The sequence below is a fragment of the Hoplias malabaricus genome, chromosome 8 (genome assembly GCF_029633855.1).
Source record: "Hoplias malabaricus isolate fHopMal1 chromosome 8, fHopMal1.hap1, whole genome shotgun sequence".
NCBI lineage: Eukaryota > Metazoa > Chordata > Actinopteri > Characiformes > Erythrinidae > Hoplias > Hoplias malabaricus.
Window position 1 is genome coordinate 32,337,957 of NC_089807.1, and position 72,089 is coordinate 32,410,045.

Genomic DNA, 72,089 nt, shown 5'->3' on the forward strand with positions numbered 1-72,089 from the left:
TTTTTATGATTACAGAAATTAAACACACTTCCGAAAGTTCTGAGTTCATTATAAAATGTAAAAATTAATTTTATTATAATTCATCTTATAATAAGGAGTCAATAAAAGCAACATATCAGATCAGAGTTTATGTAGTTGGAAATCAAGATCTTTACACTGTTCAGTTTAATGTAATCATTCTTGAACAGCAACAGGTCAAGAAACCGACCAACGTGTGTTTTTGGGCTGTGGGAGGAACCCACACGGACACGGGGAGAACAACACACCAAACTCCTCAGACAGTCACCCGGAGCAGGAATCAAACCCACAACCTCCAGGACCCTGGAGCTGTATGACTGCGACACTACCTGCTGCACCACCGTGCCGCCCCATATATATTTTTCAGTTCAAACTATAATATGGGGCACAGATTAAATATATGTGTCAAATTTCTGTTTCGCTTACTATAAGCAATAAACCTAAAAGACCTACTTTTTACATTAACAACACAATGTCATCACTCTTAATTACAAAACAGTGTTACAGTAAAAAAATACTAAATACATAATCCGACAGGAAATGCATGTGATTTGATCAGAAGACTTGTGCAGTCATTGCACTCAGGGAGTTTGCTATTCCCAGGCACTCTGTCTTTCTGGAAATACCTTGTTAGTCCCTTTGGATAAAAGAGTCAGCTATAATAAATACAAAAGTAATGAAATGCATGTTGTGTATATTGAAGAAAAAAAAAGTCTTATTGTTGCACCCAAGTATGAGAGTACAACATATTTCATATTGTTTTATTATATTAAAAAAAAGATACTGTTTTTAACTTGGAATATTAAGCAAGACGTTATACGGTTGAAAAAAAAAAGTCAACTGAAGTTATATGGAACATCTAGTGCACCTGTCAGACTCAGGTGACATCAAAAGGGCTGGGGAGCAGCAGGCTACCAACTCTCAGCATCCGGGGAGCCATGGATAACTTTAATGGAATTCAACAGATTATGTCAGCTTCTTTGACTATAAGAAAGCGTTTGACAGAATCAACACAGACTGCTATGAAGTGCCAGAAAAGATCAAAATCTTCATCCCTAACTTATCCTAAGGAAAACCTGCAGGGTGGCCCATGGCTGGCAGCTCACTAATGCCTTTGGAATAAAGATGGGAGTGAGGCATGGATGTTTGCTATCACCTTTCCTGTTCCTACTTGGTCATGAAAACATCATCATGGGTCATGAAAACATTCTCAGTCCAGAAGCAAAGTGGAATCCAGTGGTTGCTCTGGACACAGCTGGATAACCATGACTTTGTAAATGATTCTGCCCTTCTCTTTCACATCCAACAACTAATGCAGAAAAAGGCCATCACCATTGCCTGGGCCTTAACATCCATAGATGGAAGAGCAAGATCCTCTGGGTCAAAACAGCAAATGCCAAACCATCCAGCTGGAAAGTTGCCAATTCGAACACCAAGACTGGCAGGGACATCCATGACTGAAATGTCTCTTGAGCAAGGCACTGAAGCCCCAAAAGCTCCCCAGGTGCCAGGTGGATATCATTATCAAAAGAGCGGTCTTTTTGAGCCAAATGAGCCACACTTTGGGCTTATGGCACACTAAACTTTTTTTTAAAGCAGCATCAGTGTGAGCAGGGGAAAAAGGGAGGTGACCTTGAGGAATGTACCTAATTCCCAGCTGCTCCCTAGTGTGTGTGAGCACCATAGACCACTTAGACCAGGGGTGGGCAATCTTATCCGCAAAGGGCCGGTGTGGCTGCTGGATTTAAGTCTATTCAGGCTCAAGCACACCTGATTTCACTCCTTTAATTAGTTGGCTTGAGTAAAACAAATGATCATGTGACCTCCTGGTTGGTTGGAACAAAAACCAGCAGCCACACCGGCCCTTTGCGGATAAGATTGCCCACCCCTGACTTAGACGGTGCTCACTGTCTCTGTCTGTGTGTATACACCCATAGCTTAAATGCTAGAAGTAAATTTTGCAAAAGCTAATGATGGATTATAACACTATTTTCTTTATTATGCAAACTATTATACTAAAATATATACTTGACATCAAAGCTGTAAGATTTTTAATGTAGGTAAATGCCATATTGTAGCAATCTATCAAAAGTAGAAAACATACCTGAGAAAGGTGACGTGGCAGTTTTTTTTTTCTTTTCTTTTTTTTCTCGGGAGGGAGAGCCACGCCTCGTTTAAAGAGTCCATGATTACGTCACAGAATTCGGCGTGTATCAGTGTTTGTCAGACATTTTCACTGAGAGGTATGTTTGTGTCTCTTTCAACTAAAATAAATAGGGCTTTTAACTGATGGAATATCATGATCAGTTAAATGTTTCAGTCTGCGACTCTCACATAGGTTCCAGAATTCAAATCGCTGATATGCTGTGGTACAGAACAGTGTTCTGTGTGCCTTCGTTGAAAGGAGCTCGGTTTTGTCTGCTCAATTCCAGTTGTGTTTATGGAGCGTATGTGTGGAAAGGCGTCGTCGGTTAACGTTAGCTTCTGCTGCTGTTTCTCTGGCTTTAAACAGATTATCCGTTCTTTCTGCAGATAACTGCCGTTAATATTGCTCTATTAATGCTTTCCAGTCACTCCACTTTCAGTGGTAATTAGTAAATGTATCAGATGGCATTCATTTTTTTTTCTGACCGAGGATAAAGTCACAGAGGGATATGATGTCATTTATAAGTAATTTAGATTAATATTACCCGGAGAAATTTGTCGTTTGAGCTGACCAATGTTAGCTAACGTTAGAATTTCTTCGCTGTTATTTAACGCCCACTTCTCAATGAAACTGTGTGTTCACATTAGAATTGTTAACGGACATATCGCTACATGTCGACGGAGCTTGTCAAACAATAATGTAGCTAGCTAGCGTTAGTTCAATAAAGCCGAGGTCTATTTGAATCTTCCACTCCACCTTAACTGGTGCAGTACTTGCTCACTGTAGCCTTTAACTGCTGCACCATTTAAGGTGGTGCGGAAAATTCGAATAAGTTAACAACCACTGTTTTTGCGGTTAGCCGACGTAGCTAGCAGCTAATTTTATCACCGTCTACTAACTGTTTTGTCAAAACTGGCTTACCTAGCTATGTGGTCTTTTTATAAACGTGTTATAACATTGTTTAATATCTTATTCAGTTACTGGCTCAGGATATACTGCGTGCAAACCATCTTTATATATATATATATATATTATAAAACGTAATCAGGACATCTACACTAAGGGGTTTACGGTAGAAGGTGTGCCGCCGTGCGGGGACGCCTGAGTGAAATCTCATGAAAATTAAATGACACATATTTCAGTTGTTATAATAACAAAACTAATTTAACTGGTCGAAACAATGGTTAGAACAAACTATTATCAAGGACATATACTATAGTCTTGAAGGATATATTTGTAGGGTACCCAGGATTTAATCTGTTTATACTGTAGGAAATTGGGGTAATTGCAATTAAAAATAATGATAATGATGATAGAGTTCTCTCAATGTATAATCTTATTCCGTTTGAGTACTTGAAATATATCTACCGAGATGAATCATAACATTATCATCACAATAAATACCACATCCTAGTTCCTACACACTCTGCCCATTCCATGGACCATACCGAAGCATGTTGTAGTTCTACAGTTACAGACTGTAGTCCTTCTTTAACTTTACGTCGTTAGTCTCATTTCACCTGGTTCATGTATGATCATGACGACCACAAAGCTGGTATGTTTTGAGTGGTGGATCAGTCTCAGAACTGTAGAATCACTCATGTGGTTTGTCATTGTGTACTCTGCTGGGATGAGTGTATCAGAGGCAACAGTGCTGCTCGAATTATAAACACCTCGGTATCACTGCTTGACTAATGAAGCTTTTTCACCACATGGGCCCTACTCGACTTGATTCGGCTCTTTTGCTTTTTCATTAGGCAAATCTGTTACCTGGTATGTGGAACCGGGTACTTGTTTAATCTCTACTTGCTCCATGTTTCAAGTGGGTCCCGCATTAACATTTTAAACATCTGGGGCTTAGCTGAAATGTCCAGAATCATGCTCACCTCTGAAGATTAATTTGCTCATTTACAGCAGCAATATGAATTTTTTTTTCAAGCCATCTTAGACAAAATAATTCCTAAACAACTTTTTACAACACATATTAGTTGCTGACTAATTTTCATTTTCAATCTAATCATACCTGGACAACACACACTAGCACAGCCTCAGTGTCACTGAAAATCATCCACAAGCCCTGTGGTGGTCCTGATCTTTGGAAAACAAAGTAAAAAGGAGCTAAAACGCTAATTGTAGAATTACAAAAGGCACTTTCATGGCTTGCTTTGCAGTTCTGTTTTAGTTACAATTAATATATTCAGTATACCGACTGGGTTGTGCAAAGATGCAGTGCAACAATTAGAATTAAGTTAATGCATGATTAAAAAAGAATGATTATTTACATTTTAGCTATGTTTGTTTTTAAATAACTATCACAGTAAATTTGCCAAATATGTTACATTAAAAATGTAAATAACTTTACATCTGTGAAATGTTATTCACTGTTCCTTAGTTTTACATTTTGATATAACATCTGAAGAGGCTCAGAGTGTTTTATTGGGTCAGAATAAAACTTTTATGTCACTTTGGCAGTGTTAGACACATCTTTCAGACCCCAGTCCTACATCTAAGCGGTTCAGTACTTAGTAAATCTTTATTAACTTTCAAATTAAGCAGAGCTCTATCCCAAGGGTTCTAACCTTAGCCAGTGGACAAACTGCGTAAACGTTTGTTTATTACTAACTGCAGCTAATGTTTGTTTATTACATCTACCATTTTCGCTGTGTATCCACCTGAAACACCTCTCTGCTGTTCACCAGCGGTCAGTGGTGCTGATTCTGTTAAAGTTGAAGCACTTTCTATTGCTGACGGCTGTGATTCAGTCCTCTTCAAAAACTTTATGTCCATGTTTACTATCCACAACTGCTTGCTCAAGCTCGCTGAGGTGAACGACTGATGAGTTGCCCGGTCTAGTGTTTTTCAGAACCCCAGCTAAGAACTTCCACAATAGTTTTTAAATCCTTTGTTAATATTAATTAGAAGGCGATATTAGAGCACTCCTGGAGCCGAGGAGGGACTAAACTTGACATGTAAACATTGCCGAGAGCTGATTGACCAGAGAGACTTGTCTACACAGCAAAATGCAGACATCCAGCGCAAACTATGCAGCAGTGACACAGAGGGCTTTAAAAACTCTAGCAGCCCTGCTGTGACTGATCCACTCCTACTAGCACACAATAACATATCACCACAACATCAGTGTCACTGTATTGCTGAGAATGATCCACCACCCATATCATACCCTCTTTGTGGTGGTCCTGTGGGTGCCCTGACCATTGAAGAGCAGAATGAAATGGGGTTAACAAAGTATGCATAGAAACAGGTGGACTACAGTCAACTACATAATGCTCCTGTATGGTCAGAGGAGCTGATAAAATGGACAGTGAGTGTAGGTAAAAGGTGGGTGTTCCAAATCCAGTGAAATTTCAGGGTAAAAACTAAAAGTCCTCATTTGAGTTGTGAATACATATTTATTGCATTTGTTTGGCATTATTTTCAAGTTTATGTCCAAAAATGCACTCAATGATTGTCATCCAGATGGACATTGCTTTAACATTAAATATATTACTTGATGCTGGGCAGGAGGTATGCTTGTGTCAGTGCAACTACTCTCAGCTCAGATCAGTATATATGCATGGGTAACGTATGATAATACATGCACAGTTAAAGGCATATCTAATACATCACCGTGTTATGTAGGCTCCACAGTTCATTTCCAATATATTGTGTTTTGTACGTAGTGTTTGTTCAAGTTTGCAACAAGGCATATATATATTTGTGTAATTACACGGATATCCAGAAAAATCAAGCCTGTGACTGTATTCTGCAGTTAAGTAATGTCTTATAATGAACTGAATTGTGTGGCATGGTGTTACAGCAGGTAGTGTCACTGCCACACAGCTCCAAGGGTCTTGGGGTCCTGGGTTCAATTGTCACCTCTGGTCACTGTCTAAAGGGTGTGGTGTGTTCTTATTTATTTAGTTAGTTAGTTAGTTAGTGTGTGAATATTGACCAGATGCCTTGTTTCACACAATCCAAAAGCATGTTAGGTTGATGGGCTATGCGAAATTGTCCATGGTTGTGGGTACATGAGTGAATGAGCGATTTTCAGTGCCATTTGGTGACCACGATGGCGAGGCATCAGTGCATGTGAGCACCAGGTTTGACCAGGATGGTACCTGAGTAAGTTATAGATCCAGAAGTCACAATTAGAACAGTGTAACTAAAAAGGATTTAGAAAGGCAGAACAGACGTGAGGGTTCCCAGTGATATTATTGTCTTTTTCACTGCCAAAAAAAACAGAGTGAATGCATGAGAACAGCAGGAGAACAGCACAGGCATTTTAGATTACCACAATAAGTACATTTGCCTGAAGCCCTATTTTTGCATGTTATCTTTTGTGAATCTTATGACCAAATGCTTGACTAGGTAAATCAGGTTTTACCCTATATGGCTAAGCTGAAACTGTGGCCCAGAGAATGCAGCAGCATTTCTGGACCTTGCCTATGTATTGTTTCTATTTTCATGATGCAGTTTTAATGTATATGTCCTTTCTGTATGTGTCCTTTTTGTTTTCTTTTGTGCGGTATTTACACACTTCAGCGGGAGCTAGTGTTTAGTAGAATAAATAGCACATAGTTGTGGCTACGTTCCACCTTAAATGGTTCAGAAAAAGCACTAGCCTTAGTATGCACCAATGTTGCGTCATTTAAGGTGGAATGGAAAATTAGAATACAGTAGCAATAAAGGCTGTAACAGCGTGTTGTGTGGCAGACTATTTTCTCCTACAGGTAACACTTCCAGCACTATGTAATGTAGTTTTTCATAGTTTTACAATTTAATTGTTCCTCCACTGTAGAGCTCCACTGCATGCACCTGTGTTTACTTTCTGTGCTCTGTTCTCATTGGCTGTTGAAGGGACTCGTTCAGCCTCGTGTTGATGGAGAGTTTACACTACACGACTACATCTAAATCTGATTGAAAAAATCTAACTTTTGAGAGGCTGTGTTTGAGATGTCTGAAATACAATTTAGAGGCCAAAATATTTAAAATCAGGCTAAAAGTCGTGTAGTGTAACCCTAGCTTAAACCCCTGGAGTCGGGGGCCTTTCCGATGTTTTTTCCTCTCGATCAGCTGAGCTCTGTGTCTCTGCACATTTACAAAACATTTAACATCAGTTTCACAAATTCCTTCGCTAGTATATGCCACTGAAGTAGCATAGCGTCAAAGCTAACCAGTGCCAAAGGAGTCAAATGTATTTCACATAATCTTCACGAAGTGAAGCAGTTCCTACACAGGCAACAAAGTGCGGAAACAAAGGCATGTGTGTTTGCTTATATGACTAAAATGACGGTTTTCACATGCCGTAATCCTCCAATAAGAGTGGCTGGATTATCATGCTATTATCCTATGAATATAAAAGTGTGGGCCAACAAAGGTCGTGGTCTGAGTTTCAGAGAGAGACGTGCCTCTTGTTACTTACCTTTCTAACAACTAAGTAAAAATAAAAGTTTCAAACTCTGTATATTTGAAAAGTATACCCTTTCTGGGGGTGTGTTTACTGTGTGTCTAGGACATAAATTCACTGAGTTCCATAAGTGTTTTGGTACTGATTTATCCTGTCGGCGGGAGCGCCGACTCCTGAGGGCTAAGGCGTGCACAGGGTGCTGTTGACCTGTGTTAGCATGCTTCTTTGTGGTCGCTTGAATGAAGTCAGAGTTCTTTGGCATGTCCATATGTCAGTGGGGAGGTTAATGGGAGAATTTTGCTTGTTCTTTAAGCTTTTGTGTTCTGATACAAACAAGACGAGCTGCTCTGCTGTAGTCCTGATGCTCATTTGTTTGTTCTGCATCCATGACAGTGGCACGTGATTGGACAGCCTGATTTTAACACATCCATACAACTTAGAAATGGAATATGTTCTAACTGGAAAATTTGATGTAGTGTTTCAGTCAGACTCGATGTCAAACACCAGTAAAATACTTGTTTTCAAAAACGAATGTGTTTTTCTTTTTTTTTCTTTTTCTTTTTCATCCGTAAAAATAATTTTAAATTGTTAAGTGTGAGGCCACGTGTGATATTTTGCCATTTTTGGGTCCAATTGTGCCTTTGGCCTCATGTCATACATTCATAAGACATGTATTTACACGTTGAATATGTCAATTCTGTTATGTTGTTTCAGGGGTTAATTAAAAGGAATACATTATAGGAGCCATCGGTAATACTGACACCAAGCGTTTAAAATCTGAACTATAATATAGTTTCAAAACAGTGGAGAGAGAGGTCTACCTCCTCCCCCTTCTCCCCAGACTTGAATCTCGACCAGGTCGCTATTTTGAGGAAAATTTAAAGAACAAGCAGGAGACGAGTTTAAGAAAATTTGGACCATAATAGCTACGAAGAATCTGCCGCCATCAACACCTTTACACAGCATTCATCATTTCACTAAAACATCTACCTATGCAAGAGAAAGGCAGAAAAGTTCCTTGCACTTACAAAAAATTACAAAAGACAGGTCATGGTTTCAGAGCACAGCACTAACATAAACTAATGGTAAAGATAAATTTATCTTATAAACAGCTCCTCTCCCAGCACTGGAGAGAGCACAGAAACACACCTCCCTATGTTGTGAAGTATCGCACTGGGTGGTGTAATGATCAAAAGATCATTAATATTGGTTAGCCACATTAGCATATTCTTTGTAGTATCTATAGAATACGGTAAGCGCATCAGTCTATAATGCATTTCTTTGCTTTTGGCTCTAAATCTGAGTGAGCTTTTCATACACAGCTCATATACAATCTTCATTAATTGGATTATTTCACTTGTGTGTTGTTTTGGTGTATAAGAGACTAGAGATACAAACCACTTTTGTCTCAGTTTCTCTGCGCTCTGAAAATGGAACAGATTCTTGGAGAATAATGTTTTATCATGACTGTCTGACAAAATTGTTCCTCTGGTTTGGCTTAAAGTTTAATAAAGTAGTTCTCCTTGTCTTGTGCAAGATCAGTGATAAGTTTCCATGCCGCAGCGAAGCCAAATGTCTTTGTACACCATCCGTGGGGCACAGTCCCATTAAAATAATGGTTTGTGCAATCACATAGTGCATTGTTTGTCAAGAATATAAGTATGGGGTTTAGGTCTGACGAGTTGGCTGGCCAGTGAAGCACTGTGATGGCATGGGCATCAAACCAGGCTTTGGTGCTTCTGGTGGCATGCGCAGGGGCCAGGTCCTGCTGGAAGATGAAATCTGCATCTCCATACAGATCCTCAGCAGAAGGAATCTTTCTGGTAGACTATTGCGGTGATCTTGGATTTAAGAAAGTAGAGTTTACCAACACCTGCACCAGACATTGCACCCCAAATCATGACTGACTATGGATATTTTACACTGGACCTCAAGCAGTTTGGGTTCTGTTCCTCACCTGTCTTCCTCCAAACCCTTGGACCTTGATTCCCGAATGAAAGGCACACTTTACTTTGATCGGAAAAGAGAACCTTGGACCACTGGCCAACGGTCCAGCCCTTCTTCTCCTTGGCCCAGTTGAGACGCTTCCTACGTTGGCTCAGATTCAGAAGTGGCTTGACCCGAGGAACCTGACAGTTGTAGCCCATCTCCCGGGTGTGTCTGAATGTGGTGGTTTTTGTGACTCCTGCCTCATTACACCCTTTCTGGATCTCTGCCAGATACTTGAATCTTCTCTTTTTGATAATCCGCTGAAGCCCACAGTCATCTCTTTTGCTGGTGCATCTTCTCCTGCCACATTTTGTCCTTCCACTAGACTTTCAATTGATATACTTGGACACACCACTCCGTGAACAGCCAGCCTCCTTAGCTATGAACTTTTGTGGCTTACCAATCCTATGGACGGTATCAGTGATGGTCTTCTGGCCAGTTGTTATGTCTGCAGTCTTCCCCATATTGAACAGAACTGAGATAATTCACAGTCTCAAGTCTTTTGCAGCCTCCAACAGGTTTTCTTCCAGGATTGCCCTGTATTTAGCTCCATCCATCTTCCTATCAACTCTGACCAGCTTCCCTGTCCCTGCTGAAGAAAAGCATCCTCACAGCATAATGCTGCCACCACCATGTTTCACAATGAAGGGTGGTGTGTCCAGGGTGATGAGCAGTCCTACTTTTCTGCCAAACATAGCACTTTGCATCCTTCTTACAACAATGGTTTTCTTCTTGCCACTCTTCCATAAAGGCCAGATTTGTGGAGTGTACTCATTTCGTGGTGATTGACATCTCTCTGGCCAATCAATGCTCTGTAAAGCGTACACATCACAATTTAGTACCTACTCTGCACAGTTGAAACCCATTGCGAGCAGGGACTGAGATTTGGTACCAGATTTTAGTTTCTTCAGTCTTGAGATTCAGTACTATATCAGAAGGCAGTTGATGTCCAGATTAACCTGGTAGATATTGTTGCTACAGTAACAGGTTTAGAGTGTGTTGCCTGTGTCTGAGTCATTGTTTCATCAATGTGCTTCACTGCTTGGTTATGAGGATCTGCTGGTGACACAGAGGTAGGCTGCTCCTATCTCTTTCTATTGCTGTCGGTGCTAATCTATGGAGACAGACAGACGAGTGATTTGATCCACAAATAAAGATTCAACACTTTGTATGTGAATTTTAAATTTGAGACTGATTTAAAAAATATGTTAAGTGTAATTCTAACCAAAGGTATTCCATTTTACCTATAGTTATAATATTTATAAAAACCAAAAACATTTATTCATGAATTTAACTGTATTTGTTAAAATTGCAGACCACGAGAGACAGATTGGCATATATTTGTGCATAGTGAAACATATTTGTGACCCTGTTTAATTGGTGGATTAATATTTGCGCATTTGTCAAGTATTTTGAGACTAATCTCACTCCATACCAACCAACCACTGGGATTGATGCTGTGACTGAGATTTTAATAGTTTTTAGTTAACTGTTTAAGAAGATAAAATGCATGAATGCATTTTTCATGAATGCATGAATATTAAATATTTTTATCAAATGTTCTTATGCTGTATAGTCTGACATTCAGAGCAAGGTATGAGTAGGTAGTGCATTCTCAAAAACATGTTTATTTTTTTTGTCCTACTTTAGCTGTTTGGGACTGCTGCTGTTAGGATGCCCTAATATCCTTTTATTTGTGTTGACAGAATCCTTTGTCTGCCTTGATAACCCTTTGATATGATACCCCTTTTCCACCAGTGTGGAACCTGTTTCATTCTGGTTCACACACAATTTTGAAGCATACAGTGCATGTCCACTATCATAAATCGGTTCCAGAACATGAAAGTTTTGTTCCCAACTGGAACCAAAAAGAGTAGGGTTTTTGCAGGAACCATGAAGGCATTCAAGGGCGAGTCTTGCTGAAGAAACTCCAAAAAGCACAGATAAAGTTATGCATCAGTAGACCCGTAATCTGCTTTCTGATTTGAAAGGAAAAAATGGCAAGAAAATAAAAACAGGAATATGCTTATTTATTTATTTATTTATTTATTTATTTATTTATTTATGAAATAGCCAGGCAGTACCTCGGAGGGCGGGATCAGGACTGGGCACTTCACAAGGAGAATATACTGCTTTAGCAATGCTGTGAGAAACAGCAGTGTTATAGCTTTGACTGTGTCCTTAATCTATGATCACACCCCCTGGACATTTTATGACTAAGTACAGTATATATCCTACAGATTACTCCTTTAAGAATCCTGAATCTAATCAATTCAAGAATCAAAGGTAATTTGGTCAAAAGGGGATATGAGTTGCAGCACCTAATGGAAGCTTTTGTCACCTTTCTTAGAACTACACTATAAAGTAGTTATTATAACAGTATCAAATTGTTTGTTTAATTTTTAGAACAAATCATTTTAAACTTATGCAGCAAATCATATTTAAAGCTGTATTTTAAAAGGACCCTAAATGTGACCTCACCAAATAAATTTCACAAATTGTGAACATATCTAATGTAACAATTTCTGTCATTCAAGCAGTCCAGATCAATTTGCCTGGCTGTGTCAGACAATTGTTTGCAAGTCTGTTCCTCCTTCGACTGAGAGCTTTAGCTAAAGATGTTTATCTGTGAGCATGTTCCTTCCTGAATGAGCTTTGCATTTTGCTTGAAGTTTATCCCAAAGAGGCAGCATCACAATGAATAGCAGGTTCATTCAACCACTAACTAAACAATTGTGGCGGATTTGCTAATATGCAAATTCAACATTATAAAATGAGCATTGACCTTTTATAAAGAAGTAAACAAAACTGTCATTTTGTGCAATATTGTGAGTGTATACACAGTCGGAGTGGTGGGAAGCCATCCATAAGCCCAAAGAACAGTTGGGTGTTAGCTGTGAACGTTAATGTAATAAGTCTGTAATAGCACTGTTCCTCACTTCTGATTTTCTGGTCACTGAAGGGAATTGAACCAGCAACCCTTTGGTCCCAATCCCCCTTATCTTACCTAATCTATAGTGAAATGTGCCTGTTAATAGGGCTAATATCCTGCTGGCCTGAAATACACCCCACCACATGATGTGCAACAAAGTTTAGTTTTTTTTTCTGGGATTATTCATTCATTCATTCTCTTCAACCACTTATCCAGTTCAGGGTTGCGGTGGACCCGGAACCTACATGGAATCACTTGGCACAAGGCTGGGACACACCCTGGGGGGTATGCCAGTCCTTCACAAGGCAACACACACTCACACATTTACTCACTTACACCTACTCACACCATACGTGGATTGGATAGTTTGGGACACAGCCAGCACAAGATTTGGTGTTCTCCATCTCAGGATATCCAGTCCAATGTTAATTGTTGTCTATTTTTAGCTGAAGAACATGGCTATTTTTCAATGTTGTGTCACGGTCACTGTATCATCTCTCGCAGATGGCAGAACAAAACATGGGGTGGGTCAAAGTTTCCACGGGGTTGGACTAGCTTGAATGTGCCGCTGGACCAGCTTTGAAAACATGGAGCCAAGAACAACAAACATGGATGTTGTGTGAATTCATTCTCTGCTCCAGATGTGTTTACACAACTATATCTGTACATTAAAAGTAGTTGTTTGCCCTTGTGATTATGTTTAAAATGCTGCATCTTTGATTGACTTTCATTTTATGTTTTAAGCAGTATTATTTATAAAATATATATACACACTTTTGTTTTGTTTTCTGATGTTTTTTATTTATTTAGTTATTTATTTATTTTTTATTTATTTATTTTTTTTACGTCTAGAGTGTTGTGCAGTTGTGTGTAGCCCTATCTTGGTCATGTTGTTTTGTCCTTTCTCTCTTTACTGTCTTTCTACTAAAGTCAGCTGATGGCAGAGATAGTTAATTGGACTGGACCACTTGATTCGTGGTTTGTTAGCTGATCACCAGGAGAACACAGGATTGGCCGTGCCTTGATGATGGGGCTTGATAAGCAACCATGATTCATTGTGGCAGGCCCATGGCGTTGCCTGTCACCATGGGGCCTGTGGCAGATTTATTTTATTTTAAAAAGCTGCTTGTGATACTCTGGAATTAGACTGTTATGTAAATGTAGAATAATCCTGTTGTGTTCACCTATTAGTGCTGAGTGCCATTTGTTTTATTTGACCTTTTTCTCCTGTTTATGTAGAAAGGAGGTAGGTAAATTACTGTTGTGACTTTTTTTTCTTATATTAGGCAAATTAGTTGTGGTTTGTACCTTAGATTATTTGTTGTTTTGGCACTCCACTCACCCTGTAGTTTAACTTGTGACTCCAATCTGCCTTGTACAGATTACAGAGCTTGTTAGGCATTTAAGGTATTTCTGTCTTGTCTTTGTTACTAACCCTAGACTGGTACGAGCCTTAGTATTTGAAAATGAGGTCATAAAACATTTTAGTAGCTTAATTAAAATTCAAAAGGATTTGACCTATTATTTCAGAAGATTATTTTGTTGATATTCAACTCATAGACTCTTATCAACTCACATGCCTGTGTCTTTCAGGTGAGCCCTCTGGTAGAAGATGTCGACAATGGTATATCCTCGTGAAGAGAAGCTTGAGAAGCTGTCACAGGAGGAGATAATCTCAAACACTAAACTGGTGATTCAGGGCCTTGAGGCACTGAAGAGTGAGCATAATTCCATCCTGCATAGCTTGCTGGAGACCATCAAGTGCCTAAAGAAAGATGAGGAAGCCAACCTTGTACACGAGAAGTCCAACCTTCTCCGCAAATCTGTGGAGATGATTGAACTGGGTCTTGGGGAGGCACAGGTGAGTCTGGGCTTTTGGTTAATTTTTTATGATGATTAAGTGGATTTAATTTGGCATAGTTTAATACTCTTCATTGTATAATATACTGTTTAATTTTGAATCATCAGTGGATGCATATATTCTTTAGAATTGAAATCAGGGTATACTAATCCGGGGCACTTGGCGATAAATAATGGAAAAAGTAATTTACCTTTGGGGGGGAAAAAAGAAAAACAGTTTAAAAAATAAATAAATAAATAAAAGGTTCATCTTTTGGCTGTGACTATAGTCTCAGACTATATTTTCGTCTCTTTGGTTTTTTTTTTTTTACATTATTCTCTGTAAATTGTCTCCATGTGTGCAGGTCATGATGGCCCTGTCTAACCACCTGAATGCGGTAGAGTCTGAGAAACAGAAGTTGCGGGCACAGGTGAGACGACTGTGCCAGGAAAATCAATGGCTGCGAGATGAATTGGCCAACACACAGCAGAAGCTGCAGAAAAGTGAACAAAGTGTGGCTCAGTTGGAGGAAGAGAAAAAGCACCTGGAGTTCATGAATCAGCTCAAGAAATATGATGAAGATGTCTCACCCTCGGTATGGGAAATATATAGGGCTGGCCCCAAATATTTGGCTATTCGTTCATTGGGTAGGAATTTGGGTAATAATTTTGAGATTCGGATATTCATTTCTTTGGATGAATGTGGTGATAAGGGCAACTCTCCACTCCACAAGTATTCAGCTTTGTCAACATAAAAGTCTTGAACGAAGCCTAAAACAGCCTACCATGCTACAGCAGCCTACTTACCACGAACCATGGCAATGCTACAGTTCATTTTTTCAGCTTTACACCTCAAATTAGAACACCTCAATGAAACTCTGGTTTATTCGTGTACACTTAGTGGCACCATGTATGCATGCGTTAGCGAACAACTCCACAACAATTCAGTGAGCGGAGCCATGCTGGGAGCTCCAGAGCAGGCTTAATGTTAAAATGGGCACTGAGTACTGATTTTCTGAAAAATAGGGCTGGCCCCAAGTATTCAGGTATTCAGACATTTGTTTGTTGGGTATTTATATTATTTATGTTTCAACTTTTGAGATTCAGATTTTTTAATAAATATGGTTATCAATAAAGGCAACGCTCCACCACATTCAGGCTCTCCATCAGTAAAAACAGTGCTCTCCCCACTCCAGCCATATTCAGGCACTCCAGCAGTAAAAAGAAAGGACCTCCGCTCAAACTGGTTAAATTGTGTGTACGCTTTTCCACCAAAAGAACTCTGGTTAGTGAACCAGTTCCATTCCTGATTCTTGGATTCTTGGGGACCCAGGAATACGTCATCAGCGAGGGGCATGAATACTGAATACAGCACCGGAGCCAAAGATAAACTGCTAGTCATGACAGGGTTATTGTTTATTCTTTGTTTATCCTGAAGTCAATTAAGAGTGAGATGTGTATAAATGTTGCTGAGTTCAGAGCCACCCTTCTGAGCTTGTGAACAGCAGAGAAATGTAGCTAAGTGCTGCGGGCTCTGACCAACGGCAATGGTATTGCACTTAACTCACCAGAAACACACAAAAATGGAGTGTGTTCCTGTTTTATTTTCTATTATCTATTCATATGAAACATTGTAAATTATCCAGTTCAGCTTCACTGGGCGATAATGCTGTGTGAGGTGCTGAGCTCTTTCTTAAGTTACTGAACCTCGACATTAATGTTGCTACACGTCCTGGTTTCCCTGGGATTGTTTGTGAAAACACACTTCCATCCACATATTCATTCACCTTTAAATAAACTTATGTTCTGCTGTTGCATCAGTGTTCTCTTCCCCACACCTACATAGGCCACCTACATCACCGTACTGGTCTCTGTGTTGCTGTAATGGACAGATGCTTTTATTTGATTTGTTATGTAGGCTGTGTTCGAAAACATAGTGAAAATTTTCTCCCTAGACAGCTAGGGTTACCAACCTCTACCCCACGTGCCAAACGGTTCCATATTTAGTTTGCGAACTCGTTGGTGGAAGCGCCATCTCTGCCCTTAGTGAATGAAGCCACACTGTGAGCCACAGCACAGCCTGGAGAGAGGGATATTAAACAAGAAGTCAGGATTTAAATGACAACAATATACACCACCCCACTCCCTGAGTATTCGAATATTTACCAAATACCCTGGCTGAAGCTCAGAAGCACTAAAAATGTTATTTGGGCCAGCCCTAGAAATAAATGCCTTAAATCTGTGTCAAAGTGGAACCTTCTCTTACAGCCTTTCCAGGTCACTTTGGCACAATGTGATTTTTAACATGTTCTAATACATGCATGTATTGGTATGGACTTTCTTGCCCATTTGAAGGTTGTTATATGGAGTGGCTTGAAAATATCTTTCATAAGCTTACTTGGGCGGTTTGAGATGGAATATCAGGCACTGTAACCTTCCTTTGTCCTCACTTTGCCTATATTTATGTTGGAATGGAGCAGAGCAGTGAGAACTCCTGAACTCACCGTTTGGCTGTGGTAGTAACCCTTGGGACAAATCTGAGTTCTTTGCTTAGCTTTGCAACGTTAGACTGTATATGTCTGCCAAAACAAATCTCACCTGGAAATGTTGCTTTTCATATCACCTCTTAAAATATTTATAAAACCTGAAGTGTAAACAAGAAGAATAATTAAAACAGGATTAATTATTTTAAGTGATTATTTTTAAAAGATTCTTGATGCTATAGTCCACTCAGTCTTGTTTGTGCATTGTCAGCTGTGAAATGATTTGTGTGGTTTTCTTTTTGTAAATAAGCATGCCCAAATAGGAAACCACTGTTAACAGTTTGAAGCCTTCTAAAACATTCTCTATTAATTTTTGCTGGACACTGTCAAAACACTTTTGTTAGTAATTTGTCATGCTTGTCATAACATGTTACCGCAAGAAAGGATTGAATTACTGAATCACAAGACAATTTTGTACCACTTCTATCAGGTTTAATGCCTACTGGGTTTATTTTTATTTGGATGTTTTCACTTAAATAAACAAACCAGACATGAAAGAGAATTTTTCTTTAATCACTATCTTATCAATATCATTTGACATTCCAGGAGGAAAAAGATGGAGAACCACCCAAGGACACACTCGATGATCTCTTCCCTAATGATGAAGAGGAACATGCCCAAGGAAGTAAGTGAACAATTTCATAACACACCAACTAAAATAATAAAATACATTATATAATGGTATTTGTTTGGAAAAATAGAATAAATTTGTTTAAAACAGTGGTTCTCAATTTTGAGTTTTGCTCTACCAGGGTTGTTTGATTGAAGTATGTTTTTGTCTTCTCACCTTCAGTGCAGCACCAGCACAACAGTGCAGCTGTAGCCGCAGCTCAACAGGGTGGTTACGAGATACCAGCCCGCCTTCGAACCCTTCACAATCTGGTGATCCAGTATGCCTCTCAGGGCCGCTATGAAGTGGCAGTGCCACTCTGCAAGCAGGCTCTGGAGGACCTTGAGAAAACCTCAGGCCATGATCACCCGGATGTTGCCACTATGCTCAACATCCTTGCTTTAGTGTACAGGTCAGTGCCCTGCTGGTACTATAGATGACTCCCAACAAAACTGAAATAAATTCAGGTTTAATTTTTATTATTGTTATGTAATGTTTTTCTCTAGTATGCCTTATTTTCTGCTTGGATCCACAATTCAGTCATAATTCTGTTGACTATACCTTTACATTTTACATTAAATAAACTATAACTAATAAACAAGCAAGCTCACATAAAGAAACAATACATATAGTAATAAATAACACAAATAATGTAATGTAAATGTAAAAATACAGTAGCTATAAATAATAGCTATAAAATAATTCAATGAGAACAGTAATATAATAACACTAAATAAATAATATATTTAAATAAGGGGAATCTGTAAAGGAGATTCATAGTAGGCTTACCTTCATGCCTTCTAAGTTCTTAATAAATATAGGGTGACCATATTTGATTAAACAAATCTGTTGATGAGTACAGCATACAGGTCACAAACTCCAGAACTATACATTTTCTAACAATTTTATTGCAGTTCTTAACAGAGGTGACCTTATCACTTATCCAGGACATTAGGATATTCTTGTTTGCTTCATAACTCAAAATACTATATAATCTTCTATTATTTTTATTAGTCAGGTTTTTGTCTGGAATGCCCAAAATCAATGAGACAGGGTCTAAGTCCAGATTAATTCTCAAAAATATTCCCCATTATCTGTACAATTGAAGCACAATACTGTTTTATTTTAAAACCTGACCAAATACAGTGGGTGTAGTCCCCAAATACAATCTTACGTTTTAGACAGTATGGGGAACATGTATTGGGAACAAATTTACTTCTAATATAAGGAGTAACATGCAAACGATATTCTGAGCTGGACAGCTTGAGTTTTATTGCAAAAAGATATTTTTCTGGCTTGATTCCAGACCTCATCACAATCATCATCTGGTATAGCAACTGACAGCTCTTTTCCCACGTTTGCTTAAGATCGTTTTTACTGGCTTCAGAAGATGAACGTAAAATTGCATAAAAAATAGATATGTTTCTGCACTGGACTGTGCAAAACAGCTTTCTCAATACCAGATAGTGACTGTAATATTCAGAGTGGTCTTTCTACTAATAAAGTCTCTAAGTAGCATATATTCTTTTTTGTCAAAAGATATTTCTCAGCCAGTTGTTCCAAATATATTACAGATGACTCCTTAAAAGCATCTTTTATCCAGGCTCTTCCAAATATTAAAACCCAGGTCTGTATGTCCTGGCTGGAAGTCTGGATTATTCAAAATTGGCCTAATATAGATGAGATGATATGTTTTCTAGTTTACACACTAAACACCAAGCCTTAAGAGTATTAAGTGTTATTGGGCTGTCATAAAGGCATAAAGGTTTTTTGGGGTCATAAACAACAGATTTTGCAGAGGTGAATGTTCTGTTTTATGTTGGCAATTCGGTAGCTGACCAGCAAGTAAGCAACATAACTGGTTTTCTGTGTGTGTCTCTCAGGGATCAGAACAAATACAAAGAAGCAGCACACCTGCTCAATGATGCTCTGTCCATCAGGGAGAAGACACTGGGCAAAGACCATCCTGCTGTAGGTTACTAGCCGACTGCTACACCTTTTGTTATATCTAAGAAGTTTTAAGAAAAACACAATTTAAACGTATTAATTTAATTCAGTAATTAAATAGTAACAATTAATTCAGTCAGTGAATAAATATTACTCTGCAAAGCCTCAAACTTTCAAACCATGTAAACAAACTGAGCAGGCTTTTGGTTAAGTAAATTATTTTTAAAATTGTGACAAAATTTCCAAGTGCTCTTTGCAAATATTGTGTTTGCAAATTACCATACAATGAGAAAGGAGTGAATATATATAGATTCACGGCATAGATCTAGGCTTATAAAAATGCGGCTGCATTACCATTGTTTCATGTTTCAGAAATCGTTTTGTTCTATTTGTGAGGAGATTACTTTATAATGCAGCTAAACTAGGTAACAAAGTTTAACTAGAATGCATATGAATAATCTCACTTGGTTAAATTTGGTTCCATAATTAAAAGATTTATTTGTGTTTCTATATTCATGTGTGCTTTGCTGCAGGTGGCTGCCACTCTGAATAACCTGGCTGTGCTGTATGGAAAAAGAGGCAAATATAAGGAGGCAGAGCCACTGTGTAAAAGAGCTTTAGAGATCAGAGAAAAGGTACAGTTATGAAAATATACTAAGAATGCCATTACGAACTATTTGTTAAACAAGATTTACAGATTTTTTTAATATTCTTAAAATCCTTAGTTCCATGCAAGTTACATTATGTAAAAAGACAAGACAAATAAACCATTGTTGTGTAGTCGGTTTAACATTGCAGCAGAAGGCGCTTGCCAATTAAGCCCATAATATGCAATGCTTTGCATACAGTATCACAGTCTGAGAGTATCTGGACTGAATATCTGCTTTGCATTAACCAAGCTTCTCATGAGAAGGCTAGACTAAACTGTATGTGTGGAGAGAGGAGAACTGGTCCAGAGGTCTCTCTTGTGAAGATGAGAGCAAGTTAAAGTTAATAATATTATTAACATTGTAATATTTAGGCAGCATTATATTCAGTGTTTAATTGTGGAGAGACTAAAACAAAAATTTGTAAGTAATTAGTTTGGAAAAGGATGTATTATGCTTTGGGGGATGTTTTTTCAGCACGAGTTTGGCATCTTGAACAGCTGTATAGCAAGATGAATGGTAAAGTTCATCAGAACCAAATTCGGCACAGGGTTTTTCCCTGTGAACGTCTACATTTGGCCAGCAAATGTTATGCAAGACCCTGCACACTAAAATGGGTAATGCATTTCCTTTAAGTTGTTAACATTGAAATAATAAAATCTACAGGCTTAAGTCTTGATCTGAACCCAATTTAAAGGATTTCTGCCATTCGATTCCTTGAAAGAGGTTTAATTTAATTTCCTAGTGAAAGATCATCATTTTGTTCTCTATTAAAAGTTGGAATATTTTATAGAGTGGAACAGATAGAGGCCTAAAAACCTGAAAAGTGAACGTGTGATAATTATTATTTTGATTCAGGCTTAGAAAACATTGATGCAGAACAAACAGTAGCAATCTTAAACCCACTTACATAAACCTGCCTGCTGCTGAAAGAAGCAGGTGTATGAGCAAGGATGAAACCCAAAAAGGGCCCTGAAATCAGACCCTTGCAGTGCGCTTCACCATTCATTGTCTGAGCTGTCTCTTTAAGAATGTTGCAATTTAGTATACTGAATATGTTCAATCATTTCTTGACTATTTTTCATAAAATTTGATTAATTCAGACTGTGTGGCATTTATAATGATTATTAAATACCGTTTGGCAGTGTCTGGAAAAAAACTGGTGGAAGAGCAGGAAACATATAGTGAATAATCAGAAGATCTGATATTCATTACATGTTAAATCAGCCATAATCAGTGGTGTTTTAATGATACAGATAAATGCATAAAGGTATTAATATAGGTCTCATACTGGTTGGGTCTTATTTTTAACCTATAGGGAAATCTGACTACATATTTGGTGTTTTTCCTTCCCATCCTCCCAGGTGCTTGGGAAAGACCATCCAGATGTGGCCAAACAGTTGAACAATCTAGCCTTGCTGTGCCAGAACCAGGGCAAGTATGAAGAGGTGGAGTATTACTACTGCAGAGCTTTGGAGATTTATGAACGTAGACTTGGCCCAGATGATCCTAATGTTGCCAAAACCAAAAATAATCTGGTGAGTGTGGGGGTAATTCAGTCATTTAGAATTAGATTTCTTTACCTTTTTTTTTTTTTTTTTTTTTTAAACACCTCTGGAATTGCAGCTTCCTCAAAGCTATTATGTTAATAATGTAATATGGTGCAATTATTTCTGTGTACAACAAAATGTGTTTTTCACACTTAACTTATCTGTGGCAGTGAGCACACACACACTAGTGCAGGGGGCAGCTATCCCCAGCGAGCGAAATCCCCCGGGGAGCATTTGGGGGTTGAGTGCCTTGCTTAAGGGCAGTTCAGCCATTGATGTTCCTGCTGGTCCTGGGGATCAAACCGGCCACCTTCTGGTACCAAGCCTGGTTTCTAACCATTAGTCTAAGGCTGCCATTATGAATGCCATACCAATATAAAATAGATGTCAGTGCTTTTGGGAATGGTAGTTTTGCAGTATATAGTCACATTATGGATTCAGTTTTAGTTCAGTATTCAGTGGAGGCTAGATACTTGACTCTAAATTTAAATTTAAATCTGTATTACAACATGATAAAAGTATAAAGTATAGTTATGATTATGGCTTAGTTGAACTTTACAGTTCCAGCTGAGAACTTCATAAGATCTCTGGAGTTTGAAGAACCAGTTCAATTTCTTTTCAAATAATCACATTTTATTATATTGTAGAATTAATACTTTTCTATATGTTTAAAATACATATAAAATACATGGCCTTGTAGCAAGCTGTGAATAAAAAGTAGTGCTCTGTACATGTGTGGATGGTATTATATTCCTGAATCTAGGATATACACAATGTCAGTAGCTCTTTCATTTCTCTTTGTGTTCACCTTGTTAGACCTGTTTCAGTCTCACACAAGGTTATTCAAACAGCTGAACACATGTGTGGGTGTGAGTCAGAAAGAGAATTTTATCAAGAGCAGAGGAGCCAGTTTGTTGAATCTATACAATGCAAAATAAGCGCACTAAATGCTGTAAATATAAAAAGTCAGGAAATCAACCATGGCTCACAGCCACATAATTCATGCTATTTCTATATGACCTTCAATGTTAAGTCTGTGTTCCATGTATGACTTTCTCTCTGTCCTCCACAGGCTTCATGCTTTCTTAAACAAGGAAAATACAAGGAAGCTGAAGTTCTGTACAAAGAGATTCTCACCCGTGCTCATGAGAAAGAATTTGGATCAGTTGATGGTAATATAAAAATTTGACTAAATTGTAGTAAATTTTTGTAAATAACAATGCAAAATGGCTAAAAGCAGTGTTTTGTTGTCCTAGACTTGCTTGGCATTGTATATTTAGATGTTTACATTATCTATGGCATATTCATTTTACAAACTCAGGAAAGATGGGACGTATTGTATAACGCAGTTACAACAGAATCTGTGATTTGTTCATTCTTTTGAAGCTTAATTTAACTGACAAATGACAAAGAATAGATATCAAAGTTTTAATTATATAGTTGAATTGTATTTTGTAAATATAAACACATTTAGGAATTTAAAACCTTGGAAACACATCCGAACTGTAGGCAAATCATTCAAATGCACACACTACGTATATAAGATGCAATGTCATTGTAGCACATACAGAATGAGGCCTCCTGTCGTCTGGATGAAATAACCATGGACTTCCAGGGATAAGATGTATTGAGGGTAGCATATGTCTGTCTAAAAACCAAATTTTCAGCCCCAAATCAATGGAAGTTTTCATATATGCACGTCATCTATGATCCACTGATCACTGTTCCACCACCGACAGCATGAGAGATGTTTGTTTTGCACCTGTTGCTAAATACACTCTGTATGGGCACTGGCATCATTAGCAGGGAAAGTTTCCCAGCATATGTTTCTAATGTCTTTTGGATTGTATAAGATGAGCTTGGGTCCAAAGAATTGATTAGCATTTAAACATTGAATTCTTGTGTGGCTTTCTCTTTGTGTAAAAGTTTAATGTGGTTTTTACTGATGTTTGCAGTGGGCTGTTATGTGATAAGTACTCCCAAGCCCATTTTTTAAAAGCTATATTTATCATGGTAACATGAAAGCTTCTCATGCCATGCCATCTGAGGGCTCAAAGGTCAACAGAGCTTTCTCTGGACTTACTCAGTTTTTTACACTATCATACACAGTAGGTGTTAAATATATTGAAATATTGCATTGAAAATTCCAAATGTTGTATTTGAACTGTTCTTACAAAGGTATAATTTGCTGAGCCACAACCCATCTTTGCTTGCAAAGAGGGATTCTTTGGTAGAAGTTCATCTTGTACCCAATAATGATACTCTGCATAAGCAAGTGAATTGCAATTGAATAAGCAAGATGAGTGTTTCAAGATGCAAATGTGCCTTGAATATTCTATAAAATTGTCATGCTTATTTTGCCTCAACTTCTAAATTGACTTATTCTGTGAAAACACTAAAACACACTATATAAACACACTTTATAAACAGAGCAGGAGTCAGTTTCGTGTGGCTGGCAGTAAGTCCAACTGGTTTCTTGTCAGAGTTGGACTCCGTCAGGGCTGCCCGTTGTCACCGGTCCTGTTCATAATTTTTATGGACGGAATTTCTCAGCGTAGCCAAGTGGCGGAAGGTGTCCGGGTTGGTGGTCTCAGGATTCCATGTCTGCTTTTTGTGGACGGTGTGGTCTTGTTGGCTTCATCGAGCCGGGACCTTCAGCTCTTGCTGGACTAGTTTGCAGCCGAGTGGGAAGCGATAGGGATGAGGATCAGCACCTCCAAATCTGAGTCCATGGTACTGGTACTGGTACTGAGTCCATGGAAAATGGTGGAGTGCTCTCTCCAGGTTTGCAAATGATATCCTGCCTCAAGTGGAGGAGTTTAAATACCTCTTGTTCACGAGTGAGGGAAAGATGGAGTGGGAGATTGACAGACGGATCGGTGCAGTGTCAGCAGTAATGCGGACTCTGTACCGGTCCATTGTGGTGAAGAGATTTTGCGGGTACAAGCGGCTGAAATGAGTTTTCTCCGCAGGGTCTCTGGACTCACCCATAGAGACAGGTTTAGGAGCTCGGACATCCGGGAGAGACTCGGAGTGGAGCTGCTGCTCCTCCATGTCGAGAGGAGCCAGTTAAGGTGCTCCGGGCATCTGGTCCGGATGCCTCCTGGACACCTTCCTGGTGAGGTGTTCCGGGCATGTCCAATGGGGAGGAGGCCCCGGGCAGACCAAGAACACGATGGAGAGACTACATGTCTCGACTGGCCTGGGAACGCCTCGGTATACCCCGGAGGAGCTGGAAGCAGTGGCTGGGGAGAGGGAGGTCTTGGGTTTTTTTACTCTGACTGCTTCCCTGCGATCCGGATAAGCGGTGGAAAATGGATGGATGAAAACACTAGAAATATTTTGTTTAGTCAGTTAAAATGTGTCAAAGATAATTAACACATCTTACATTCTTGATGCTGCATTTTACAAAAGTTCAAACTTCCATGGAAATGTGATTTGTAAAATAATTAAGAACATTTCAGCTGAAAATTCAAATCAAGCAAAAAATACATTATGTGTACAGGGGAAAATCCAAGACTACTAATTTAAATCTTATCGAGTTATAGATGAACGGGGATGTTTTGCTGCAAAAAATACATATTAATGACTCCAATATTTTATTCAGTTATTTTTATTTATTTTTATTTCTGTCTGTTGGAATCTCTCTGTAATCTACTCTCTTAGTACTTTCATTTTACAAATACAGTGAACAAGACCAGTGACAGACAGAGTTAAAACATGGGTAGCTTTCTGCAAAGGATCCCACATGTGTTATGTCAGCTGGAGATGTAGCTTTGAAGGAAGTTATCTGAAACTTGTGAACGAATAAACCTATTAGACACATTTTGTTTATTCCGATTGTTTTTATTTTTTTCTCCAAAAACTTAACAGCACCTGTTTTCTGTTATGAAAATATGTTTAAGGGTTACTTAGTTAATAGATTAAAAAGTAAAAGAAAAACAGAACGAAGTTGTGTGTGAATTATATCATATATATATCACAGAACTACCTCCTCTAATAGATATACTGAGTCACTCCTTTTTCATTTACGTAAACAGCTGAAAACAAGCCTATCTGGATGCATGCTGAGGAGAGGGAAGAGATGAGCAAGGTGAGGTGTTTTCTTTGCATATGTTTGAATGTTTATCATTCTACATTCTACCCAGTGTAATAAGGCCTATTTATATTCAGTATATCTGAATAGTTTACTATAGTTTTTGCATATATTAAAAATGTATTAAATTGCATATATTATAATATATTTTTTTTGTATGGTTTACTTCCAGGGCAAGCACAGGGACAACACCCCATATGGAGAGTATGGTGGCTGGTACAAAGCCTGCAAAGTTAACAGGTACCAAACCCACACATTTCATTACATCAAGGTTGCCATTATGTAACATTTACAGCGGTGACAGAAGTAAATATATTTTAAATAAAAGGCTTAAATTTTCTGCCTGGAAGCCTAAAAGTAATACAATTGTGTGACATCCTGAAAACTGCAACGTTTTGCTCCCTGGCCTCTGTGGCAGACTGCCCACCTCTTTTGGTTGGTGTGTGCATATGTATACGTTCACTGCTTTTTGTGTCTTAGCTGCAAGGATGCAGATATGTCACAGCAAGACATTATTAAAAAAATTGAAGTAAATTTGTGAGATAAATTAGTTTGGAAGGACAAAAATGCAGGACAAAGTACACAAACCATATACTTGAGTTAAAGTACAGATACTCAATGTAAAATATTACTTCAGTAAAAGTCCTAGAATTAGAGCTCTACTTGAGTAAAACTACAAAAGTGTTTACCTTCAAATGTACTTAAGTATCAAAAGTAAAACTAGCAAACTAGCTAATGTTTTATTATAATTTTTGTAACAAGACTCATGCTTAATCAACATATTTTAGGTGAAAAGACTCTTGTCTCTCTTGGTTCACCGGTCTTTTAATAAAATGTCATTAATCTGACACTGATGAACACAACAGAAACGGTTAAAGATTAATTACAATAAATGTTATATCAACTCTCACATACACCCAAGGTGTTTCCCCTCCAGACCAACAGAGGTTATTGTTTTCTCTTGAGTGTCAAGCCCAATTTATGATACTGCGTCAAACCTATGCCGTAGTGCACACATCAAACTGAATCCTAAACTGACTCGCACCTCTCCAGAAATATAACTCTGTCGCATCAACGCAGACCACAATGACTGTGATTGGTCAGCAGTCAGATGAACATGGATCCAAAAATATAAACTCCTCCACACTACAGAGACTGCAGACAGCAGCAATTCACCACCAGAGATTTCCTCAGACATTGTTTTGTCCGTAACAGAATGAATAAAAAGGTTAAATAAAGGAAAAATATGGACATCTCAGAAAAAAAAAGTCCTCACAAGGAGCAGCGTTAACACATGATAAAGATGTTCCCGCCCTCCCTCAAAAGTGCAGTTTCTGCGGTGTTGAGCCAAGATTAGCATTGACGGAGGCCCTATTCTCCCTATTACAGCTCAGTGACGCATCACAATCATTTTGAAGTTGTGATTTTAAGGTGGGCGGTATGGTGTGTCGCAGTCACACACCTCCAGGGAACTGGAGGTTGTGGGTTCAAGTCCTGCTTGTCCGTAGGTGTAACTGTGTGAGTGAATGTGCGTGTCACCCTGTGAAGAACTGGCACCCCCCTCCAAGGTGTGTTCCTCGCCCAACGATTCTGTGTAAGCTTCGGACCCACCATGACCCAGAACTGGATAAGCGGTTACAGATAATGAATGAATTCATAATTTTAAGGTCAAAAATATTACACAGAGTTCCTTTAAGCTTTCTGTTTTGTCTTCATATTTGCAAAGCATGCAAATTGTTTGAGCTATATCTGCAATTCTGTGCCATCTGTATTTTAAATCCGTTTGTTTTTTCTGACTTTTTGCCTGATACTCGGTTTTGTTTGTTGGGTTTTCCTTTTGGACATGTTTATCTTGCTGTATTGATTTTCAGGTTTTGACCTCTTCAAGTATTGTGTTAATTTACTCTGTAAATTGTTAAACACTTAAAAAACCTGCAACAGATTCTGAGTGAGTAATGACATTGGCAGATCCGTAAACTGTGTAATATGAATGAATAGTGTTGTAAACATGTCTTCTGGTGGTTTCAAATTAAGGAGAGGAGACGAGTCTGTCTCCTCCCTGTATAACGAGTCTGTATAATGCTGTTTATTGAGTGCTCTGGTTGAATCTCAGACTAATCTAATGGTCTTTAAGGCGCACACATCTTTATACCCCATTTTGCAGCCTTACACATGGAATGATCATTAAATAAACAGGATCTGAAAACAGGAGGATTTGTCGTAACACATCACTGTCGTAAACAAGCCATAAACAACCTAGGCCATAAACATCATCTGAGTTCCTGGTGCACTGTTGTAAAGTTGACCGTGTTTATCTAACAGACTGAGCTTATCAGATGAGTTAAGGTCAGGGAATGTGTGATCTCTAAACCAGTCCAAATGACAAGAAATGGTAAAATTCAAATAAAGGAAAAACAATACAACAAGTGTCACGCCGTACAAATCATTTTGTTAATTCATACTTCCAATTCTAAGGACTGGAACAAGTGATTACTATTCTAAAATACACACAACAGTTAAAATAAAAGGTTCGCCTTTCGTATTACTTGGTTTTAGGCAGAGATAATTGAGGTTCACTTGTTTTAGCATTTGCTGTCTTCAGGCTTTCCCCTGTACCATTTTGTGCCATAAGCCCTATATCCTTAATTGCAGTGTTCACTCACACCGCTTCAGCGCTATAGGTCTAACGTCCGCCGCGGTGAGAAGCTCAGTGTTTTACTGGTGCCTCAAACAGAAATGTGTTGAATGTTGTTGAGGTAATATTTATCATAGTCTCTTCTTTGTGTGGAGGTGTTTCTGTGACCCAGCCTTTTTTTTTTCTACTATATATTTAACAAACAGAAAGTCGTCATCTCTGTCCCTATAACCACACGTATACACAGACACATCTCACCATTACTGACTTTCTGACGAGTAAATTAACTCTGCACAGCTTTTTGTTTGACTTTATATGAAAACGGACAAAATGATTAAATCCAGAACACCAGAGTGTGAGGTGTTACTCAAAATAAACGAGGCTTTGTTTATTTGATTTAGTTACAGCACCGTTATAGAAATGTAAGTCAATAACAAATATTTAGTTCCCAGTGATGCCCTATTCCTTTATCAAGTATTGATTACTTGGTTGATAAAATGCTAAGGTGCTGGGTTTTAGAAATTTTCAAAAATTTAAATGTTAAAATGTTATCTTGTAGGTTTCTGGAAAAAAAAAACGAGTTTCTTTAATGTCATCTCAACACAGTGCTTTAGTTTTGTAGCTTTGTATGAACAGAAAATAACAGGCTTTCTATACTCTTACATAAACTGTCAGCAAATGACAAGATAAACTATTTTTATAGTTTGGTATTATTTGTTATTATTGTAAACAAACACATTGATATGAAGCATATGAAGCTTCTCCATACCTTCCAATGACAAGGGTATGTATTTTGGGCTTTCCTGTTTTTGAAATGACAGAAACACCTCTGTCACTATGGCTAATGGTTGTCCGGCAAAACTAAACTTGTTGACTTTGAAATGTAGTGGTGTCAAAGTAAAAAGTCACCCAAAATGGAAATACAGATACATGAAAAAACTACTTAAGTACAGTAGCGAATTACATTTACTTTATTACTGTCCACCACTGCAAAAATTATTGCAGTTTACCTGATTGTTTTCTTAATTGTGAACAGTGCACAGAAGTTACATTAACAGATAAGTCATATTAAGCTGCAGTAAAAAGAAAGCATCGTGTCACTCTATAGTTCCTCTTGTGGGGCGTTTTTTGTTAAATGTGAGTGCGTGACAGAGATGTAAATAGTGGAACTGTGAGACATTTTCATTCAGTATTTTGAAAAAACTTGTATTTATTTTTTTTTTAGCCCAACTGTGAACACCACTCTGAGGAATTTGGGTGCTCTGTACCGCCGTCAGGGCAAGATGGAGGCAGCAGAGACCCTGGAGGAGTGTGCCATGCGATCCCGCAAACAGGTTAATGTCATCCAGTTGTGTTAAGTCTTTCGGCTGCACATTTGATGTGATTACATATATAAATATAATATAAATAAAATACATATATTATAATGCAAATAACAGTCATAGCAATACAATTTTGATTATTAAACATTATTATTTAAAAGTAGTTTTAAAAAAAGCGTAATTACAAATTTAATTCATAAAATTTTATATTTGATTTTTCATTTTATATCAACAGAGGTTACATAAGTCTGCACTGCTGCCTTTATGTTTATGTTTTCAGGTCAACTTGCTGGTTATTGGTGGTGATAGCTCTGATTTAAAAAAAAAAAAAAAAAAAAAAAAGAAAACGGCAAGATTTATTGTAAATTAATTGTTATTTGCTAAATCTTTTGTATATTTTACTTCAGTATACATTCATGAAAAAAAAAATCTGATGATTCTTTATGCTGATGTGTTTTTGTTTTTCACTTCTTTCTTCTTTGCTTGCTTTGGATGCCAGAGCAACTCAGTAAGTCAGTTAATTAAAAATAGCAGTCCTTCACCTGTCATAAGCTTAGTATCCTTCACCTACCTTTCCTGTAGTAAGAGCTGTGTAGATTAATTTCTTCCATAATTCCACATTTGATATAGACATGACATCACATCACACTCTGTTTTTAGAAATGCTCTACAATGTAGAAATTAAAGTACAGAAAATTATTTTGTGTGTCTGTGTCTCTTGTAGGGGATTGATCCGATCAACCAAACACGTGTTGTTGAGATACTGAAGGATGGTGATGGGGAAAGGAGGAGGAGCAGGGACAGCATGTCCAGTGTTAAGTACGATAGCAGCTCAGAAGCTGGAGAGGAAGTGAGTATGGCCCTAGAGTGGAGCGGGGTAAGTACACATCCACTTCATCATCCAGTTATACAGCAGCTGCATTTAGACATACCACAGAGCAGCACCGCCTTAGCCCTCCACAATCAAAGTCTACAGGCATAGCTCACATAGAACCAGAAAGACATTTTGAAGGAACGAGCAGTAGCAGAATTCTACTCTGATGGTTGAAATTAAAATTTTCTCCTTTACATTGTCAGCATAATCTTTTGTTATAAGCTGACTGAATAGCAGGATTTTTAAGAATTACTTAAAAATACTTTAGCAGGAATAAACATGAAGCTGTTTTTTTAAATAGGCAACATTTTGCGCAGTATCTTATATCTTAATTAACTTTTCAGCTGTCTGGTAAAGCTATTCATTATTTTTTAACTAGATAACAAATTTTTAACTTGCTTGAAGCTGATGCAGGGACTTGGGGCTACAGCAATAATTTTGCTGAAATTAGTTTTTCAATATAGCAGGAAAAATTTTATGTTTTAAATGTAAACATATTTAAAACAAACACTGAAGATTTATTTTGGTACTAGTCCAATATTTTGAGGTGAAGCTGCTCTGTCCTGTCAAATTCTGCTGATTTATTTATTATTTTGTTTTAAAGAAAAGCTGATTGAGTGTCCAGGCATATTGAATCACAGTCAAATATGTTTTATTTATTTAAGTATTAATTAATTTCTTATTTGTTAGTTTGTTTGTTTATTTGTTTGTTTTTTTTTAACATAATTCAGAATTGCCTGAAATATTAGTGCGCTGCTTGTCATATCAGTGCTTTGTCAACATTACTAAAGCATGCTGAGCATCTGGGAAAGACACACTAGCACTCCTATTACAGAGCACCCCTCACAGAACACAAAATTGTACATTTGCTCTTAAGGGATCCATCCAATTTGAGGTAGTGGCATTAGGTTGATTATGTTAAAATCTTAGATATTGTCCATATTGTTGCTTTCAAATGAAAGTAGTAGTTTTAATGATGTCTGAGTAAACCATTTCAGTAATTTTTCTGAAGTCCATGCTCCCATTTCAGGAAATATTCCTAAGCCTTTTTCCTACTGTAAAACGAGCAATAAAAATTACCCCAGGTTATTAATCCCGTCTGAGCTGAAATGTGTGGTAATATTGCGTCATATCCCAGAGAAAGGGAATTTTTCGTGAGTGTTCTCTAGAATGGAGGAGCTGAAGTAGGCATTTAGTGATTAAATATACAGTTTAAAGGGGACATATTATATCTCTTTTTAAACAATTTAGAATCGGTCTATGGGCTATACAAAACATGTACATGATTTTCTTTGCAAAAAATCACTCTCACATAAAGAGATATCACCAGCTGTATTCTTGCCAGTTTTAGTCCTTTTTTAATGAGCTGTTTAATGGCTCTCTCACTTTTATGCAAATAAGCTGTTGCTGGTCACGCCCCACCCATCCCATGTTTAAGCTGAGCATTTACCACGCGTGAAAATAGCTGGTCCAGTTCCTGGGCCCCTAAGCAAAATTTTGAACTCTGAATTTTTTTTGACAGTTGCATTTAGGCTCTGCCTGCATAAATACCTTCACGAATGCCAGGGTGGTCTTATGCAAATTTCCCAAGTGTGACGTTACAATAAGGGAGCCATCCAAAAGGCTAGTAGAAGAATATAATTCCTGATGCCAAAATATTACAACTGAGACTCAGAAAACGGATGGATGTTTTTTTATTTGAGCTTGGAATGTTTATAGGAGCAGTAGAGACCCCTTTAAGTAAAAGCTCAATGGCTGAACGATGCACTTGTGGTTATGAATGTGTCTCTTTACCATTAAACAGTTTAGAAAATCGGTTATAATAACTGTGTGAAGGATTAGTAAAATTTTTCTTGCCACTTTCTCACCCATTATCTGTTATGAAGGACTTTATGCTTTTGGTGGGAGGGCTGATCTCAGAACAGTTGTGACACTCTAAAAACATCTAGTAGCACTGCTGTGTATGATCCACACTGTGTGAAGGCAGTGTGTGACTCAAGTAGACCCTCCCATCTCGGTTATTTTTTTAATGGTGATTTCTTATCCAGTGCAAATCCACCATAAACATTACTGATGTCCGAATAGGGCCTCTCAGAGCTCTTACGGTTGTCTGCCACTTAAGCTGTTTGGGTTTTTTCAGAAGAGAGAGATGCTGTATGTTTCAGATGCTCAGCTTGTCTATGCGTTGTTCCAAGCCTCGCCTTTTTAAGCTGCACTGCATGTATTTGTAGTCTGTACACCTCTTTGTGTTATTGCACCACACTGTGCTTTGGTCATAGTTTTTCTGGACTGGTGATTTAGATGCTCCACACTGACTGTGCTCATTAACCCAGGCTGCATCTGCTGCTGACTCACTCAAACATACGGTGTTCACAGTTCTGTTATCACAGTTCTGACAATATATATTTTGGCTAATCCGTTGTTGTAAGGTTGCGTAGTTGCCAAATATGTCAAATTTTGGTTTTATCTGGGGAGATTTTCTATATTATTTGCCAAAAATGCCTGCTATATAAGTTTTGTTCCAATCTCTTGCTTTCTTTATTATTCTAAGAACTCATTGTTCCAGAGAAAAATATATATGTATTTTTTGCTGAACACAGATCCCAAAGTAATATTAGTCCTGTTGAACCTAATCAAATGATCGCATACTAGCAATACCTGCTGATGGGCTATAACCCCTCTTTATCACTGTGTAATATTAAAATCTCCATGGGTTGCAGTCAGGTCATTTTGGCGTGGATGCTATATTTGGGACTGATTGTCATGTTTCAGAGTGCAGCACTAATGTAAATAGATGGGGAAGAGAAATGTATAAATTGATCTCATGCTCAGCTTTAGTTTTACAACACTCAGAAGCACAGAAGCCCACCACCTCTTTGTATGAGGGGCAAGGATCCAGGTGAGGTGAAAAAGACCATTAAACTCTGTTAGCAACATATTAGCATTTTTGTCATCAAATCTAAGGGAAAACTGAATTTGTGACACAATCTGTTAATTATATACTGATCATATACAACCTTCAGTAATTGTGCTATTTCACTCATATATTTTTTTTTAGCATTTAAGAGACTACAGAGATATGCCACAAATTTAGCTATGGCTAAATCTTGGGAAAATTACACCATTATTTTTTCCCTTGCAATTCGCTAATCAAATCCCTTTCAGATTATGTTACAAAGCCTCCCCTGGTAAAACGAATCCAGCTTTAATAGTGCCTAATGTTTTTCGTGTTTGAATTATGTGCATTTTGTGACTGTAGTGGATTTTGAATAGTGAGGATAGTTAAGTACGCTCATGATATAAATATAAGACAAGGATTGTGGTGCACAGTTAAAGAATCTGCACTCTGGTCATACAGTTCACAGGAGTTGTCCTCTCTATTTGTGTCTCTCTAAGGTGGGATGTGGAGCTGTGTGGGTTGTGTGGCGCATGATGTCCTTTATCTCTCTGATCATATTCTTGGCAGTAAAGATTATATTCAGAAAATGCAGAAGAAACTTGTGTTCAAAATAAATAAATCTTGGAAGCATGCCTACAGTGTATGTAGCATATTTTTATTAATAATCTTATGCTGTACAGAAATTGTACAGAAATTTACAGTAATTCATAGCACAGAAATGCCACAAAGTAATTTTAAGGTTGGGTGGGTGGGTGTGTGTGTGGTGCCATATGGTGCCAGCTGTCAGCTATTTCTTTCTGTACAAGTATGAGTGAACTGGATTAACTGAGAGCCACAGTACCTCTACAGCTGCTACCAACTGTAGAACTTGTCATTTATTAAGGATTCCAAAAGCAGGCATTGTACTGGGTGGAAGGCCCCCCTGTTGTGGTGTTCTGCCATTTGCCCAACCATGATGTACAGTATATTTATATTTATTGGTGTATCCTTGTCATGAGTTTATTCATTGGAGTGTTTTTGTAAGTTAATGATGTTGTGGTCATTTTGAGCTTAAGCTGAACGTGTTGTTCAATTTTGTATGAAACTATCACTTGATTGTGGCTGTTATTCGTTTTGCATGACCTAACTATGCATGATCTTATATTGATCTTGTTTTTGTGTATTTGTGTTACTAACCAACAGCATCCTTCAGTTTGTCATTGTTAACCCTGCCATGACAACCAATCAGCCAATTAAAATTCTTTTTCCTGGATGTGGTGGATTGTACTCTCTGTGATATCTAAAACTTTCATGCTTTGTATGAACCAAGTGAAGTTGGCAGCAAGCTTCTAATAAACTATCCTGAGTGAGTTTAGAGAGTAGTTCAATAGAAGATGGACGAATTTAGTTAGTCATTTTAGGATTGTTTTTATCTGGGCAGTGTATTATTTAAGGCCTGGACTGCACCAAATTCTAAATGGATAATCATATTAAGGAAAGTGTAGTCCAGGGCTAATATTAATCTATATCTGGAAAACCAGTGTGAAACGTTTATCATGCAAAGACTTCTTGTTACAAGTTGCTTACTGTTGTTCATTTTCTTACCTTTGCAAATTAAACACAGCAGTGTTATAGACCAGATGAATGCAAAGCATAAAACGTTAGACATACAGGACTATGTGTAGCCATTCCACTCAGTTTCTTAGATTTGGTGAACAAAATAAAATTTTTGTCTGCTAAAAAACTGATTTACTGCAGCAAAGAGAGATTGAGCCTAGGTCAGTGTGTGCCTTCTCACCCCCAATCAAACAAAAGACACATCCACAGGGTCACATAAAAACCTCTTTATATTGATAATATTTTAGTTATATTAAAACGACCTTCTTGTTTCTAAACTAATTTTAGTTTTAGTTTAATTTTAGTGAAACTAAAGTGCACTTGCAGTTCTGCAGTTGCAGACGCTGTCTGTTGCTGTGCATATTTTTTAGTCCCTTTCATTGTGTTCTTCAATAGTCACAAAGCAGGTTTTATTTGGGTGTTGTATCATTTTTAGTTCTTGGATCACCTTCAGTTCTTAGAACAGTTATAAATTAACAAAATGATTTGTAGCGTTTAGTATTTAGTACTATTAATTCATAAACAAGTATATGTTATATATTCATTCATATATTACGGATGTCACAAATCACTCACCGAGGGTGAGAGTCAGTTGGAGATTTATTAAACATGATACATAAAGTAAGGTCAAAACCAGAAGAAATTTTCCAAAACACAAAAATCAGTACAGAGAGAGAAACAAATCCAAAAGACAAAGACAAATATCAGGCAAAAAGTCAGAAAAACAAAACTGCAGCCTGTTTACAAAAACAAAACAAAAACAGGTGTCTCAGAATTGCATAAATAGCTAAAACTATACTCTTCAATTATGTAGACAAAACGGAGAGCTTAAAGGAACACTATGCAATATCTTTACCTTAAAATTACAGATTCAGAATCATTGTGATGCGTCACTGACTTGTAATAGGGAGAATAGAGCCTCTGTCGTTGCTACTCTGGGCATAGCACTGCAGAAACTGCACTATGTAACTTTTGGAGGAGGGTAGGAAACCACCTTTCCTTACCCTCCCTACCAATTTCAGTGCAGCGCTATAAAAATTAATGTCACTAAGGGGAGCCCCAGGAGCAGAAAAAAATAAAATAAAATCTTACATAGTGTTTCCTATATGAGTAAAAAGCTATATTCCGGTGCAGAGAACACACTAAAAGCAGATTTATGCTTTTGCGTTGCCTCAATGCACAGCCTATGCTTTAGCCTTGCACAAGTGTCTTATGCCATTGTGGAAGTGTATACTTCACTAACTGCATTGCTCTGCAATTACACCGCCAAACAACTAGGTCTGAATTTCAAACAACATCTTTATCCCTATGTAGTACACAATGTAGTGGTTTAGTGGTATTAGTTTTATACATCTTTAAAGTGCACTGTTTAGGGAGTGTAGTGTAGAATAGTTAATATTTCTGGACTTCTTGACTTGACCAACTTGAACCATGTTTGTCCAATTGCAGACCAATCACAGTCGTTGTGGTTTGCGTAGACGCGAGGAATTATATTTCTGGAGAGCAGTGCATCAGGCCAAACTGCCTATGGCATTGGTTCAACACAGAAGCATAAATTGGGCTTAATACTCAGGAGAGAGCGACCTCTGTTGGTTTGGAGGAGCAGAGAGTTACATACACCTTGGGTGTATGTATTAGTTGATATAACATCATTCACTGTATGTCATCTTTAGCCATTTCTGTTGTGTTCATCCATGTCAGACTAATTAATGACATTCTGTTAAAAAACTGGGGAACCAAGAGTGACACGAGTCTTTTCTCCTACAATGTGTTAAGCAAAAATTATAATAGGACATTAGAGCCAAAATACGTCAGTACATACTTAAGTACATTTAAAGGTAAATTCTTTTGTACTTTTACTCAAGTGGAGATCTACAATGAGGACTTCTACTTTTACTGGAGTACTATTTTACCTTAAGTATCTGTATTTTACTGAAGTACATGGTTTGTGTACTTTGTCCACCACTGTTTCAGCAGGAGTATTGAATTCTGCAGTGTTTCTGCATATAAACTGCTAGATTGTTAAATGCAGCAGGCATCAACAATAGACTGAAAATGTATTTCTGTGCTTCCTGCACAAAATACTGCTGTGGTGCGATGTTGAACTGTGTGGCTTGTTGGGGTAAAATCCGGTCATTTAATCCATTCATGTATAAAAATCTATATTTTGTTGTCCACTGGGACTCCTGGACTTTATTTAACACTCCAATAATTGTTTACATGAAAAGAGTTTAGATTTCACTAATCACATTGCAATATTACCCACAAGCTGACATGGATTTGTGCTATAATTCTAATTTAATATACTGGAGAGTCCCAAATGGCATTTTCTCAGAATTCTTTTTAACCCTGCTAAGATTTGACAAAATGTATAAAATGTGGATTTTGCAAAGGTCTGAAAATGATTGTTAGACAGAAAAGCAACAAGATATCTTTTTAAGCTAGAAACCTCATTCCTGTGGCACCACATCATTGTTATAACTAGCAGGTACAAAAGCACCAGGGGAAAATAAAATCTGCAAGTTTTAATATTTTGCATGTGTCAATATCTCTCTCAAGTGCAGCTGTGTGCACATTGATCATAATCACGCACAAACCTTTTTTCCCCCATTCCCGAATGATTTGTCCTTCTTAATTTTAATGATTTCCTCAAACACCAAGCTCATTTCCCTGGGTCTCTCTCTGTGCTGCAGGCAACATTCAGTGCTCAGCTTTTGAAATAGGTGGGCTTTTTTTTTTTTTTTTTAATCTGTGAATGCTGTTTGCTGATGTCTCCTGGTTTTGTGACTGCCCGCCTACTAGGAGAAGACTTCTCCAAAAAAAAAAAAAAAAACATAGAGCCCCAGAAAATGCACAAAATGTCCAGAAAGTACATGTCCTCCATGTTAGTTTTTCTGGGGAACACGTCCTCACATAGTAGGCAGGCCATAAATTGGTAAAGATCCACTTAGACAAAAGTGGTTTGCAAGCTCTGACTGCCAGAAATATCTTTGGAAGAGCCAAGTGTGAAATACAACTTTATTTTTTGTTATTGTAGATTTCTGTTTCATAATTTGTTTGATATGTTGCAAAACATCTCAGTATTTTGTTTTGATTGATTGGAGGATAATGTACCTTGCTGCCTCTTAAGGAAGCTGCAGAAAGTTATAATGCTCTATTTCAAACTTGCCTCTTCCAATGACATTTCTAGCAGTCAGAGCAGGCAAACATCTGGGCTCTAGGTGGAGCTCTACAGGTGTATGGCATGGTATTTGAAAATCTCTGACCAATGCGTGCTAACCAGCCCATAAGAGGGATGTTTATACACTCAGGTTGCAGGTTTATATTTTCCACCTAGTGTTTTTGTGCCCTCTGATTTTGACATTGATTATGGCACCATATATTCCCAGTTGAGGCTGCAGTGTTTCTTTTCTTTCATTTTTTTTCTCCTCCAAATTCTTACTGGTGTGGTATCTCTGTTCTCTTTTTCTATTTATTAGGCATAAGCCATCAAGATTTTTCCTCCACCCTTCTCTCCTTCCCCCATGACATAGCAAAGGATGTTCTTGTTGTTCTCTTTGGTGTTTTAATTGCTCATCTGCAGAATCATCATGTTCCATTCCTGCTGCCGTCGGAGAGATGCTCCCTGATGCTTTCACCTGTTGACTGAAAAAATTTTTGGGATGTGTGCTTTTGTTCTATTTGCCGCTTCCTCCTTTCACTTTTTACCCTACTCTTTACCACAGGAAAAAAAATTCTCACTCTTATCTTTTTCTATACTTCCTTGCTCTCTTCTTTCTCTCTTGATATTTTTCTTTTGAAATTCCCACATTTTACTTGATGCAGTTTCAGTATTAACTTTCTACAAAGTGATCTTTTGTTTTAAACAGATCACACATGCTTAATTTTTTTTTTTGCTGTGTAGTCTGCACAGTGTGGGTTCTGTAAGCCTTACTGGTATCACTGTATTGCATTTGGAATTTAGCTGGAATTTGATTTTGATTTTCCTTGTTAAGCTTATTACGGCCTTTGTTAATCTTGTTTTTGGGTGGCCTCAATTTAACACAATGTCTGACAGATTAAAAAGTTGTTGTAAATTTTTTTTTAATGATGTATGATTTTTGATTTGAAAGATTTTAATTTGCCAATGTACATTTAGGATTTGAAACAGTTGTCTGTATAGAATACCATTGCTTTTCAGAGAAGTACATGGAAGAAATGCTTCTTCGTACATTTTTTTTTTACTGCGATTATACTTGTGTTGATCTATTTTCCCCCCGCCCACATATGTTTACAGGTTTTGTGTGTTTTTTATTATTATTTTTTTCCCTCTCTTGCAGTCTTTGGCTTGAAACACTACCTTCATAAAGCAAAGCTTTATAATTTTTAACAGCTGATCCTCAGCCAACTCCTTCAGCTTTTATAAATAAAAAAAACGTAACAGACTGCTTATGTTAGCATATCCACAGGCAGGTCCACCTCAAATACTCCCCTCGCCAAGCCTCATCCATTACAAGGCTTGAGTGCCAATAGGCAAACCCCTGATCCTGCTTTGTGTAGTTTGTATTTGATTTCTAATGTCTATGGGTGGAGCTAAGCATATAAAAGGGAATGACAAAACTTAATATCACAAAAGAAAATTAAGAAATTTAAATCCTCTGAAGCAATGTATTGCATTCACCCAAAGCTCACATTTTTGTAGAACTACATTTGTATACGTTGAGTGTACTTGTATTTAACTGTAGCAACCGAACAAAAAATATGCTTAGCTGAAAGGAATGGCCTGATGTCAGTTGAGTCATAATTTATTTTTCCTGATCCAGAAAATAAGATTCTGCAGGTCTGAACTAAACTGATTCTATAAACTTTTCACATAAGGAAAAAAACACATTTATATTTGAATCCACTGGCCACACATTTTCATACTTTAACCATTATATGTTGTATGATAAATTCCATTATAAATTGGCACAGAATGAATGATGCCTTTTTTGGAGATATTTCAAAATAATATTCAGCAGGTGTCTTCTGTTGGATTTATGTTGGGGCTACATTTGGCTTATATGACATCAGGTCTTCCAAAGAACCAATCAGGGTTAATAATATGTTTATGTAGGCAATCGAGTGTCTAGAAATAGCACACGGCATGCTGAGGCACCATAGAACACAGGTCCTACTTTTCTGCGATTTGACATGTCCTTAAATGTCTGAGCAGGTATCTGAAAGTGACATTTTACTATATAAATTTATATTGAATATGACACTGATAAACACTTACTGTGTCATATCTTTAAATTTCAAATAATTAAAATCAAGTGGACAGTGGCTTTAAGGAAAAAACTATTTACTGTGTCTGATTTCAGTGTTCCGTTTCAGTGGAAAGAGCCACATTTAAATAAACACAGAGGACACTAAGCATCAGCTTGTAAACTGAATGGCATGTCAGCAGTGCACTTCTGTAATGTTGTCCATGGAGTTGGACAGATTATGATAATTTAATTGTTTGCTATGTTGCTCCAAATGTTCTCACAGATACATGCACATTAGTCTCACCGGAAGACTTTACTGAGGTAGTGAAGGGTATAAAAAGTGAACCAACATATATCATGTTATTCTAATAGACATTATTGTTGTGTTTAGTGGAATGTGTATTATTTATTGAGCTGTCTTTGACATAAAAATATAAATATACATTGATCAGCCATGACATTATAATGACCATTTTGCTTTTACACTCATTTTCTACTGTATCAGCTCTACTCACTCTATATGTGTGCTTTGTATTTTTAAGACTTTTACAGATTATGTTCCATCTGTTGCTCTGAGTAATTTAAAGCCTGCTTTTGCTCTGTTTTTGACTTTTCATAACCCATACAAGACCAGCACAGAGCAGCTATTACACAGAACAATATTTGGAATAAACTCTGCATTGTAGAACTACAAAGTGTACTTTATTTGTAGGTTGAGCTGATAAAATGGAATGTTGAAACAATGGGGTCATTCTAAGGTTTTGGCTAAATATGTAGACTGTAATATTGGTTTTTCTAGCACAGTAGTATTGACCTCTGTAGACAATATCATAGAGTAGAATCGCATAAACATGTATTCCTCCTTCTGCATTGTGAATGTTGTTGATTCAATACTTGTTGATATTCACAAATAAAGATTTTCATTTGTGAGTATTTGACCATGGTTTTCAGTATAAGACACTAATGGATGTCCTTTTGCTTGATGAAAATGAATAAAACTAAGACATGTTGTAGTTGGGTTCTAAGGTTCTCTAACAATCCACCTTCTTTTGAAACATGGAAGTAAGTAATTACTTACTTGCTTGTTTTTAAGTGTGAGACTTCCTTTTCATTGTGTTAGTTGTAGGTCAGAGTTTGAAGCAGTGAGAAAGTTCTCAATACCCCTCACAGACAAAAATACAGTTTTAATCAAATCCTCAGAGTTACCGTCCAAAGAGAGGAGGACACAGAAAAGTGGACCTCTATACTAATGATACCTTTGATTAATATAAGTATAATTATACATATAAAAATAAAAAACATTCATAAATATATTTACACATTAAATGAACATGGATATCATTATATAACAATATTTGTTGAAATTAGCGATAATATGCATCATTAAATATAAAATTATGTGTAGGCTATTTAAATGGAATTATACATATTTTGATTACATTTTTATTATTGTTATTAATATGGTCCATAATAGTCATCAACACATATTGGTACAACTATTATAAAAATGTTAATAGACATACAGAGGGGCTCTGTCATGTTGCCGGTTTTTTAAAATCCAGATCTTTTAACCAAAGTTGAGTTTCTTGACTGGTCGAGGCAGATGGAGCATGTATGAAAATGTTGTCTTTGTTCTAGTTATTATCCAGACTGCATTTAAATTATTATTCCTGAAACCCTTGATCTCTACCGAGGGAATGGGTGCTCTCCTAAACAAAAAAAAAACAAACACAAACAAATTTGGAGGTATTAATTCAGACTATTTATCTGGGATATATTATCAGATGAGTGCTGAGTGTAGCAAAGAACAGGAGATAATCCAGCCAGTTATTTCTCTCAGAGGAGGAGTTAGAAAGACACTGATGTTGCAGATCTATACGGAAATAAAACACAGGATTTTTAATCCCATCTGCATTCAGAAGTAACTGCAAATTAATTGTGCTGCAGCCATGCTGAATATTATTAGTAAAATAGTCTTGCATTGCCAGAGACTCTAGGCTTTCACTACATACTGTAGCTAAGAACCACCTACTAATGCAGGGAGAAATCTGACTGACACATAAAAGGATTAATCAAGTCTGCTATTTTGGCCTGATGTGAAGAAGGAGGCAGTCTTTATATATTCATATATATTTGTTGGACCAAGAAGAGCCATGATACACTGAAGTGCGTACACACTGATGTATAGAGAGCCAGTCAGAGAGCAATTCAAGAATAATGACAGTGAGGCCCGGTTAGTGAACTGAAATATCAGACTTTCCATCAGCTTGTGGGCAGAACATCTGTGGCTGAGAGTACCAGTAAAATAACCTGAAATGGCAAACCAGAAGACTTCCACAGAATTTGTTGTCCCTAAGAGCATAAAAAATAAGTTAAATCTATGGTCACAAATATTTTGTGCTTGATATTTACAAATTATTATGACAGAATAGACCAAAAGTGATTCAAATCGTAAAACACCCTGCAAAGACTAAACTGGCTTCCAATATAAAATCAACCTGAAAAAATGTTATAAAATATGTTGGAAATGCAGATATTTCCTGTCATTCAAAATAGAAAAATTTAATTGTCTTCAGTGAAATCCGCTATATACATAAAGAACACTTTCTTAAACACTCGTGGTGTGATATTGTTTTTTTACTCTGGGAATATGGAGACATGGAATGTTGAAATATGTCCAGTAAATGTAAAACTCTATAAATATCTGTCATTTCAAGAGAAAAGTTTGATGAGCACGGAACAATGAACTTTTGAACATTTAAAATAGACAGATAAGCAAATCATGGATTGTGTTCTTTTGTAACAACCAGGCTCGAATATATAATTCTTTTTTTTTTTGTCCTCCAGAAATAGCACTTCTATTGTGTTATTTTGCAGCATAATTTCCTATTTGAAGATTTTAAGGTTTTATGCAATTTTTACACTTGAAGCACATTTGGTCTTCTCAGCTCCATTAACAAGTGCATATATGTGGAAAAGTCCACAAATTAGTCAGAAAATATGGTCCAAATGAGCCTTTCAGATTTGCTCCACTTACATTTTCTCACGTTGGGTAGAGATTTTAAAATTGTGCCACAGCCATTTTTCCAGTCAGAGTACTGGACTGGTGATGTGAGGGCACAAATATTATGTTAAACAGTGTCTAACACACACAACAACAGTGAACTGATTGAAAATGAGAAGAGAGAATAAAGAAAACCAAATAAATATGATTAAAAACCAGACTATATGTTTGCTTCTTATTTGTGTTTGGGGTGAACTGTGGTTCTATTATTCTAGTTATTCACAAAAACAGGCGCTGAAAGTGGCTGTTGTGAAAATACTCTTTAGATGGAATGAGAATGATACCATGGTTATTGACCCTTGTGTATTTTAACAAAAGATGTTGGTTAATATGTAGAGAAGAATTATAATGTCCCCTTTAATGTGAAATGGAAAATCAGAATAAGACTAAGAGCCAGTGTCTCTTATTCCAAAGTCTGCATTTAGATTAATATAGAGGGTGTCACAAAAGTAAGGAAACCCCCATATAAGATAGATATATAAGATATATATAAGTAGATATATAAGAAGACAATCCAATTTTAGAAAATCTGGGGCAATGGGGAACCATGGTCTTAACAGGCTTTCCTTTACATTTTGTGTCTAAAATTGGATCACCCCTAGAAACCTTAAAGGGTCAAATATATGGAGATTAAAAAGAATTTAATTTTACCTGATTGTTATAAGAAGGTATGTAACAAGAGACGCGTCTCTCTCTGAGACTCAGACCGAGACCCTTGATGTCCCACCCGTTCATATTCATAAGACAATAGCATGTTAATCCAGCCGCTCTTTTTGGAGGATTACAACGTGCGAAAATGCTCCTTTTAGTCATATAAACAAATGCACATCAATCTTTTTTTCACACTAAAGCGGAGCTCCAAGACGGTGCAGTCACCCAATTCAGCTACTTGAGAAGGAACGGCTTCATTATGTGACGAGTAAGTGAAACAAGAGGACACCAACAGAGCAAACTGCTGTGATCTGACAAATTAATCACATGTTTTTGAAGCCTTAGAAGTCTTAGATTTCCTATTGGTTAATGAGCTTGCCATCAAATCTGTTTCATAAATCCAATTGCAAAAGCTGAACATCATTTTACAAGCACAAACCGTTTTTGGCATTTTTAGTTTTTCCTTATATTTACCCTTGTTGGTGTTGAATACTTTGCAGTCCATGTTACGCACTATTGTTAGGGTTCAACCACTCAGTACATAGAACCCTATTGCTTTTTACACATGATATCTTTATACAGTACTATTCATGGGTATAAAAAAAACCCACACACACATTTATTTTATTTAAAGTCTCAAAAGTCATTTTCAGCATTGGGAAACAAAATTAGGAAACCCAACAGAAATATTAACATAAGCCTCAACAACTGAATATCACCCTTTTCAGTATGTAGCATGTGGCTTCCAGTCTTATCAGGAGACTTGCTTAAAATTTTTGAAAGGAATATGCAGGGATATTTGTCCATGTTTCTTGCAAACACTTTGAAAACTTAGTCATAGAAAATTGTGTTTTGTCTGACATAGGTTTGTTTGACTGCTTGTGTCAAATTCAGTGTATTAGAGGATCTTGGCCTAAATATACGTAATGAGGCTTATGAAACAATTCTTTTGTGAATGCACAGCTTATTCATTTGTGCTCACCATGCAATTTTACAATGTAAGGTTGTGCACATAGTAATCTAATACCAAACATACTTGTATGCATCTTAGTCTTGACCCACAGTGCGATAGATGCTATTATAGATCAGTCATATTTTTTTAACAATATGTTTTAAACTTTCAAGTCCTTTTTGTCTATTGTAGAATATTGATTTTCACTCCTCTGTTGTCACTTCTGGAGGCATTCCTCTCTATGCCCTTAATCGGCAGATTTGGCATTTTGTCACATTCTGCCTTCACATTTTACAGAATTATTTGCTTTGTTGACCTTCCTTACATGGCGACTTATACATAACCACTAGTGAAATCAATTTGCTTTGGATTCAAGGCTCTGTATTTTATGAAACTGGAAAAAGTTATTTTCAACTGAAGTTGTTATTGACATCCAGCTGAAATTATTGCCTGGTCATGGTTCTCATTACATTATTTTATTAAATAGTGTTCTATGTATAATTTCTTTTAATTTAAATTCTTATACATTTATATATTTTGGAGGTTGGTATCTTGGTTTTTAATTACATTTTCTGTTGTATCTTATTGCTTATTACATTTCAATATATCTTTATACTAAATATTTTTTTAAATAAATCAATCAAAAAAAAGGCAGTCTGCGCAAAATGATCAGTTTTAGGTTAGATTTTTCCTGATGTGTAAAAGTCAACAAACAACTATAAACTATTTTTCCCACACTGACACTCAAATAATAAAACTCAAATAATGAAGTTAACAGTACAAAGTAATAGGTGTCATTAGAAAAGTTGATGCTCATCAGACTGGAAGAGGTTACAAAACTATGTGTAACGTGTTTGAGTTCCACAGTCAGACAAATTTTGTACAAATATAGGAAATATCATTATTAACCTCCCCTGCAGTGGTCGACCTATAAATAAATATCACATCAAGGGCAAGGCATGTATTAGTCAGGGAAGTCACAAAGGAACCTAAGGTAACTTGTAATCAACTAAGCCTTTCTTGCATTGGTCAATATTGATGTTCATGAGTCTACCATTAGGTGAAGATAAGATAAGGTAAGATAACCCTTTATTAGTCCCACAGTGGGGAAATTCAATGTAACAGCAGCAAAGTGACACTAGAGTACTTAGTAATAAAAAAGAGATAACAAAAAAATTTGGTAATTACTATAAACATAAAAAAATGGGATATAAATATATAATAAAAATCAATAGTATTTACAACTAAAGAACATTTACAACAAAATAAATAATTGCCAAGTAATCAGAGAACTTCTGTAGGTGGCAGTTTAGTGATTTATACATGAAGTCTGCAGTGTACAGGGTGAAGTGAAAAACCGAACAACAATGTGCATAGCAGTGTTGCAAGGAGAAAGCAGCTGCTCTCCAAAAAGATCACTGCTGCCTGTATGCAGTTTGCAAAACATCACATGGACACATGTTTAGGGGATGGATGATACAAAAATAGATATTTTTGGTTTATATGAGAAGTGTTATGTTTGCTTAATCAAAAGCACTACATTCCAGCATAAAAATGGTCTGGGCCTGTTTTGCTGAGTTTGGGCCATGATAGCTTGTCATCAATAGTAGCATGAAGAATTCTAAAGAAAATGATCAGAAAAAGTCTCAAGAGAATGTTAGACATGCCACAAGACAATGATCCTAAGTACACAAATAATTTTACAGTATGGTTAAAGAAGTAGTTAAAGTTTTGAAATGGCCCTATCAAAGTCCTGACTTTAATCTGTATGTTGTGGAAGGACCAGAAGCAAGCAGTTCAGGAGAGATAACACACCTACATAACAGCTTAAACTGTTTTGAATGGACTTAAATTCCTCTGAGCCAATGGGCAAGACATATCAATTACCAGAAATGTTTGTTGCAGTTATTACTGCAGAAGGAGGCCGCACCAGATATTTGACCTCTGCATTTAATCCATTCGTGGCAGTGAAAACACGCACTCACAATAGTGCAGTGGTGCTCAAGCTTTTTCTATCATTCCCCATCTGAGATGAAGGGGAATTTTCACACTTCACTTGTCCCATATTGCCCCCAAAAATGGTAATAAAATACACATGCAAGTTTATAATTCTCTAATTTATTCAAGTAACATCCACCTCTATCTCTAAGTCAGTAGTTTAACATTATAACACCAGATACAGCATTAACATCAATGTTCAAAAATTAAAAAATACAGAAAATTGGCTCAATATTTAAAGTGTGCTTTAGTTTCTCACTTTTCAATCTGTGCAAAAATTAACAAAGGCAGGTGCAAGGGTGTAGGAGTGACTTTGATATTGGTGAGGGACATATCTGCTGATTCAGAGCACACCCTATACCTAAAATATTAGCTATAAGCTGATTCCTATGTAAATAAGGCAGTAAAATATTGCATTTATAATGATGCAGAACAGAATTTGATTAACATTAACATTAGAAAAACACACTATGGAACGTTACATACTACACTACAGAAAGCACTGCTAAGGGTGGTATATATGTATTTTCAAACTATTCAGAGCAGCATTGTGCAGTTGGTAGCTCAAGTACTCCTCTCCCATACCATGCCACGCTACTGAAACACTGTGGCAGCCCTAGCCACTTCCTTATGGACTTGATCATAACCCTTTCCATCCTACTTCTGTGACTGAAACATCATAAACTGTCAGTGGCCTCCTAATACAAGGCAGTAAGCCAAACTGCAGACACCATAATTTCAACTTGCCTGCCAAACATGATCTATCAGTGTAATTAACGGCCTTCACAAATTCAGCATTTAGTCACACAGCTTGCTTGGTAGCATATAGCGCTGCACTATATCATCTACCTAAACTCTTCACAGGTCTCTTAAGTGTTGTACATTACTGTATAAATATACATGTATTGAAATAACAGTTTATTTTGTGAGCATTTGCGCATATAGATTAAATGTCTGTCTGTGTTTAAAGGACGGTAGTGGAGCTTTACAGAGGAGTGGATCTTTAGGGAAGATACGGGATGTGTTGCGCAGGAGCAGTGAGATGCTGGTGAAGAAATTGCAGGGGAATGGACCTCCTGAAGTGCGCAACACTAAGTAGGCAATTAGACACTCTGTATAGCTATAGTCCTTCACACACACACACACACACTTCAGCAGGGACAGGGTTCCTGTCAGACCTGACTAATGAAACGGAAATTAACATAGTACAAATTTTCTCTGTTTAGCCACATTTTAGATTCTCAAGCTATAATTAATCATTGTGCACATGAACGGATGTGAATTAAAATTTGATTATTATTTGACTTGATTATTTACATGGATTTGCAAACAAAAAACCTTAATAACAAAAAAACATTCTTACCACTCTATCATGTTAGTGCTTAATGAAGTAATAATTGGTTTATATGGATTTTTATCTTGGACTAATTGGGCTCAGAGCTATGTGATCAAATTGAACCTAACCTGCCATAGAGGAGTTTATATCAGGGGTGTACGTCCAACCAAATGCCCAGCGTCACCCAGCGACCGTCCACATGTGGTTAATCTGAGAGGCAAGCATCACGTCGCAACTGGTATCACTGCAATGATATACCACAATGGACATCCTACCACAGTTCTTGAATGGTGAACCTTGCATGGACCCGTTAGCTGACCAACTTCACCCATTTCTTCTGGAGGACATTCCCGACAACAGCGCAATATTTTAGCACAGAACAATCAGGATAATGCCGCATGTCATCAGACTCAATTCACTTCTGAATGCTTGGAGGAAAAGAATAGTGAAATCTTCACGTTGCCCTGACCCCCAAACTCGACTGTCTGGAACCCCATTGCACATGTTTGGGATATGATGGAACGGGCTGTGGGCCACTCGCCCACCAACTAAAGGATCAGCTGCAGTGGTCACTAGTCAGGTTGTATTAGACAGGTGTTCCTGATCCAGTGATCCAACCAGTTGCTGCACACATGGTATATTATGTTAATTATAATATGTTAATGTGTCAGTCTCATTGTAATGTTTTCCCCCCAGTATGAAGAGAGCTGCCTCCCTCAACTACCTGAACAAGACGGGTGATGATCCCTTCCAGGTACACCACTACAAGCACATACTTAGAACACATTTGCTGAAGACCAGTAAAAGTGAGAGAACAAAGATTTTGAACTGTGTTCTCCAACTTGCACTACATCCTTAAGCTGTTAAAAGCTGTTCTATTAAAGAAGAAAAACTTTAATCAATCGGACTGCAATTACAGATGTTATTGAAAGCTGGTCACAAGTTATCAATTTTAAACAGACCCTCACAGCCCAGCAGGGGCTGGTGATGTAAATTTCATGCAACACATAACACTCAGACCTTTCTCTTCTCCCCCTTTATCTTTCTGTCACTCTCTTCCAATATCTCTTTTTATATCTCACTCCTTTAATATAAACTTACTTTCTCATATCTTACCTACTCTCATTCTATCCATTATTTGTCTCTCACTATTCTATCCCACACTCCCAATATACACATTTCACATACCCCCCCCACCCCCCTTTCCATATCTCTCTTTTAGAGACCTGGGATAAACAGGTTGAGGCAGAGTCGTGGACTGAGCTCCAGTACTGTTGATTTGTACAGTGGGAACTGAGTGACCCATTGCGACCCTGAAATGGATGAGTGGAAAAGATGATGAACTGAGTGACATCATTGTGACTTCACCATGACCTTACGTTACTATATCATTATCATTCTACTGCCTGACTCACTTCTCTGAAGGCCTTTAAGAAATCTGGAACTCTTGGACCTCTGGAGTCTGCCAGTCCAGAAAAAATTACTCCAATGCACCATTGGCAGGTTTGTGCTTTTAAAGATTTACTGGACAATTTACGATTGTATTTTTCAGAATCTTTGTAAAAACTTTTTAAGTCGTGTATTCCTGTATTGGTTGATGCTCTTCAGGAGGTATATGTTTGTTGTTATGTTTTAAAGCATATAATCACTATCCGATTAAAAACATTCATCTCCCAAAATAGAAACTTTACAGGAGAAGAAAAAGCCCTTTTTAACTTACAATGGGAATCAATGTAAAAAGATTTTATTCCAAGTAATTATGGAGCATTTCTATTGGTCCATTCGTTAGGAATTTTTCACAGAATATGAACACAGCTGCTGTGTTCAAATGATGTATTAAAACATAAAGCCACAAAATGGAGATAATTGTTTTTAATTGGACAGTGACAATATAAATTTATGTAGGCTTGAATGTGAAAATGCTGATGTACAGGTGCATCTCAATATATTAGAATGTCATCAAAAAGTTAACTTATTTCAGCAATTCAAAAAGTGAAACTCATGCTATATAGATGCATTACAAAGAGTGATCTATTTCAAGCATGTATTTCTTTTAATGTTGATGATTATGGCTTACGGCCAGTGAAAACCTAAAAGTCATTGAATTACAGAGATAAATTTAGCTTTTTTATGATACTCTAATTTATTGGGATGCGCTTCTATTTGTGCAAGAGGTGTTTGATATCTTTAAAAAAATGTTAATATTTGAATCTTATTAGGCTGCCTTTTTGGAGTGTATCACAATGATATACATGGGACTGGTATGAATGTTTTTGCCTTTTTTTATTGCTGTTTTGTACGGGTCTTTTCTGTTACTGTAGCCACATACCTTTATCCTGCAGAGTAGATATTGCTCTGCTGATTATTTTTTCTTTGGCTAAATGACAAAAATTCCTTTAAATATTGAGAAATGGCAGTATGTTATTTGGGTAATATTTTAAGCTAGCAATAATAAAGACGTATGTAACATAGGAGGAAATCCCCTGGGTCAACACTAAGGAGTATAATGTGGGAAAAATATTTTAATATAGCTTTGAAAAGATATGCACTAAGCAGAGCTGAAAAATGTTATATTCAAATTATATACTGTAATTGGTATTGAATCAGGTTTCTTTTCATGTGACATATGATTATGGAACAGACTAGAAGGCTGGGTTAATCATACTGAATGGAACATGTTAATAAATAGTTACTGTTTAACATTAAAAACTTCACTGTTACACTACAGATATCAGAGGAGTCTCTAGAGAGAGAGAGAGTTTGCAAATTAAGACTTGAATTGCCAAAGCATATTATAGCTGGGTTTCTGCACAAAATTAAAAACGTCTGCAGTACTTTTAACTTTGTTTTCAGCATATTTTCCTCTATGTCACATATAAGAAGTTTGGGAAATGGATAGGTCAATTTAATCTCTCCAACTGTTACTGCTGTGATACTACTGTATACATGACCATGATTGTAAACATGAACATTCAGGTTTGGGTCTGACTGTTCTGTTGTTCTGTAAACGCTAACATCATCTCTGAAATGCAGATTACAACTTATTTCCTTTTTATTTATTATTTTTATTATTATGATCTGAAACATTTTCTTTAAAAATGGTTATAATTTTAAATTAAATAAAAGGAGGTTGGCCCTTGAAATTTGTACAGTTCTTTTATTCCTCTTAGTTTGAGTACAAGGAGAAGATAGATGCATTTGAATATGCCAATGACTTTTAGATTAGAAATGGTGTTTAAATGGTGTTGGGTTGAGGTCAGTATTGATGCTGCTATATGGGGTACAGAGAATGGCTTCTGCTGAATGGCTCAGTTGTACAAATCATTATTTTTCTTCTTTCATGGGTGTTAGACACATTGGCTATAATAACACTAGTGACACTGACTTATCAATATTTATGTTGTAGAAAGAGAAAATTGTTGCAGGAAAATAAATAATTCTATTTCTATAAACAATTTTGTTTTTTTGTCTTCTTTATTTTGTTAATATTGTCAGAGTAATAATAAGTAAATATTGTCTCAGAGTAAAGATACAGAATGATTTTTCCTCTTAACCATCATCTTTTGCCAGTTTTACTTGTTATCTCAGTCTTCTCCAAACACACAGTACTTCCAAGTTGAGAGACTAAAGGCTAGCATATGCTTCTTCCGATATATCTGCAACCACTCATAGTGGTAATATATTGTCTCTTGACAGCTCAGCCCACTTGGAGTAGAACAGTAAATTTCCCAGACTTATGTTAGCTAACAGACGACTTGACTAGAATTGCGTGGAATGTGGGGAGCAGCAGGCCAGTTGCGCGTTCATGGATGCTTTTCTCATCGCAAGTCAAGAGCCCAGAATATTTATATAAGGCATAAAGCTATATAAGAACATCAAGATTTTCATTTTTAAGGTAAAGAAACTTTGTGAAATCATTCCAATCCATTTGTCTGTTAATTCCCACATGAAAATTTGCCTGTGAAATCTCCAAGTAAGTGGTGTAAAATACAGTTTCTCAGTGTTTTTACAAATTCAGTGCCCACTTTGGATTTATGCATCTCCAACTTCAGTGTGTGCAATGGAAAGAAAGCTCTCGAGTTGACGAGTACTTCTGAGGGCAAAGATTTTAGTAGAGACGGAATGGACCTGTCTCTATACCAATCCAGCGACTACTGAATTGTCCCTAGCAATCATTTTGGGTGAAAACACAATACAACGCACTGTCGGGGTCTAATCAATATATTTCATACAAACAGTTAAGATTCCGTTCTGTAGTCTGAGTCCCACATCCTGAGGCCACACCTCTAACAGGACTGGTTTTACCGTTTCTCTCTGACGTGTCAGAGGCTGTGGCTGAAGGCTGGAGACAGTGCTGTAAACACACGGCTGCATAAGAGACACCATCCACATCGCATCTCGTGTTGATTAACAGACAGTGCCACCATCTACGATTCAGTCCAGCACTTTTGGAGATTTAACAACTGCGTATTTCAGCAAGAAGTTTTCCCTGTGCGCTCACACGTGTAACATAAAATCAATGTAGATGCGCAAGATGAACGAACTGTCTTCCTGTTCTCCACAGTGACTTCACATTTTCTAATTATTATTACTTTATTCGCAATAAACAACTTTAACTTAAATATTAATGACATTGTATAGTGTATTTTTTCTTGATGTCTTCTTCTCTAGCTGCAGTCCGACCCCCAAAAGACTGAAAACCAGAGACCAGACCAGGTCTCAGGTAGGGACCAGAGCCTACCTGGAACCATTGGGCGCAAGGCAGGAATACACCCTGGAGGGGGCGCCAGTCCTTCACAGGGCAACACAGACACACACATACATTCACATTCACTCACACCTACGGACACTTTTGATTCGCCAATCCACCTACCAATGTGTGTTTTTGGACTGTGGGAGGAAACCGGAGCACCCGGAGGAAACCCACGCGGACACGGGGAGAACACACCAACTCCTCACAGACAGCCACCTGGAGCGGGAATCGAACCCACAACCTCCAGGTCCCTGGAGCTGTGTGACTGCGACACTACCTGCTGCGCCACCGTGCCGCCCTGGTCAGTAATCGAAAACTGCTTAATTGCTAAGAGCTTTGGCTTGTAGAGAGACAGAACACATGAGAACTGGGCATATGCTTAGCTTCAGGTTCAAGGCCAGAGCAGGAATTACGAAAGAGCTATGGCTATGGCTGATTGTACTAGTATCTAATTTTTTAAGTCTCTTAATCTCATTTAAATGTCAGAGCCAAGCAGCTTTGCTCATTTTGGAGTTCTAGTAATCTTTAAAGTACTGAAATGGAGAGACTTGGGACGATTACTGCGAGATTCTTGAGCAGTTTTTGAAGCAAATGAGATTGAGGATGGTAATAAGCAGAGGGCTAACCTAATCAGTGTGGTAGGTCCAGCCACATACAAGCTCATGAAAAACCTGGTGAGTCCAGATAAGCCAAGTACAAAAGACTTATGACCAGTTAAAAAAGATACTAAAACCACTTCAATCCTAAGCCAAGCAAAATAGTGCAGAGGTTTAAGATTGACTCGCTGTCCTAACTTCTGAATCTGTGAGTGCATATGTAGCAGAGCCTGGTATGTGCGGTTGCGGACGATAGGGTTTCAAAGACGTCTGCTGTCCGAAATGGACCTGACCTTTGAGAAGGTATTTCAGTTAGCAGTAGCTGCAGAAACTGCAAACAAAAATGCCCAAGACCTACAAATGACACCTGTAGCTTGCAACAACCTAGGTCTCACAACTTACAGAGACAGGAGTATGATGATAGTTCTGACTATGAGGAGGAAGTATTCACACTGGCATGCATGACAACAGAAGCTTTAATACAGAGAAGTAAACCACTCGAAGTGACAATGGATGTGAATAGCGAGAAAGTGACCTTTGAAATAGACACTGGATGAAGTGTAAGCATTATGAATGAAAGTGTATTTAAGGAGAAATGGAAATAAAAACATCCCAAAATAAATTAAACTAAACTGTCTCTAAAATCATATATGGGAAAGAAAATCAACATAGGGGGAGTAGCTAGCATAGCTAAACTATGCACACCCAATAAAGACATTGCCTCTAGTGGTGGTGAAAGGGACGGGCCCTAGCTTGTTAGGTAAAGCAGCGGTCCCCAAACACTGGGTCGCGACAGAATGGTTGAATTTTTATTTATTTATTTGATTATCAGTCTAAATGTTGATGTTTTATTTTGAAAAGCGACTTCTGTGTGGAATTACGCACAGACGCATACATGCGTAAACAGCCGTTACCCCAAAAGCTAGCAAAAAATGAGTGAAAAACAAACATCTTTGGCGAGCTTCTTTGGAAAGGGGAAAAGGCCCTACGACAGAAGAGCCTACGACTTCCAAGAAAACGAAATCTTCATTTAAAAGGCAATATCAGGATTCCTACTTAAAATACGGGTTAATTCCTACAGGTGATCTGCAACCAACACGAAACTATGGAACAGACTGGACGTATGGAACACACTTCGGGTGTCACTGTCTCCCATTACCCCGAGATGGGACCGGCTTGTTGCAGAGAAACAAGCTCAGGGCTCTCACTAATTGACATTATTATTATTTGATTGACCTGTTCACCCTTTTATATAGAAATGAGCAGTATTGTCACTTGAATCAAGCTTAGATTTTAATTATAATTATTTCTTATTAGAAAGGATTTTCGTTCTAAAATAAATATTTTCGTTTACAGAGATGTTGTTGATTATTAATTAAAATAAAATGTGATAATGAGCACAGGGATTACAGGAAGTACTCTCAAAACAGGAGGATGTTTTCAAACAAGAACTAGGCAGGTTAAAGGGCATAAAGGCCACAATCTGCGTGTCTGCTGAAGCCCTTCCCAAGTTCTACAGGCCCTGCTCAGGAGATAGAGAGGCTCCTGAAACATGACATTATAAAACATGTCAAGTATGCTGAGTGGGCGTGCCTCCTTGCTCAAGCAATATCCTATTTCCCGGGTCGATGACCTCTTTAATACACTGGCAGGAGGGAAGAAGTTCTCCAAGGTTAACTTAAGTCACGCCTATCAGCAGATTGTGATGGACGAAGAGTCTAAGAAATACTTAACAATAAACACACACAGAGGCCTCTTCACCCACAATAGGCGAGCGTTTGGAGTTTCTTCCGCTCCAGCAATATTTCAGCAAACAATGGAGAGTTTGCTACAAGGCCTACCTAGAATAACGATCTATTTAGATGATATTCTGCTGACTGGAAGAGACCTGGCTGAGCATCTGAATACAATGGACAAGGTATTCAGAAGGTTAAAAGAAGCTGGTCTGTGACTGCACAGGCATAAGTGTTCATTCTTACAGGACCAGGTTGAATACTTAGGGCACAAGATTGATGCTGACGGTCTGCACCCAGTGCAAACCAAGGAAAGAACCATTGAGGAAGCTCCACGTCCAACCACAGTAACAGCTGAAAGCATATCTTGGCCTTTCGAACTACTATAACAAGTTCCAGCCTAATCTTGCCACACACTTGGCTCTACTACACAGATTACTGAGGAAAGATGCCCAGTGGACCTGGAAAAAAGATCAAGAAGAGGCATCTTGCTTGTCTGAACAGCTGTTGAAATCAGTTGAAGTCCTGAATCACTATTCGGCCGATGAAGAACTTGTGCTGGCATGTGACACCTCACCATACCAAGTAGGAGCTGTGCTGTCACATGTCATGGAGGATAGGGTAGAAAAGCCCATAGGCTTCATGTTGTGCATGTTGACACCAGCTGAAAAGCAGTACTCGCAGCTTGACAAAAAGGGGTTAGCTATCATATTTAGAATCAAGCGATTTCACAAGTACATCTATGGACGAATTTTCATTATTACTACTGATCACAAACTGTTAATATCACTTTTCCACTAAATGAAGCTAGTACCACAGATGGGCTCGCAGAGGGTGCAGAGGTGGGCAGCACTTCTGAGAGCATATGAATACAGGTTAGTATACAAACCAGGCAAAGACCACACAAATGCTGATGCATTAAGCAGGCTGCTGCTACCATAAACAGAAGAGGAGGATGATACAGGACAAGTTCTTATGTTGGATGTGATGGAAGACCCTCCAATCACAATGGCTGAAGTGAAGCAGTGGACAGTGAAAAATGAAACACTATCACAAGTGTTGTGGTGGTGTTTAAAGGGTTGGCTGAAAAAGGTGGCTATGACATTCAAGGCCTACAGCCAAAGGAGGCTAGAACGTAGTGTCAAAGATGGATGTGTGATCTGGGGAGCTAGAATGATTGTGCCAAAGAAGGGGAAGACCACCGTATTAAAGCAACTGCACTACACGCACCCAGGCATTTCCAGAATGAAGGGGTTGGCACGTTCATACATATGGTGGCTAGGAATGGATGCTAACATAGAGAAAGAAGTACAGTCCTACCACAAATGTCAAGAAACCAGAAAGGCTCCAGCTGCAGCCCCTCTTTATTCTTGGGAGTGGCCAGAGACACCCTGGAGTAGACTACATGTTGACTATGCTGGCCCATTCTTAGGCAAGATGTTTTTTATAGTGGCTGATGCACATTCAAAATGGCTTGATGTGTATCCCACAAGCAGAGCAACAAGTCATGTCACCATAGAGAAACTCAGACAGTGCTTTAGCACACACGGCCTGTCACAGACAATAGTATCTAATAATGGGATATGCTTTACAAGAGTTTGAATCATTCCTGAAACAGAATGGCATGCAACACATAACATCGGCGCCCTTTCACTCGGCATCAAATGGCTTAGTCGAAAGAGTCATACAAACATTCAAACAAGGAATGAAGAAAATGAATCATTTGATAAAAAAAGTAGCAAGACTTCTGTTCAATTACAGAATCACACCTCAAACTACTACAAACGTTGATGTCAAGAAGACTGCGTTCCACACTGGATTTCCGGCTACCTGATTTGAAGTCAAAGATTCAAAAGAAACAACTCAAAAAGAAAGAACAATATGACTCAAACAGCAGTTGGAGAAGTTTCTCTCCGGGGGACTATGTGTACATCTGGAACTACGGTTATGGCCCAAAATGGGTTCCTGCTGTCATCAAGATGAACACGGTCTCCTCGGAGATGGACGCATCATGAGACGTCATGTGGATCAGATCCAGAAGCGACATGCTCCAATTACTAAGACACATGCACTGAACATGACACTGGAACCTGTGAGTCTTCAGATTCCAACAACACCGAAGTCTTACCAAGGGATTCTGCTGTTCCTGTTTCAGTGGGAGGGGAAGAGAATAAGCCTGCAGAGATAGGGTAGCTTCACCCTCCAGTTGATCAGCCAGAGAAGAGAGCGGACCAACCACCGGCGCTGCGCCGCTCTGAGCGCACAAGGAAGATTCCTATTAATCTATGAGACTTTATGAAATAGTAGTGAGTTCTCTCTAGTAAGAGCAAGAATGTGCTCTGAGACCCACTGGTAGTTGTTCTTAGCTAGAGATGTAAATGATAAGTAATCTGTCTCATTTGTAATCCGGCCCTCTCGTTATCTGTCTCAGGTGTCTCTTGTCTATGTAATGTATTTAAGTTCCCTTGTCTCACTTCCTCTTGTCGGTCATTCGTTTCCTCTGTCATTGGTTTGCTCTTCAGTCTGTCTGTTTCTCTCCACCTTTGTTTTGTGCACTTCTGTCTGTCTTGTCTATTTCTCATGCCCTCCAAGTCTTTGTATCTCTTTTGTCTCTTGTCTGTTTGTGTGTGTTCAAGTTTAGTCTGCTTTAGCTCTTCCATGTTTAGTTCTGTTTGGTTCTCTGTCTAGTTTCAGTCTGTTTAGCTTTCTCTGTTTAGGTCTCTGTTCAGTTCTCTCTGTCTAGGTTTGTCTTTCTATCTCTATGTCAAGGTTTAGTCTGTTTAAGCTCTCTGTTTAGATTTTTGTTTAGATCTATCTGTCTAGGTTTGTCTGTCCAGTTCCCTCTATCTGTCTAAGCCCCTCTGTGCAGGTCATTCTGTCCAAGTCTCTCTGTGTCAGTCTTTCTTTAAGTATTGCCTGTTATGCTAGTCTCTCTGTTTGGTTAACTTGTGATTCGATAAAGTCACTGTGTTTTAGCAAGTGCTTCTGCCTCCATCAGTCCACCCCGCGATCCTGACATAGTGAGTGAAATACCACTTTACTCCTGGAGCACTTGCTTGTTTTTTATATTTAACTATGCTTTTGACAGAAACAGAAACCCCAGCTCCGCCTGTCGACAGTCCCCCAGGACAGGTATTCTGAGTGAGTTATGGCTGAATGTGCTAGTAGGTAGCTTTAGAAGCCTCTTAATCTTGTTTAACTTTCTGAACCAAGCACATTTCTCATGATATTTAAAACTTTTCTTCTTCACTGGTTCAGAGACTTGTATTGTATTGTAACTTTATTTAAAATAGTCTAAATGAAAAGCCTACCATAGCAAATGCTAGGCAAGGCAGCTAGGCAGTCAGTTAGGCAGTCAGTTAAGGGTGAGCCCCGGCTCTCTCTAGAGCTCTCCAGCTCTCTTCAGGTGCTTGAAGAAGACCTCAGACCTCTGACCCTCAAAGTAGTGACAAGAGCTTCAGGATCAGCGACAGAGGAGGCGGCCACATGCTCCCTAAAAATGATCTTCTGAGCAAAGGCCCAGGAGAGACCTGCATGGACGTGTGTCTCACCAGGAGGCAGATCAGCGATGACGAAGAATTCCCACAGAGACCTTCAGGATGCCACCAGCTCCGACGGAGTGGTTACCATGTCTCTGGCCAACAGGGAGAAGAGGAACGCCAGCGACTGCAGTGCTACGAGGCCTGTGTCTGCAGTGATCCATGAAGCCCATGTCGGAAAGCACTGTGCATCAGTGATATACTCCCAGCTATCTCCAGTCAATCTCCAGGGATACGTAAGGTCACATGGTTTCATTTCTTTCATAACTCAGGAGGTTGGTGTTGAATTGTTGCTGGGATAAACTATAGCCTTTTTAGAATTTAGGGTTTTTATCATAGGGAAATTCCCTCATATTAATCTCCTTGCTCCCTCATGTATCACTGTAATCCATTTCATTATATGAATGTATAATCAATATTCATTATTATACTCATTATTATATTCATTTGATATTACATTTAATAAACCATTTGTGTGATAAAACCAATCCTTGGTTATTTGTTTGTGTGCACCTTTCTTGTATGGAATTATTACTTTTAGTTCAGATTCAATTTCAGAGCCAAGAACCTTGGTCAATTAGCATAATTAATTAATAATAATTAATTATAGCTAATTCTGCTATATAATATGTAAAGTCATCCAACATGATGACCTACATGTCCAAGCTAAAATTGGACAAGACACTACATATTACTTAATGGTTCCCAAACATGAAGCTTAACAAAATGAATTAAACAATTATTTATTAACCAAATAATAATAATATTAATAAATAAATAAATAATAATGGCCCATATGCACAACCACCTTCAATGCTATACTGCGTGCCACCTAGCACAACAGCTGCACAGCCATCTCTGCCACATCAGTTGCCTCCTTCTCTGTATCCGCCATCACATCTATTATCAGAACTCACAGAGCATCTGCGCAGTCTCCATTTCAAGGCAGAACCTAAGCAGGTGGCTCCAAACTCAGTACACACTCCAGAGTATATGGTTCCATACACCCCACCATCTGCATGTCTGCCCCAGCCACCAGTTCACTTACCTGCAGATCTTAGAATATGTGGAACAAAAACTAAATAGTCAGCCTCCATTTCCTCATCAACCTTGAGGAACTCAATCTCCGCCCTGATAAGAGGCATCCTACCACGGACCGAAGCCACAGTTCCCGTTTTTCACTGATGATCCTCGCCAGTTTGCTTGACTTAAGTTGGCATTAGATAATCTTCTGCCTGCTGATGCCAGTGAGCCAGTATCAGATCCTAGTGGACCACCTCAGTTTAGAAGATGCTCTGCACATAGCAGACTCATACAGTAATAGCAGGTATTTGGCTGTAAGGCTTGAAAGTGAGGGCCTTAGTGGGAATGTTAGATCAGCAGGGAAGAGAGGGGTTAGACAAAACTGGACTGTGGGTCACATGTGACATGCCTGCTGTCAAAGCTGCCACATGAACTTCGCACGCAGTTTAAGAGTTTTGTCAACCCACTTTGAGTTCCCATCCCCACGCTTCTGGACTTAGCAGAATGGCTGGAGTACGAAGTCAGAGTGAAGGAGGATGAGACCACCACCTCCAGACCATCAGTGCAGAGCTAGTCAGACAAGAGAAAAAACCCCAAGGCAAAGCATAATACAGCTACCCGTGCCACCACTGTCCTGCTAGTGGACCAAGCAAGTGGAACCATCCAAACCAGCTTTATCCATCTGTACCATTATCCTTCACAGTGCCATGCAACAACTGGGTCTCCAAGGACAGAAAAAGGATCTGGTCATCCGAACCATCCTCCAAGACATCAGAGCTGTACCTGGAAGGTCACTTTCCTTCCCTTTGTCATCAGTCAGTCAACCACAGATAAGGTTCCGGATTCAGCGAACATTCACATCAGCGGATATTGGCCTGACTACACATTCTCATCCTATTAAGGTTCTTCAGAAGACCTATCGCCACCTCAGGAATCTGCCTCTTCATTCGTTTTCACAAGTTCAGCCGTTGCTTTTAATTGGCTCGGATGACCCCCACTTGCTGATTCCAGTTGAGCCAGTGCACATATGCCCATCAGGAGGACCAGTAGCACTGAAGACACTCCTTGGCTGGACGCTTCAAGGCCCAGCCAAAGTAGTAATACATCGGCCCTCCACAGCTAATTGTCTGTTCACCAGCACCATGTCACCATCAACAGAAAGCATGTGTCCAAGTTATGGCAAATGGACATCCTGCCCTACCGGAATGAAAAGCTTGTCACCAAGCAGCTATTAAAATGCTGGAGGAGAAGACACTCAGGGTGGAAGTAGACGGTGTCCTTCGCTACGCAACCCCCCTGCTGTGGAAGGAAGAGAGCCCATCGATTAACGCACTCATGGAGGCAGTCTTGGGACATCTGCATGGGACAGAAAAGCGGCTATGTCAAGATCCAGTCAGAGCAGAGTCGTACAGTCGTGAGATCACAAAGTTACTGGATTCTGGCTATGTGGAAAGACTCACCTCAACTGCAGCTCAATCCAGTGACAGGTCGTGGTTCATACCACATCTCATGGTCCAGCACAATGGAAAGGACAGCATTGTGTTCAACTGTTCATTCACACATCAAGGCGGCAACTTCTTCCATCAAGAAGCTGCTGCAATGAGCAGCTTCTCCTTGGACCCACATTAGGATCATCTCTGTTAGGTGTCCTTCTCCGATTCAGACAGCATGCTGTTGCGGTGAACAGCGAAATAAAGGGAATGTTCCATCAGGTTCTACTTTTACCTGAGGACAATAATATTATTATTATTATTATTATTAAGTTAGATTTATATAGCGCCTTTCTAATACCCAAGGTCGCTTTACACAAAGAGGAGGGAAAAAAGAGGAATACACTTATGCCTGCAGAGTGCAGAAGTACTGAGAGAAGAGAAGTCTTTAGCTGGGTTTTAAAGGCAGAAAATAAAGAGCAGAGACGAAGACTTGCGGTAATGAATTCCAGAGCTTGGGTGCCATCATGCTGAATGATCTACCACCAGCGCAGAGGCGATTGCTCTAAGACTGCAAGGGAAACTCAGCTTCCCCTAAAATGTCAAAAAATAAGTGATCAAATATATACTGTTGTGTGTACATGTCATTGAATAAATATGCACTACAACGTGATCAACTTTTGTTCAGAATCAGCTTCTTATCACTGGTAAAGATGCAGCTTTCTTCTCAATCATTCCAGCAGCTTCACAGTGCTTTAAACAGTGAGGACACTGAGCGTCCACAGAGTTCAATAGCGAAGCAGCAAAGTGCAGCAAAACGGGACCAGCCATTGGATAAATGCTGGGCTTTGTTCCGCCCATCGGACGCTCAGCATCTCTGGGGATCTATGGGGCAGTGGGCTGGCCTCGGCTGGCCCTGACACTCAGCTTCAGCATGATGATTGGATGATCTGTCTGAGGCTGAATCCCTTTTTGATTGACAGCAAAATGAGTGAATCAGCGATCCTTTGGTGTAAAGATCCGTGAGAGCATTACTTTTTCATTCTGTTCTGAGTTGAACCAGAGACTTTCTTAACCCTTTTAGCGGCATTTTCTTTGTTAAAAACGACTAGCGACAAATCGAGCTTCTATTTCTGGTGGGGTTTTTTGTAGCTGCTTGTGTTTGGAGACTGACTTCTATCACTCTTTCTGACTTCTATTGCAGTTTCTGTCCAGCAGGTGTTGCTGAGCCCCTCCACCGTCACAAAGCACTCACAGGCGGACACACTTCATATGGGCCAAGGCAGTTTAAGCAGCCTAGCTCTGCTGGCCATTGAGAGGATACTAGTCAAGTCCCTGGAAAAGACGCCTTGTTGGTATGATAGGGTCACAGATCATTTTCTTGAAAAGGAACGGAGGGTAGAATTTATGTATAAATAAACCGACACATTTTATGATGTAGGTCGAAATTGAGTTTTTGATGTAGGCCGAATTCAGTTTTTTCTGTGTTGAACTTCAAAAAGTTGGCATGCAACCAGTGTCTCAGATCCTGAACGCAGGAAATAAGGGCAGAGGGGGACAGAGGGGAGATATTTTTGGTGCTCACGTATATTTGAGTATCGCCTTCATAACAATGATAATTAAGACCATGGCTGTGGATGATCTGACCAAGTGGCAGCATGTATATGATGAATAGTATAGGGCCTAGGACTGAACCTTGGGGAACACCTTGTGTAACAGTACTAGGGGAAGACCTGTGTGTACCAACAGAGACATACATTAAGTGAATCATCAAGAATTACAGCAAGACCATCCCCCTTTCCCTGTGGCCTGGGCTTAGCTAAATATCTAAAACCACTAGGATCACCAGGTTTTTGCCATGTCTCTGTGAGGAAAAATACACCAATGTGGTTCACAACCATGAGATCATTAAGTAAAGGAGCTTTATCTGTGATAGAGCGGGAGTTAAGTAGTCAAAGTTTAAGTCTGTGTGACATGTTAGAGCAGTTCATCGATGGCAGTGAGGTGGCTCGAGGGAAAGACCGGAGAACATCAACGTTAATTCCTCGAGAGCTGTACAAAGATGCGAAGCGTTGATTCCGCCCACTAGACCATATGACAGGAATAGCAGAGTCCGAAGAACGATACGCTGTAAGTCAAAGTCTGGAGACCTTGCCACGTTTGCCACTCTGCAGCACCAGCCAGCCACCAGGATAACCGGAGATGAGGGAAAGAAAAAAAAATATTCCAGCGAGAAGCGGCAGCAGCAAACGCGCACAGCAAACTCTCACCCGCATACAGCACGATGCAGCTCAGTGCGTCGATGTAAACAAAACTCGCAAACGGAGTCCAGAGTATTCACCGGAGAGACGTCAGACGTAGAAGTTAAACAGTTGAAAAAGTAGACAAATAACCAGGGATGAGGGAAATAAAAAAAATAAAAAGAAATAATAATAATAATTCCAGCGAGAAGCGGCAGCAACAAACGCGCACAGCGTACTCTCACCCGAAAGCGTAAGGCCAAGCAGAATTATGAAAAAAATCAATTTCTGTGCTTTATCTGGTGGGACTTGGATCGCAGTAGGTCTCCAGACATCTATGAATGGCGGGTATTGCATTTTGGAACAATGTGCAGCCCATGCTGTGCTGTCTTCGCTCTTCAGAAGCACATCATGGATCACAGCAGCCTGGAAGAAGATACCTGCCACTCAGCGGAGCGCTGCTTTTATGTTGACAATCTACTGCAAAGCTTCGTATCCATATCAGAAGCTAATCAGTTGGTCAGTAAACTGCAGCCGCTCTTCCTCTGTGGTGGGTTTGAGCTATGACAATGGGCTACCAATGTGCCAGTTATTGTCAGTCAAATACCTGCAGACATTTGGTCAGAAAGCTGTGAGCTCTGGCTATCACAAGATGCTACTGATCCACAAGAGCGAACATTGGGACTGTTATGGCACTGCATGTCTGACACCCTCACCTATGAGTTCCACTACACAGAGCACCCTGAGCTCACTATGCGTAGCATCTATCGGATTCTGGCAAGGCAGCATGACCCCTTCGGACTGCTCATTCCTTACACTACCAGAGCTAAGACCCTTGTGCCACATCTCTGGGGTAAAAAAAGAGACTGGGATGATCCACAGCTTCCAGAGGACATGCTTCAGTTATGGCACACCTGGGAGAGTGAACTTCATCAGCTCCCATCCATCTCTCTCCCACGGTGTTATGTTCAGATGGGAACTGATATGTCAGCATCCACTCAGTCCATACACATTTTTCTGATGCATCAGAAAGAGCCTATGGGTCTGTAGCCTATCTTTGGACAGTGGACCAGTCAGGCAACATTCAAGTAGCCTTTTTGGCAGCCAGATCACGAGTAGCTCCATTACGGCAACAGTCCATTCCTAAACTGGAGCTCTGTGCTTCCCACACCAATGCTCAGCTGGTTGCTGTCTTGAAGAAGGAGTTGACACTGAACATTACCAGCATCACATATTGGACTGACTGATCCACAGTTCTCAATTGGCTCCAGTCCCAATCCTGCCGTTACAAAGTGTTTGTTGGCACCAGGGTCGCAGATATCCAAGAGCTGACACAGGGCAGTCCCTGGCGATATGCGAGTTCAGTCGACAACCCTGCCGATGACATAACCAAAGGCCTGACGCTATCACAACTTCTCAGTGAACACCGCTGGAGTCGTGGACCAACATTCCTGTGGCAGGATAAAAATCATTGGCCAGCATGCCCATACATCTCCTTATCATCTGATGAGCCTGCTGAACTGCGGAAATCACAATTCTGTGGACACATATGGAGGCCTCTGTCAGAGCCTGTCATGGGGTGGCTGAACCCACTTCACTCACAGCAGATGACTACAGACAAGCAGAGATGGCACTATTCAGAAAGGTGCAGAGAGTCTGTTTTGCAGAGGACTTCGCTCTGCTATCAGCAGGTAAACCTGTCTCTACAAACAGCAGACTAATTACATTGACTCCAGAGCCCAGCTGATACGAGTTGGTGGACGGCTCCGCAGATGTGATGCCTTGGATAAAGAGACACTACATCCAACTGTGCTTGACCCTCATCATACCATCACCAAGTGAATCATTCAGGACTTAGATAGTCGGCTCGCGCACCCAGAACCTGAGAGAGTGCATGCTGAGCTACACGGGTGGTTCTGGATATTGCAGGGGAGATCAGCCATCAGAAAGCACCAGCACCAATGTCTTGAGTGCCAGAAGTGGCATGGCATCCCACTGATCCCCAGAATGGCTGACTTGCCACCTTCCAGCTTGTGCATTCACCACCCAGCTTTATACTCCACTGGGGTAGATTGTTTCAGACCATACCTCATTAAGATTGGCTGACGCACAGAGAAGCGGTGGGGTGTCATTTTCAAATGCCTCATGACTCATGGGTTGCACCTGGATCTCCTAGCCAGCATGGAAATGGACGCCTTCCTGATAGCGCTCTGACGCTTCATTGCTCAACGAGGCAAATTGCTTTCTGATCAGGGCAGAAACTTCAGAGCTGGCAACTCTGAACTCCAGGAGGCATTTAATGTTCTCACTCAGTCTTTACAAACCCTCTAGCCAGTCAGCAAATACATTTTAAGTTCAATCCACCCAAAGCTCCCCACTTTGGCAGTTCCTGGGAGCAGGAGATCCGCTCCATTAAATACGCTCTCCATACCACTCTGGGGAGTCATACAGTGACAGAGGATGTACTGATGACCATGCTGATAGAAGTAGAAGGCATCATCAACTCAAAGCCACTGGTATATGCTTCGTCTGACATCTCAGATCCAGATCCTATCACAACCAACTTGTAGCTGATGGGGCAACGGGATCCAACCTCTCCTCAAGTTGTCTACTCAGAAGCAGAACTACTCAGCCGGTGCAGATGGAAGCAGTGTCAGGTCCTCACCGACCAGTTTTGGGCCAAATTCATCAGAGATTATCTGCCTTCACTCCAGATCCGCGCAAAATGGCAGCAAGAGAGAGAGGATCTCATCCTTGGTAGTATTGTCATGATCCACAGTTACCTCGGGCCTTGTGGCCGGTGGACAACGTCTCAGCTCTCTTTCTTGGAGCTGACGGCAAGATACACACTGCGCAGATCCAAGTTAAGGACAGAACCTACACACAACCTGTTGCAAGACTCATCAGACTCCCAGCCCTACCTCAGGACACACATGACTGACTTCACTGACAACTTTACTCCGCAAAGTTGGGGGCGGCTGTTCAAAATGCGGTCACCCTAACTTGCTGTGCCCAGCTGCGTAGCCCTTGTTGTGTGGATCGTGGATAATGTGCACTGTTCACATGCTGAATTGGTGGTCGGACAGGGCTCAGCTAGAGAAACAAATCAGAACACTCTGTCGAGTGCCTCGGTGCCACCTGGACCTGCTGCTGCACAAGTTGAGGACAGCACAGTGGAGTAAAGGATATCAGCACAGCATACTCTTAGATACTGCAAGCTTTATGACGGACAATTTCTTTATCATTATTTCTACCGTGCGTCCATGAGACTGTAAGTGTTAAGTTAACGTTGTTTGCACAGTTTAGCATTAATAATCTCTGCTTTAGTTAGTGGAAAGAGAAAGAGAGTCAAGCTAGTTTTTGTTAGCCACTCGGTGCATCTGTCACAGCAGTACGGTACTTTGTGTGCTGTTAGAGAGGCAACCTCTGTGTGATTAATGCGACATAGTGACACATGTATTCTTAAATGGACAGTATCCTATTTAGCACACTAGTAATTGTAATGGTTACTTCTGTATTTCTAATGTTAATAATTTACTAATACAGATAATCTATATCTGCAGCAGTTAAGCTTTTGTACAGAGTGGTTAAAACTCTGTTTCTTGTTATTGTCAGATTGTTAAATGCCTTGCATAGTATAATTAGATTCTAATTCAGGATTACATTATTCTGTGATGTGCACAATATTATTTCTACATATTTGTTTATTGCACTGATTGTATATTCTGTTTATTTCTGTTCATAGAAACTACAGGTTTAGATTTAATTGCAAAGCTTTCAAGCTGATGTTGAGTGGCATGTATATAAGAGTGTGTTAATAAACCAGCGGTTTGGAAGGTGACATCTTCCTGTACTTGCCAGACAACCTGATGCGATTGCTAAATATCTACATCAGCACTAGTCTACATCAGTCATGTGTTGGACTCAATCACAACACCCTCTAAAACAATTAGCATTACATAGTGAGGCTGTGTCCCAAACAACACACTATGGAACTTTACATACTACACTACAGAAACACTGCTAAGTGTGCAGTTTGGGATACAGCCAGAGACTGGTAACTTGCCACATGTTTAGAGCACTTTCTCACAACCTAAACACAGCTAATCGTTGACTAACTCTCAGATCCTCTGTTACCTTAACAGTTATATACAAGACACTTTAATAATTGTAATTAACCATCTGTGCTATCTGTTGTGCTCGTGTTACTGACCTCAAGCTGGTAAAAACTAACTTTATAAACCAGACTCTGACTGTGAATCGGAGGCCAGTAAATTTCTATCAAGCATAGAAAAGCAGCTTTATATTTGAACAGGCGCCTTAATGAAGGCTGAAAGAAGACCTACCGTATCTGACTCGCAGCCAAAACATTCATCTTAGTGGCGCATTTTCAAAATAAACGTTTGCGAATAGTGATCGACCGATATGGGTTTTTTGTCCAATCTCACTAAAAATTCTCTCACTGGGAACAGAGCAGAGATATTTTCTTGCCAGTGGTGCAAGGTGGTTTAGGTGGGTTCTGTTCTGTTTCCACTATTCCAGTGGCCGACCAGTCTTTCTGTCAATCACCGGGTCCCGGAGGTAACAGTTAAGTTCATCAGAGATGTCCTCACTGTCCTCCTTAGGACGACAGTGAGTCCCAAAAATGTTTGCGAACATTTGGTCAACAAGACCAGTGGGTTTCTTCTCCTACACCCTCATTCGTTTGGACTCTGATCCTTGATCTTCAGTGGTCACTTGTTTGTCAGAATCACAGATAATGGCTTGTTCCTCTTTTAGCCATTGTTTTGCCTTATCCAGTGCCCTTTGCTGCAAAGGCATGGCCCTTATATCGAGGATCCAGCAGTGTTGCCAATACCAAATATTTGGTCTCCTCAATCTTAGAAAATCTCTTCTCCAAGCTCTTAAACATTGTCTGATGGAGTGTTTTGATTCCCCTAGAAGTGGGACCCTCTGCCTAAAGCAACATCTTCTGCACTGCAATGTTTGGGATGATGCAGGAGATGGAGGCTTCTGCTTTGCTCATCTCAAGAGTCACTTCTTCGATAGGGCCCAGTGTCTCAACCAATTCTGAGACGATATCCCAGTGTTCTGCGGAGGGACTTGGAAACTTCCCATGTTCTCCTGCATACACACTTAGGGCATGCCTCGCCTCTGCTCCAGCATCCTCTGCAACATGTGAAGAGTGGAGTTCCAGCGGGTGGGAACAGCTTGAATGATTCCAGGCTGGGGGAGGCCAAGGTCTTCTTGAATGGCCGTAAGATGCTGTTTTGCTAGCACAGAGTGGCTGAAATGTGCTGCACATGTCTTCAGCTTGCTGATAACATCCCTCACTGCTCTTTGACTATTGATGCCCTCATTTACCACAACCTGCAGTATGTGTGCACTGCAGCGGATATCCGGTATCTCTGCCAGCCTCATACCTCTGATCATGTTTGCACCACTGTCTCTGAGCACAAGCACCACTCTCTCTAGGTATATATATATCCCAATCACCCATCATGATAAGAAACATTATGGAAGCCAAACATGGCCTTGACATTTAGGATAATCTGTTTCCTTTCCCAGTCGTCTATGAAATGACATGTTAGATTCATTAATGATTCGGTTTCTCCTGACCAACAGTCTGTAGTGAAAGACAAATAGGAGCCAGCACTATCAGGTGCAGTCAGTGCTCTGATTTTCTTCACAACCTTTGTATGCACACTGTCCAACATCTGTGTGCGGCAGTACCTCTCACTTTTGAGGTTGTATTTTGATTCCACTACAGCCATCAATCGTCTAAAGCCCACATCTGAAACAACTGTGACGGGTTGGTTGTCTGTGGCAATCATTTCTGTTATTAAAGTGTCAATTCTTTTTGTCCTGGGATCTGTTTTTATCCATTTCCTTTGTGCATCAAATAGCTGTGTTACAGTGGGCTGAAGTAGGTTTGTTCTAGCTGCTGCATCATCTTTTTTTCTTCTGTGCTTCTTTATAAACAGGGAGGTGGTGAACCTTCAGGTGATTCCACATGTTTGTTGTGTTTTTTTTCTTCCCTGTTTCAGCCCCCATGCTCACCAATTCACTGCAGATATTGCACTTGGCCTGTCCTGGTGCTGACTCAGTGAAATGCTGCCACAGAATGTTAGATATCTGTCCAGCCTTCTGAAATTATTAAAACAGAAATATACAGGGTGAGTAAAACAAACAAACAAACAAACAAACAAAGCCAAAAGATAAGTCATGTATAATTGCATTATTCCATACACATTACAGTTGAATATACATGGTTATCTTGGCCATAAATAAATCTTGATCACAGTTATGTGATAAGAGTGGATATTATGCCCCTTCAATATTTAAGACAACCGAGCTTGTAAGTAGCTAAATAACGTTGGGTTTCTAGGTTACAACTATCAACTCTGTCGTTTATGATAGCAGAATATTGAGTGTATGTTACAAAGAGCAGCCAGTAACAAATAGTGAGAGCTGAAGAAGCGAAAATAATTCTTACCGTTTTCTCTGATGAGACGGCTACAGGTTGGAGGCTTGTACTCCTGTACTTGTGCTCAATGATGTCTGTCTGTAAGATGGCAAAATGGACACAAGGGGGCGCTCTAACAACCAGAATGACGGAGCTGCCCACAGCATTGCCTGTGTGCATTGTGTAAATATCGGCCTTTTGCGCTCATATATTGGCCAATGCCGAATATATAAAAAAAAAAGCAAAAAATCGTCTGATATATCGGTCAATCACTATTTGCGAATAAAAGCATATTTTGATTCCAGGCTAGCTACATTTTTCTGGGGTCCAATTTAATGCTCTTTTTTATGTTTAAGGGCTATTAATGAACACATTGTGAGTGGGTGCTTTACTGTGAAAGCTTTATGGGCAAAACCAAAAGGCATTATTAAAGAAACGCTAATTTTTTTCATTTACTTACTACTTTTCTATGTGTTTTAACCTCCACAGTAGCTTAAGAACATACATTGAGTTTGTAACGCAGAGTCGTGCATTCGTTGACTGTTGGCAAGGCATTGACATTTGCATTTGTGTCCTTCCTTGAAGTATGTTTTGGCCCCTAAGCTTAAGGTCTGTACAGTAATGTTTTTTTTTTTCATTTATTTGTTGAGAAAACAATGTGTGTCAGTATCTTGTTCCTCTTACAAACTCATTGTCTTATTTTGCATGCTTTATGATAAAAGTAAATTGAACCTGTCAAACTGCTACTGGTTCTTTATTATTGCTGTACACATTATGATTTTACATATATTTACTGCTGTGATTTACTTATCCAGTTACTACTTATCCAGTTCAGATTTGTGGTGGGCCTACCCAAAATCACTGGACAGTCCATCATATGGTATCACATACTCACACTTATGGATATTTTTGAGTAGACATTCCACCTACCAATGGACAAAGCAGAGCACACATGGATGAATTGAGAATACACCAAACTCTGGAGCAGGCTCGAACCCATAATCCCAGGACTCTGGAGCTGTGTGACAATGGCACTACCTGTCTTGCCGCCATGCTGCCCCGCAGGGATGATTGAATAGCTAAATCAGGGGTGTACAAAATCCGGCCCCCAGGCCAAATGCGGCCTGCTGTAACATTTTAATTGGCCCCCTACTGCACGTTGGCAGTTCTTTCTTTCACCTGACGATGGCAGCAGTGTGCTAATGTATAGGATATTGCTCCACTGTGTTAATGAACTAAGCTAAACTTAAACTGCCTTCTTTGCTCTGTGCCACCAAAGTAATTCACAGAACAACATTTTGTGATGGCTGCAGCAAAAAAAAAAAAAAAAAAAAAAAAAGAACACACCAAACTCCACACAGACAGTCACCCAGATTGGGACTTGGATCCACAACCTCCAGGTCTCTGGAGCCGTGTGACTGTGACACTACCTGCTGCACCACTGTGACACCCAAAATGAAATTCAATATTCATATAAACTGTTTTGTAAATTTGTTTTTCATATTTTGAATACACTGTTAAAAATATTTGGAAAGAAGGACTGGCACTTAAGAATTTTGATATGATCCAGTTCAGCCCCCTTCAAAAAACCTTGGACACTACTGGGCTAAATCCTTATAATACAACAAATGTTTCCATAATGGAATGTTACAGTTATATTATCACAAATATATTGAATTAAATCAAATGTAAATTCAGTCCTATTATATATCTGCTTTGCTCTCTAGCATCATCCATCACCTGTCAGGTTTGTTTCATACTTGCATTCATTCATTCACCCGATCATAAAAGATCCTGATCAGGGTTGCAGTGGGTCATAGTTTTGTAGTTACTGTGGGTGCCTTCATGAATAATACAGCCTAAGTAAATGATCTCTATTTTAATTTGCTGACTGACTTGAGTCAGAGACAGTAGATCATCTCTCGTGGCACAGTTTCTGTTGTCCTCTAGTCCTTTATCAGTGGACAAGGGGACACTATTGGCTGAATGTTTTGAATTATGGACTATTCTTGGTCCAAGAGTGACACCGA

General features: G+C 38.9%; 1 protein-coding gene and 1 pseudogene across 4 annotated transcripts; one reads left to right on the forward strand and one right to left on the reverse strand.

The window, feature by feature from the left end:
* The first annotated feature begins 1,960 nt into the window (after positions 1 to 1,960).
* On the forward strand, positions 1,961 to 51,699 carry klc1b (kinesin light chain 1b). 4 transcript variants are annotated; one of them, XM_066678797.1, is made up of 16 exons: positions 1,962 to 2,261; positions 14,086 to 14,353; positions 14,697 to 14,927; positions 17,421 to 17,499; positions 17,668 to 17,896; positions 19,368 to 19,455; positions 19,965 to 20,066; positions 21,443 to 21,616; positions 22,701 to 22,800; positions 25,669 to 25,721; positions 25,897 to 25,964; positions 29,585 to 29,693; positions 30,406 to 30,558; positions 47,914 to 48,038; positions 48,976 to 49,033; positions 49,502 to 51,699. In XM_066678797.1, the coding sequence occupies exons 2-16, from the start codon at positions 14,105 to 14,107 to the stop codon at positions 49,574 to 49,576; spliced, it is 1,893 nt and encodes a 630-aa protein (XP_066534894.1). In that variant the 5' UTR covers positions 1,962 to 2,261; positions 14,086 to 14,104; the 3' UTR covers positions 49,577 to 51,699. The 4 variants fall into 4 exon arrangements, with proteins under 4 accessions (XP_066534895.1, XP_066534894.1, XP_066534896.1 ...); XM_066678798.1 differs by lacking the exons at positions 47,914 to 48,038; positions 48,976 to 49,033; positions 49,502 to 51,699 and adding an exon at positions 33,952 to 37,737 and having other exon boundaries at positions 1,961 to 2,261; XM_066678799.1 differs by lacking the exons at positions 47,914 to 48,038; positions 48,976 to 49,033; positions 49,502 to 51,699 and adding an exon at positions 38,530 to 41,300 and having other exon boundaries at positions 1,963 to 2,261.
* A 16,686-nt stretch (positions 51,700 to 68,385) lies between these two features.
* LOC136705053 (zinc finger BED domain-containing protein 4-like) lies at positions 68,386 to 70,239 on the reverse strand (annotated as a pseudogene).
* Positions 70,240 to 72,089: the final 1,850 nt, after the last annotated feature.

Excerpts from the sequence above, each read along its gene's own strand:
- klc1b (XM_066678797.1), top strand. The coding sequence starts at position 14,105 with ATGTCGACAATGGTATATCCTCGTGAAGAGAAGCTTGAGAAGCTGTCA. Across the intron at positions 17,897-19,367 it reads ATCCTTGCTTTAGTGTACAG|GGATCAGAACAAATACAAAG; the intron begins GTCAGTGCCCTG and ends TGTGTCTCTCAG. Across the intron at positions 30,559-47,913 it reads TGGCCCTAGAGTGGAGCGGG|GACGGTAGTGGAGCTTTACA; the intron begins GTAAGTACACAT and ends CTGTGTTTAAAG.